The sequence below is a fragment of the Mytilus edulis genome, chromosome 1 (assembly GCF_963676685.1).
Source record: "Mytilus edulis chromosome 1, xbMytEdul2.2, whole genome shotgun sequence".
Taxonomy (NCBI): domain Eukaryota; kingdom Metazoa; phylum Mollusca; class Bivalvia; order Mytilida; family Mytilidae; genus Mytilus; species Mytilus edulis.
Window position 1 is genome coordinate 68658441 of NC_092344.1, and position 72089 is coordinate 68730529.

The 72089-nt window shown below is 31.9% G+C and overlaps 4 protein-coding genes across 9 annotated transcripts; all 4 read left to right on the top strand.

Annotated features, from left to right (window-relative positions):
• Nucleotides 1-755: 755 nt before the first annotated feature.
• Nucleotides 756-13839, top strand: LOC139487953 (uncharacterized). Its single transcript, XM_071273227.1, has 7 exons — nucleotides 756-864; nucleotides 5762-5854; nucleotides 8847-9056; nucleotides 9584-9799; nucleotides 11495-11698; nucleotides 13147-13293; nucleotides 13678-13839. The coding sequence occupies exons 1-6, from the start codon at nucleotides 846-848 to the stop codon at nucleotides 13188-13190; spliced, it is 786 nt and encodes a 261-aa protein (XP_071129328.1). The 5' UTR covers nucleotides 756-845; the 3' UTR covers nucleotides 13191-13293; nucleotides 13678-13839.
• A 2269-nt stretch (nucleotides 13840-16108) lies between these two features.
• On the top strand, nucleotides 16109-25302 carry LOC139487979 (uncharacterized). Of its 6 annotated transcripts, none has more exons than XM_071273280.1 (6): nucleotides 16109-16214; nucleotides 18168-18315; nucleotides 19024-19233; nucleotides 19663-19887; nucleotides 21059-21160; nucleotides 24951-25071. In XM_071273280.1, the coding sequence occupies exons 1-6, from the start codon at nucleotides 16194-16196 to the stop codon at nucleotides 24953-24955; spliced, it is 711 nt and encodes a 236-aa protein (XP_071129381.1). In that variant the 5' UTR covers nucleotides 16109-16193; the 3' UTR covers nucleotides 24956-25071. The 6 variants fall into 6 exon arrangements, with proteins under 6 accessions (XP_071129381.1, XP_071129374.1, XP_071129406.1 ...); XM_071273305.1 differs by lacking the exon at nucleotides 16109-16214 and adding an exon at nucleotides 16770-16895 and having other exon boundaries at nucleotides 24951-25302; XM_071273314.1 differs by lacking the exon at nucleotides 16109-16214 and adding an exon at nucleotides 16871-16913 and having other exon boundaries at nucleotides 24951-25302.
• A 5636-nt stretch (nucleotides 25303-30938) lies between these two features.
• Nucleotides 30939-42438, top strand: LOC139487970 (uncharacterized). The gene is made up of 6 exons (XM_071273261.1): nucleotides 30939-31017; nucleotides 33737-33895; nucleotides 35937-36155; nucleotides 38306-38521; nucleotides 39550-40746; nucleotides 41774-42438. Exons 2-5 carry the CDS (start codon nucleotides 33835-33837, stop codon nucleotides 39789-39791), a joined length of 738 nt encoding a protein of 245 aa, XP_071129362.1. The 5' UTR covers nucleotides 30939-31017; nucleotides 33737-33834; the 3' UTR covers nucleotides 39792-40746; nucleotides 41774-42438.
• Nucleotides 42439-62760: 20322 nt separating this feature from the next.
• Nucleotides 62761-71777, top strand: LOC139488026 (uncharacterized). The gene is made up of 5 exons (XM_071273345.1): nucleotides 62761-62861; nucleotides 64724-64816; nucleotides 68526-68735; nucleotides 70752-70970; nucleotides 71444-71777. Exons 2-5 carry the CDS (start codon nucleotides 64762-64764, stop codon nucleotides 71659-71661), a joined length of 702 nt encoding a protein of 233 aa, XP_071129446.1. The 5' UTR covers nucleotides 62761-62861; nucleotides 64724-64761; the 3' UTR covers nucleotides 71662-71777.
• The last annotated feature ends 312 nt before the right edge of the window (nucleotides 71778-72089 follow it).

Below are 72089 nucleotides of genomic sequence, written 5' to 3' on the forward strand. Positions count from 1 at the left end.
TTTTAATGGCAAGGATTGAATAATTGTTGTAAATAGATTCGTATTTTACAATAATCGAAATATACGGCGAATACATTAAATATTTTTTTTTTTTTAAATTGACATAAGAATTGTATAACCCGCGTACACCGTAGCTGGTCTTTATAAGTGTGCACCACATTTGTATGTTATGTAGAATAGACAGGGAAAATATTACAGTTATTGCCTATGATTTAATTATAAATTTCATTTTAATCCGGTGAAAAATATGGAGACGCTAATAAAGAGACTATACCATGACACAATTATATGTATGCTAGACAAAACACCGTCAGCCAGAGGACGCGCGTTTCATCCACAACTTAGTGATGTGTTTATAATCATTTACTGTATAATTAATTCAATCGTTGATGAGCATTAAGTGTACTGCAATATGCAGTTTTATTCAATGATAGATACATTCTTAAAAAGCGGTGAATTGAATAGTAAAGTATTGTATTTTTCTTAGTAAGATACAATTCGTTTCCATTTAATAATGCTACATTGCAGGTATCTGCGCTTAGCTTGAAAACAAATCTCAATGTATTCTTCTTATAGGATTAATTCAATTTGTGTGGGATTTTTTCTATATAAAAGTTAACAATTGTCATACTAGATATTTAAAAATATTTATAACTTTACTATCACTTTAAAAGAGACCTAAAACAATTTTTTTTAACACATTATAGATCAGTTTTGTTTCCTGGTAAATGTAGGTTTCTACGTAACAGGTAAATCATAAATAAGTGTATGACAAGAGTATGTCCCTATTTTAAAAAAAGTCAGGTAACTCAGAACTACTAACGTGTTTTGCTATTGTTTATACGATGATTAATCCGTCACAAGGTATGTCTGCATTTATTAAGTACTAAATTTCATGTAAAAGGTTAAGTGTAATGCAGAAGACGTATTTCAAAATGCAACACATAGTTTAAAAAAAAATATTTTGTTATTTTTTGTGATCGATAATGTCCCAGATAATGTATATTATTGTATGCGTCGTAAAGCGTGAAATAACCACGTTTTTTTCTTCAAATAATCGAACTTGAGAACATTCTCTAGCTTTATCAGGTTCATAGAAAGAGATTATTTTTAATTTTAAAAGATGAAGCATTACCATTATACAAATTTATATATTTAAGTTTTCATTGTTTTATTGATTATAAGGAAATCATTTTATTTGACTTGAAGATACACTACAAATTGCACAAAGTTTTGTTACAGTATTCTATATTACCTTAATTATAGGAAAGTGTATGCAGAATATATATGTAGAACTTGGAACCGCGATGGTCACGCGGAAGTGAGATAGTCTACGCTGAAGTGCGTTGGTTAACACGCTGAAGTGCGATATTGACATTATGACGCAAACTTATTGTTAGCAACGCTGAAGTGCATTAGTGGGTACGCTGAAGTGCGATGGTCTAATTTTGTCGTTGTTTAAATCCGACGGTCTGAAATTTGAATCCTATCTAAAGTGGAGGTCTAGTGGTTAGCGTGCTAGCCTCGTATTTGAGAGTTCGGGATTTTATTTCAATTCAGGTTCAACCAAAGACTTTTAATTTTGAAAAAAGACTGGATGGCTGATCACACTATTTATACTTAGTCTACTAATAATAAATCATTGCAAATTTGCATAAAGAAAGATAGAATTTTAAGCGAAACAAATTGGAGTCACCGATCTTGTTTTCGAGATATGTCTTTATATTGCGTGTTGAAGTGCAAAAAAAATAATGGATTCACTAAGTAGGATCCAATTTATTTAAGCACATATACTTGTACAATGTATCTTGTTTTTGTCAAGGACTCAGGACTAAGTTGGGACCAATTGGGTTTATTTTTTTCCTATCCCGTTGCAGAAGATTATTACTGTAAGCACAATAAAATTACTGAGATTGTGTGTATTTTTTACAAAGCAGGTTTCATATTAAGCCGCTGAGTAAAACAAAATTATCGCTACTTGATATAACGAAAACAAATGCTTATAATTAATATTATCTTATTAAGTTTTCAACACAAAATAATGTGAAAGATACTTTAAAAATTTCAAAATAAATAATATGATCAAGACATTTTACTTGTCGTTTTCCGGCATACATTTTGTAGTTCCGAAAACTGGTTAGCTCATCTAGAGACCAAAATCATCTCATCCTTTAGCCGCCTTGTTCCCATTGAATTGCATATGTTGGTAACCTACATACACGGAAAACGTCAAAATTTTAAACCTCATGTGCGAAACCATCGCACTTCAGCGAAAGGACCATCGCACTTCGGCGTAGACCATCGCACGTCAGCGTGACCATCGCACTTCAGCGTCCCAATCGCACTTCCGAGACCTACATATATAGGCGATATATTATAAGTAAGACATATAATGAAGCCTTATAAATGCAACAAAAGAAACACCCATGATTTACCATGTTATAGAGTGTTATACATGTTATATAAATCTGGTACAAAAAATATAAATTTCCATAACTTAGCATCAATATACCAACTACACCTGCATATTGAACATATATTTTTAAAACCAATTGGAATGCCTGATCATGCAGCTGTTACTTTAGAAAAGGTCACTAGTGTCTGAGCAGAAAGTGTATGAACCAAGGTTATGTTAAAGAACGAGGTTCGATATACTGAAAAAAAGTTCACTGAAATAAACCAAGACCATGTTGATAAATGTTAATATCAACTTAAAAAACAATACAAGTTTATCTTCAAGTCTAGATTCTAAAAACTGACGTTATTTATCGTCTTAATAACGTGTTATGTTTTTTTTTTTATTGATTTTATATTTTACCTTTACTGTTAGGTCCATGTTTTCCATAAAATGTTGGCGTGAGTTGGTACTTATACATTCCGCCATTTGTGTTATTATGATATGTTATTCTTTTTTTTATCATTTTCTTTTTTGCTGATGTACCTTATCTGCAGAGTGTCTTTTATATTATTTCATGTTGCTATTTTGAGAAAAGCTATTACTTTGAACAATGATTTAGCTTACAACCTAATGTTGACTGCGGTTTCACAAGTTTAACATAGATATAGGAAGATGTGGTGTGAGTGCCAATGAGACAACTCTCCATCCAAGTCATTATTTATAAAAAGTAAACCATTATAGGTCAATGTATGGCCTTCAACACGGATGCTTGGCTCACACCGAACAAAAAGATATAGATGTTTCCAAAATTACCAGTGTTAATCCATTCAAACGGGAAAACCAACGGTCTAATCAATATAAAAAAGAGAAACGAGAAACACGTATAAATTACATTAACCAATGACAACTACTGTACATCAGATTCCTGACTTAGGACAGTTGCAAACATTTGCAGCGGGATAAAACGTTTTAATGGTACCAAATCTTATCCCTTTTTTTTTGAAACAATAGAATAAAATCACAACATTACATGTTCACCTATTAAGTCTGTTTGTTGTGCTGACATAGTATTGTCAATATAATGGAATTTTGTGTAACTGTTATACAATTGAGAGGTTTATTCTGTTATCAAGCCAGGTTGAGCTCTCACAAACATATTTAACCCTGCAAAAAAATATTTTTTAATTTAGGCCTTTAGTTTTATCCATTGAATTGTTTAATATTTATTTTATGTTCAAACCTTTATATTGACAATACTGGTATGGGTTTATCTAATTGTTGAAGGCCTTACGGTTGCCTATAATTCCTAAAATTCACCTTATTTGAAATTTGGTGGAAAATTTCAACATTGGTAATTATACCTTTTCTCCTTATTTTTACATTAAACCACGATTTTTCTACAAAAAGAAATACATGTACCAAGTTGGAAATATGACAGTTCTTTTCCATTCGTATGATATGCGTTTGAGCTTCTTATTGAGCGATTTGATAAGGGACTGTCCTTTTTATCTTATCTTTTCTCTTCACTTGACGCCTGTAACCATTCGTCGCCCGTCGTCGTCGTCCGTCCGTTAATTTTTTTTAAAAATCTTCGCTGAAACAACTGGGCCAAATTTAAAAAACCAAACTTGTCCTAAATCATCTTGTTTCAAAAATGCATCCGATAATCACGGTTCATGGCCGCCATTGTTAAAAAAACAACATAGGGGTAAACTGCAGTTTTTGGCTTATGTCTCTGAAACTAAAGCATTTAGAACAAATCAGAGCGGAGTAAAATTGTTTATTAGGAGAAGACCTATCTGCTCTGAAATTTCCAGACGCATCAAACATTCTCTTTTTTTGGTTGCTGCGCCTGAACTGGTACATATAAGGTAATTGTGTTGTATTTTGTGTTCATCCTGAATATTATAACAGATACAGATCTGTTAAACATCAAAATTGTTCAGCAAAGTACGCTCTAAAAATACATTGACATGTTCAAATTGTCATTTGACCCCTTCTGGATTATTTATTGCCCTTTAAATTCAAATTTGCACATTTTTTCGTACATTTTGTAAAACCCTTAAACAGAATTGTGTCATGAATTCTATTCTTGTCTATAATGTGGGACTTTTTTTAATATGCACACTGACCAAGTTGAGCACATACAAATGTAGGCTCTTTAGAGCCTCTAGTTTAATATAAGTGAGAGCTCGGTATTTTTGATATTGTATTTATTATATAACTTTAAGCCTTCTTTATTATTTTGTAATCATGTTCAAGGTGTAATACCACTAAATCATAGTACGTCGCAACCGGTTCCATACGAAAAAAACTGGAAAAAATGTTCACTTGAATTTGACAGTTGTAGGAAATTAATCTTACGTATCTTTGCAGTACAACATTTCTTGGTCATAAACATATATTTTTTTAAGCACCATTTTTTTTATTTGGTGTTTCTATAGAATATTTTGGAATCGTGGGGTTACATTCGTTTAATGTTTTTGACCTTTTGATTTTGCCATTTGATTAGGGACTTCCCGTTCTGTGATTTTACGTTTTACATGGTAACTAAAGTGTATACACGGATCAAATAAAAGCAACAGTAGTACACCGCTTTTCGAAAGTCATGAATCGGTTGAGAGACAACACATCCATTTTACAAACTAAAAATGAGGTAAATACATCAACCATAAGAGGAAAACGAACGAAACATCACAAACACTGAAGTGTAACAAAAAACCAAAACGTTTAAAAAAGATGAACATTTGATTGGTTAACTTTCATTAAAGGTTATTTTTCTTATATGCAATGAAATGTTTTGTTACATTTTGTCTGTAGTACTGGACAGGATAAAACTTTACTCATGCCAAAAATTTCTTTATTTGGAAGAAAAAAGATGCATTCTGCACAGTTTTTTTTTTTTAAATACAAAATAATTTAAAAAAGACTAATATGGGAAAATCCATGGTGGTATTACACCTCAAGTATTCTTTTTAAATTAGCGCAAACTATTTTTACCCCTTTACACAAAACTTATTCTTCCTTCAACAAAGTAATGATGGTATCTTGATAAATCATCCCAAACTATTATATACTTGTTTATATATAACTTCTTCTTCCTTAAGTAAGGAAACCGAGAGAATAATATTGGATTGCCTAAGAAACACCTTTCCCCTCTTTATAGTTAGCATCTTTTATTATGTGCACACAACTATGATATGGCGTTGTTCATCGTTATTACAGCTCTTCAATTCAATGTTAATGTAGCGTCCACTATTCTGTAATCGTTTATACATAGAACTTTTACTTACAGGGACATTAAATCATTCACCTCTAATCCATAACATTATATATTTTCATATTAGAAGCATATTCTTTTAGATCGTACAATGTACCTGATCATACCAACTAAAGCTAACATGTTATTTGTGATACTGATCCACAAAACTTATCAATTGACTATCACAGCTCAACGTGAGTAAACAAAATAATTTAAACTTTTTTAATAGATATAGGAAGATGTGGTGTGAGTGCCAATGAGACAACTCTCCATCCAAATAACAATTTAAAAAACGTGAACCATTATAGGTCAATGTACGGCCTTCAACACGGAGCCTTAATGTATGTTATATTTATGTAATACCTTTACTTTCAGTTGTCAAGGTTTCAAGCTATTATTGGAAATCAAATGGAAGTTGTATCGACCTTGACTGGCTATACAGCCCTTGCACGGTCGGTATGATTGCGACGATACAGTTAAAGCAATAGTATCAATGTATCATACATCTACCGTATTTCCGCTAAAATAAAGCAAGTGTTAATCTTTAATGAATCTAATCAGGATGGAGTTCCATGACTTGATAAGTAAAGTTTATGTCAAAGAACATCTCCTCCTTTTTCTAAATAAAATTTCATCCGACTTTATCAAGACCTTGTTGATAAATATTCTGTTTCAACTTCACAAATAATAAATGATGTTTTTTAAATAAAGATTCAAGGTACTGACTTGTTTCATTGTTATTTTCCCTTACTGTATGGTTCATTTTTTATTGTGAACTTATAACCTGGCTCGGTAATTCATCATCCCTCCATTGTGTAGTTATGCTATTGTCAATTTTGAATTATTGTCTTTCATGTTTGGTTATGTACTTTGTGTGTATGTCAATTGGTGTTTCTTTGTTGAAACAGCTATTTGTAGTAGTTTCCAGTAATTAAGATTATATTACTTTGTTAAATTCTGTATCTTTATATTTGAAGTTTTTTCCTGTTGTGTCTGAATGTTTTGCTCACACATTTATGTCAATATCATGGAATATGCATTTAAGTGAGAGGTTCAGATAGCTATCATTTCTACATAAGAAAATGCCTTTACCAAGTCAAAAATATGACAAGAATTTTGAATTTGATAGATGTGTTAGAGCTTTTTAATTTTGCCATTTAATTAATGACTCCCCGTTTGGAAGTTTCCTTGCAGATTATTTGTTATTTTACTTTATCCATATACAGTGCATGCAACTAGTATGACGTATTACGATGTTTTTGTTGGAGTACGTTCTTAAGGCATGTGTGTGTGTGTCATTTCGTCTGCAAAATAAAACCACTATTTAATTTATTGTTGATACATTTTAGATTATATTGGTATGTTGCAGACTGATATTGATTTATTAGTGAAAGAAATCCAAAAATTTAAGACCCAAAAGTTGCAAAAAGAGATTAAAACATTCAAACTATATTAAATACTTCCAAATATTAATAAAGTAATATTCTAACCAAAAGTCTTTTACTTCATTTTTGGCTTATAAACCTTTTAGGCACATTTGAAAGCTAAATACGAGTTAATATAATGTCAATACCGAAGGAGCATTCTAAACGCACTAATAGTCAAACATATATTTTGCTTTATGTAGCCTATAGCTACAATGTAGTTAAACTAAATGAGCTACAGTTAGGAGCCTTAACTTTAGTCTTTGTGGTTTGGTTCAAACCTGTGCGGTGACCTATTTGATAACTTTTATGTAAAATGTTTTGTTGTGGAGAGGTGTCTCATTGGCAATCATATCAAATCTTCTTTTTTAAATAAAATCTTCACATGCCACGCGATACCCTCATAAGAAGCATAGACCGTTAAACATCCCTACTAATTGTCATTGCATGCCGTGCTCAATTGCATTGTGAATAAATATAATTTATAGACTTTTTTCTGTCTATCTACTGATATGATGCTTCCGCTCAGTCCAACCTTACATGCACTAAAGGATCATACATCATAAAACAATATTTCTGAAATGTAAATAGAAATTTTCACGAATATACTATGCACTGAAAGATGTTAAAATGAAAGGTCAGAACGTCTTATGTATTCTAACCGTGTGTTTAGTAACTTGTGTTTCTATGTTGTGATGTTATGCTATTGTTTCAGAAAAAAGGGAGAAGGTTTGGTACCATTAAAACGTTTAATCTCGCTGCAAATGTTTGCACCTGCCCTAAGTCAGGAATCTGACGTACAGTAGTTGTCGTTTGTTTGTGTAATTTATACGTGTTTCTCGTTTCTTGTTTTTTTTTATATAGATTAGACCGTTGGGGTTCCCGTTTGAATGGTTTTACACTAGTAATTTTTGGTCCCTTTATTGTTTGTTGTTCGTTGTGAGCCAAGGCTCCGTGTTGAAGGCCGTACATTGACCTATAATGGTTTACTTGTATAAATTGTTATTTGCATGGAGAGTTGTCTCATTTGCACTCACATCACATCTTCCTATATCTATATATAATATCAGCAAATCCATTATGCTGCAACAAAGACTGTTCTTTCAGATTTAAAGGAAAGAAGGTTTAACGGCCATGAGCACTTTTTCGACACTTTTTACAAAGATGTACAGCCACTGTTAAGGTTATGGATAGTAATATAATCGAACAAAAAATCGGATTGCTTATTGGATAATTATTCATCCCTTGCATCGTAAAATTAAAACGCTAACAACCCCTTATAATTTGTCTTCATTTTCAATTCGTAGTGATGCAAATCGATTTTGTTCCTATAAGATCAACCATAAACCAGATGTGTACTCTGTCGCTTTGAAACTGTTCAAGCATAATATTACGAAATTCTATTTAATCTCACACATTTAATTTTTATGTTGTTCAAAGTGAAAACAATCATAAAAGTGTTGTTAACAGATCCAATATTGAAATACGACGGGCGTTTTAAAATACGACGGCAAAGGGACATGACACTTTTTTAAAAAGACAGGGCGTCAGTAAATCTCGGCAGAACGTCATACCACGCCTAACATTCCTGTAGGAAACACTTAATCTAGAATTATGTGAATGAATGATGGATGCAATTGCAGTTCGTTATTATTTTCAAATTAGTCTACAGAGATATTCTTTCTACGTATCGGGTAACACATACTATATTATACAGATGTTTTGTGTTCTCATTTATATTTATATTTGTATATGTTAACAGATAACCTTACACCATATGGAACAGCTACGCAGAGTTCTACCCACGAAGGAAGTGTACCTCAATATGCTATACAGCCACCAATATCAAATACATATAGTAAGACGTTATGTTCCGTTACAGGCCTTGGAAGGACACAAGCTTGGTGGATGTTTCATTTTTCCTTCGGATCTGCTTACATCACAGATATTAAAATCTACTACAGAGTAGGCTGTAAGTTTACACAGTAACTAAATAGGATGGTCATTTTGTTTAAAATGTATTCATGCTATACAAATATCGCCGACCATAAAGGGAAGCTAATTTGTATTAATGATGTAAGTTTTGTCACAACATAACTTTTTATGAAATAAAGTTAAAAACGAAATAAACATCTTTTTTATGTTTTGCTACTAGTCATTTATGACTATTTACAAATGTAACTTATAAAAGATATTGAGAGCCTTTTTGTACTGCAAACATGCACAATATTGGTATTGGTCATTCAACTTCTTGATTACCAAAGTGTGTTGACAGCAATACAGTTAACGTTCATTTTCGAGCTGTCGTATATATCGCATATAATTTTATTCATATCCTTAAGAGGATGACCTTTAACGCTGTGACAATGACTTTTTAATTATAATCCCTACCTTTTGTGGTCCCAATCATTTTGTTTTGTTTTCTGTTTTCAACATAATCAAATGATATTTATATTGAATTTTATAATAAGGCATGCATGTATATTTTTTTCATTGCAGATGCTCATCGTATGGATGGATTCAAATTATATGTGACCAACACATCAACTATACCACCGGACGGTTATCTCTGTTATGAAGATCCTGATCCTGGTCTTCCAGACCTCACTCAGACTATTCCCTGTAATCAACTTGGAAAATACGTCATTTATTACGATACTAAAAAAGACAACCACGAAGGACCTGTTATTGAATTGTGTTACGTTGCCATCAATGGTATTTTTATTATTAAAAAAATAAGTCATTTACAAAGGATATAAAAAACGATTCATAATTTGGATTTTCTGTTAATTTATGCTTTGTTGCAATCACTGGTTGGTTCACCACTTCTGATAATTCTTGCAGTAGTATAAATTTTCGTTAAAATATTTGACCCTGGCTTTTCGTGATTTTATTTATTCTTCTAAGTTTTTGTTTTTAAATCTTTATCATGGCTGTAGAAATAGTTTGACCTATACATTTAATTAAAAACAAATGTAGTACTGCTGGACTAAATCAAACGCATGATATACTTTATGAGTCTCTATAAAAACAGGTTCAATGAATCTTCTAGTTGATGATTTTCCAACGTTGTACTGACTATCCCAGTAGTCAATTATTCTGTGTTAACATGATTGACCATTGATACGTACATTTTATGTGAATTTATTGTTTATAACATGCTGATTTATTCGAAATGCTATGTAAAAAGGGGAAGTTCGTCCATAATTTGTAAATTTCCATAGACACTGTAGGGGATGATAAAAGCGGACATGTAGGTGAATTGTGTTACGTTGCCATTATGGTAAGTTTTGTATGCATGTGCAACATATTTTCTTCTAATGTACGGTCACTCCCTTAAAAGCCGTTTTACTATAATTCTAAGTAGTATTTTATATCAATATAAGCAATAAATGTGAAAACAGCTGTCAGGACCAGCGTGTTCTTTGTTGTTAGTGGTTTTTTTACCGTGTCACGTCACGTTAAGCAATGGATGATTCCGCTGTTGGAGTTTGACCTTCCTCTCATTTTTTTAATGCATAAGTTGTTCTACATATTTTTTGTTTTGATCACCTTGTATCTAATAAATAATGTTTTTCTTTAGTAATCAGAACACTGTTCTAATATTTGTACAATATTTTAGGTAAGGGTCATTGGTTTTTTTTTTAAATGAAAAAAAATCTTTTATTAAATAATAAAACTTTCGTGACTAGCAAAAACAATGACAGTTGGTTTTTCTTTTCAAAAAGCAATAGCTAAAATGTGTTAACAGTTGAATTTTTTGATCGAATAGTATTAACATTTTGTTAAAAATGAGAACACTAATCAATTTTATATTGGATCGTTTTAAACAGATTATATTTCATTTTTGTGTAAGTTTAAATTTTTATTCTCTAAGCGTGCAAAAATCTTATTCTCAAATCATTGCTAAGTCATTTATATATGTCTTCTTTTGTTTATTTTGATTCTTTCACAGACAGCTACAGAACTAACATACATTTTAGCTTAACTACTGATAACCAAGTGTTACAAAAATTGCATGAAAAATAATGTACGTAGAAAAAAATACTTGCACACGTATAGTTATTATTCAAATTATTAATTTTTTGCCATCGTCAACTAGTCCTATCAAAAGATTTCTTTTTCGGATATCGAGTAACAGTACTAACATTAGGTAGGATTAGCATGTATTTTATGAATTCAAATGACAGATGTGTTATAGATGTGTGTCTTTACAGCGATGTCGACTTTTGTATTAGTAATAGGTTCCTTTTGTTATTCTTATTTGGTGCTTCAAATTATACAAATATTTTATTTTCAGGGTGATCTACAATGTGTGTCTCGATTGAAGTTATTAACACCAAAGTATTTTGTACTATATAAAGATAATTATAAGTTCACTCCTCTAAACAAATATATTGATGATTACAGGATGTCGGAAGGGTATGTGGGGAACAGACTGTTCCACAACGTGTCCATCAATATGTATAGGCCAACATTGTCATCCTGAAAATGGCTCCTGTGTTTGGGGATGTGACGAACAGAAATGTTTAAATAACAGATGGGATATACAAACAGGTGTTTGTACTGACGGATGTGTTAGAGAACACTCGCAATTTTGTAATTGTAACAAATGTACGTACATATGATGAGAAATGTTTGTTCAACAATCACAAATATATTTCAAACGTTAAATATGTCAAATTGAAGAAACATATGAGTACCATGCATAAAACAGTGTTTGTTTATATTTGATGAACCACTTTTACGAAACCAATTAAAAACTCAACATATTAACTAGCATTAATTAGAGTGATGACTTGATACTGTCGAGGAAAACAGTTAGTTTAAATTACACTTTATAAATAATAAGTTTAAATTACACTTTATAAATAATCATAGATACTAGTCTTGATACTTTGTACGTCAGACACGTCTACATGACACTCATTGGTTACGCTTGAATTAAAATAAAATTAAAATAAGGCAAAAATTAGTCCGCAGTTGATAGGCTGTAAGAACCTGAATTTTTTTGCCACATCCGGGTTTGGTAATCTATTCTTTGGGTAAAAACTGTAAGCACTTTAACCGCAACTGTATATTGTATTTGCATGTGGTTTGTTTTTGATTAATCTATGACACATACACGTCGGCTTCAAATGTCACTGATATCATGTTTTACATTGAACTGTGTATGGAATTAAGCGTCATCAACTTAATTATTAGCACAACGTCATAATGTGGCAACATTTAATTCAACTATGTATTTGTGTGTTAAACTTAATGTGTGGTAATATTTGAAAACGTTTTTATTTATTTGCATATATACTTGTGTTAGACTAAAATATTGATAGAAAAGAACCTACCTGTACACACATAATGTACTATTTTTAGTATTTGTTCCAGTTGTATATTGTCTTCTTGACGTGTAACTAACATATTTTGTAACTTATATCTTATCCTGGTACTTTTGATAACCATATTATGAATGCTTCAATATTTCCTATTTTTTTCCAAAACTGATAGCTTAAAGCTTGTGCGCTCAAAATTTAAAATGTTTGCTACTTGATATATCAGCTTTGTATAAGTACTAAAACATGTAGAATATTTACATATAATACATTGTTAATGTTGTTACAATTGAATTAACATTTCTTAAAGATAATGATATTGTTTTTGTTTTTATTTACTCTTACTGAAGATTTGTAACCATTGTGACTGTCAATTTTAACAATTATAGGTCTCATAACAGCCTTGATCAATGAGCAAAGACCAGGCCGTATAGTTGGCTATAACATACCAAAAATAAGATGATGATGATGATGATGATGATGATGATGATGATGATGATGATGATGATGATGATGATGATGATGATGATGATGATGATGATGATGATGATGATGATGATGATGATGATGATGATGATGATGATGATGATGCCTTAACTCTATTCGAGATAAATTGAGTTGCTAGTACTTATGGCAGATACTGTGTTTTGAACACGGCCATTTTTTTCTATTGTGTTGATGATTCTTAATAATATGTGTGCTTGATTTCTTTCTAAAATGCCATATAAATAGGTCAGAGAGCAATAAAAGGAAAAAACTGTGCTCAATTCTTATGACAACAGGCATGTAATCTTATCTGATCAGATGAAAGCGTGTCATAGGATATCAATTCCATTATCACTGGATCTGTCAGTACTACACTTCATCTCACCTCTGATGGTAAGATTTACTTATAAAGATCGATATTACTACATGTACTACGTTATCTATCTCAATCCTTATTCAATACTACATTTAAAGAATCTATTCACCGCACATTTAATTCAGAATCGTACGACTCTAATAGATCGAAAACCACCAAAAAGCAAAAAACAAACAAAAGATCCCAAAAACAAGAAAAATACGAAAATGAAAACATGATAAAAGACATGGCTTCAAATATAGATACATCAGTTATGCATGTTAATCTTACCTTGTAAATGTATCTCTTTCTCTATACATAGTCTCGATTATAGTCCGAGATAAAATCGGATTCATTGATAAATTTTGAATAGATACATGTAGATCAATCTTTTTCATTCAAGTTTTCTTTATTGTTTTTAGAATCTTAATGAAAAAGAGAAAAGAAGAAGATTTTTGAATGTTTTTCGACAAATATATAACCATGCTTGCAGTAAATACTTACAAACTTGTATTGAAATTGAAAATGTGATGGAGTTGTTATAATTTATATGTTATCTGTAAAATAAATATAGGATTGTATAACCTTTGATTGAATTAGTATTCAGTAACTGTGAGTACTTTTAGATGGGCGGGTATATTCCTTACGACGTAATTACAATCCCGTTCCCTTTACAGAAATATAAATTGCATACTTAGACTTGTTACCGAGTGTGTACTAACATGAGCAACACGACGGATGCCACATGTGCAGCAGGATCTGCTTATTTTCCAGAGCACTTATCGATCGGGTGTTAAAAGCAATTGTCTAGTAAGTGTTCGATGATTAACACATGATCATGTAATTCAAACACTGCCCAAAACGAAGAGAGGAAATAAGTATTAGTCGAAAATCGAAATTCAACGACCTACTCATACATACATGTAACCCCGCCAAATATTTGATATGACTGCACAAGGCATAAATCATGTTTCTCAATTGTTTTAATAACATGATGATTTATCCTAAACCAATGATGTCCTCTTTCACAATGCACGAACTACATGTAACCATTTATTTATTTTAGGAAACTTCTATCAATACGGAAACATATTTTAATAAAAATATTATTGTAAAATCAAAATACATTTAAAAAAATTATAAATGTTTTTCATTTGAAAATATCATTTTTTTTTAATTTAAAAGCACGATCATAGAACCGCATTTTTATGTTATTTGTTCTATGGAGAAATTAGTGAAGATATCTATCACCTTTTAAACAAGTTTTTACAGAAGTCTGTAAGGGTTTATTAGTCAGGGGCATTACTTAAACAAGTAACAATTAAAATTACCTATTCAAGTAATGTTGAAAACGAGGCTATTTTAAAAATTACTTATATAAGTAACTTTTCTGATTATTATTTTTATAGGTGTCCAATAATACAGATTTTACTAGGTTTAACAATTTTTTACAGTCATCTGGTAATTTTCCCCCTGACATATTAAATCTAATCCTTCTGAAACACTAATTAACTTTCTGACGCACTTATCTTTCATACCGACGCTTCTTGGTCAAAGATTGGTATCTTGGGACATTTAAATTCTCATTTTCCACCAAAATCTTGAAGGTAGACTGATATAAATAGATAGATACTTGTGAATTGATTAAGACTTGAAGTTATTTATAATTTACATTTAGTCTATGTTTTATTGAAATTTAGAATAACTCTATTAAGTAATTTGTTCTATTTTCAAAAACAAAAATTACTTATTTAAGTAACTTAAAAAAATTACTTGTTTAAGTAATGGCCCTGACTGTTTATTGCTACACTCCTATTGATCGTAGAAAAAATTGAAATCCAACGGTGTATTCATGTATATACAAACTTTCATTTTATATTCCTAAAACTAACATAAGAAAGGTTAAATGAACAATATATCAAGATCCATCATAAGTCAATTTTACCTGAGGGAGATGGATTTATACTTTATTAAGAGTTAACATAGTGTTACAATCTTCAAGCTAGGTTTATAATAAGGATAGTTCCTTAATGTAATATTATAACAGGTCAGCAATTAGAACGTGTTAAAATACTTCGGGTGTTGCATGCAAACATACTATCTCGGGTGAGACATTTTCTTGATGTGTTGGCGATTCATTGGTGGTCTTGGGCTGCGGTTTACTCTTTTGTAGGGTTTTACCTTTTTGACACACTCCCCGTTTGCATTCTCAATTTTACAAAATAAAGAAGTTCAATTGTGATCATTGATAGATTATAAGGACAACTGTTAGATTTTAAGTCTTATTGGATCGATTTAAATTTCTGAATCCGGAATGTTAACAGTATTTTCCGTTCTCTCAGCAACTACCAAATGATATAATTAACATCTTCATAAGTTAATTTGTAAAGGAAACAATCTCCAACAAACCAAATATTCATACGTATGTAGCACAAACTTAAATTAACTTTACTCTAATCCTTCTGAAAGACTTTTGTAAACAAAAAGCGCGTCTTCATAACAAAATAGACCATGGTATCTATGGTGAGTTCAATTGCAGTATAGCAACATACTGTAAAGTTATGGTTGTGCTAGAAATAATGAAACTACACTGGTATAAGATAACAGATTTCACAATTTTTATTTTCTTTAATATATCTGAATGTTTTGCATGTGAAAAGGTTGACCACCTAATCAAAAATTATATCCCACACTGTACATGTTCAATTTTAAATTCAAAGAAAACAAATTTGTTAAGACGGAACAAACACAACACGTGGGTGTTCCCAAAAGAATGTAACCTACATTGTAATCTTTCTTTCGTTAATACTATAATCATATATTCACCTTGAAATATGAGAATACAAGCGTTCGCTTGAATGGCATTGTAAAAACTAGGTCCTTACTTTAAATAATTCAGATGGTTACATAAAGTGTCGAATAGTTGATTTTTAACAATATGATGATTCATCCGATAAAGGTATGTATCTTTCACTATTTTCTAACTAATCAATTACCTGTTTTACAAAATAAAATATTCTTGCATTAATAAATCAGCATATTCAAATAGAAATAATAAGAGTGCAAATGAGACAACTATCCATCCAAGTCACAATAAGCAATACAAGTTACTACACATATTGAAGAATTGTAAGTACATGAAAGAACGACGTATTAAGGTTTTTGTTTTTTTTTGGGGGGGGGGGGGGGGGGCGCTAAGGGGATGAAATATTCCATCTAATAAAACGTACATTACTTGAAGGGCTTATATTACAGGGTTAAGTAAACAAAACTCAAAACACAATATTATACTTTTGTAGATTTCCCAGACATCATCGCATTCTTATGTCTGATTGTTTATGCCTGAAAGAAAAGGGTTTAAAATATTGATCACTCTATCACATCCAACCCTGCACTTCTCAAAATATGCATGATACACTTAAAGTTTTGACGGAACAAAACCAAGATTGGTGTGTCTATAAACACGTACATCACAGTATGATCATTCTTTCGTTAGGACAATTATTATACCTTTATGATAGTACAAGTGTACGCTTGATTGGTATAGTTGAAAATAGGTTCATAGTTTAAACGAGTCGGATTACTATGTGAAGTGTCGAATATTTTGTTTTTAACAATACGATGATGTATCCCATGGAAGGTATGTCTCGTTTAAAATGTACGAAAACACTTATTATTTTGTTACAATGTAAATGATAAACACATAAGCACCCTGAGGCTCATAGAAAACAAAATCATTATCGTTCTAATGAAATTGTTATGAGTAAGGATTTAATGTTGATGTGTTGGAACATGCAAGTTTAAATTTTATTTGCAAAAATAAATACGCATCGAAAGGAGTATTCATGTTTGTTGATTTGTGTAAAAAATATATGATCGATCAACTCTGTCAAAGCTGTGCATTCAAAAGTAAGATATTGTGTTTTCTCGGTCAAATTAATTTGTTTCCGTTTACATTGTTTAAGAATTACACGTTGGAGCTATCTTTTCACAATTAAATTCTATATTAGTGAATTTTTTCCATATAACAGTAAGCATTTATATTAACAAAAGAAACATAGGACTTAACTATAACTTTTATCCCAAAACCTGATATAATTTGTTTTGTTGAAAACATTTTAGAATATTTTTGTTTCCTGGTTAAAAAAAATGGAATGAAGGTAAGTTTCTATGTAACAAGTAGATCATAAATTAGTGACTAACAAGAGTATTTCCCTATTTTAAATGGGTCAGGTTACTTTGAAATATTCACGTGTGTGATGATTCTTATTAATTGGATTACAGGTATGTCTTCGTTTATTATGTATGTATGTTCCTGTCTCAAGTCAGGAGCCTTTAATTCTGTGGTTGTCGTTTGTTTTTCGTTCATTTTTTATACATAAATAAGGCCGTTAGTTTTGTCGTTTGAATTGTTTTAAATTGTCATTTAGGGGGCCTTTGATAGCTGACTCTGCGGCATGGGCGTTGCTCATTGTTGAAGGCCGTACGGTGATCTATAGTTGTTAATGTCTGTGTCATTTTGGTCTCTTGTAGAGAATTGTCACATTTGCATTAATACCACATCTTCTTTTTTTTAAATAGAAAGTTATAGGTCTAGCGCATTGCAGAATATTGATTTCAAAACCCAACATATATTTTGTCATAATTAAACAAAATAATGCAGGTATCATAAAAAATCATCTCATTACATTTTCTTGTTTACACATAACTTCTCCTTCCTTATTGAAACAAACCGAGAGATCATTATTGGATTGGCTACGAACCACTTTCCCTCCGTTAATAGTTAACATCGTTTATTATATTTACAAAACTATTATATGCCTTCGTGCATTATGCTTACAGCTCTTCAATTCAATGTTCAGGTAGCATCCGCATTCTGTCATTGCTTGTATTATGAATTTTTAATTTTCAGGAAAGTCTACTTCTAATCCATAATATTATAGTGTGTTCCATATCAGCAACACATTGGTTCCGATCGTACCTGATGATGACAACAAAATATAAGATGTTATTTGTGATTCTGCTCTTCACAACTTATCAATTGACTGTCACAGCTCAACGTGAGTAAATGATTGGCATTCAAACTTTGAACTGAGTTTTACTGTGCGTATTGTTTTATGTTTGTTTTTGTACATTGGCTAGAGGTATAGCGGAGAGTTGAGATCTCCAAAAACTTGTTTACTCCCCCCTTCCTCCCGCATTTTTGCGCCTGTTCAAATTCAGGAGCCTCTGGCTTTTGTTAGTCTTGTATGATTTTTAATTTTAGTTTCTTGTGTATACTTCGGAGTATTAGTATGACGTCCCCTATCACTGAAGCTGAAGCTAGCCTATGGATGCGGGAGTTTTTCGCTGCATTGAAGACCCATTGGTGGACTTCGGCTGTTTTCTGCTCTTTTGTTGGGTTGTTGTCTCTTCGACACATTCCCCTTTTCCATGTTCCATTTTATTTGTTTTACTATTTGTAATATTTTCTACCCTAAACAATGGTTTCAACGATATATGTACAGTTAATAAAATAGTATTGATGTATCACACCTCTACTTTGGCTCCGCTAAAGTAAAGTGATGGATAAGATTTGTTCAATTTATTTGGGATTGATGTTCAATTACATGAATAAAGGCAACAGTAGTATACCGCTGTTCAAAACTCATAAATCCATGGACAAAAAACAAAATCGGGATAACATGAACTATACAATGTATTGGGTAAGATAGAATATTTGTTAGAGATTTCATTTTTTCTCATTTATATTTGTTTTTTTTTAACAGATAATCTTACACCATACGGAACAGCTACGCAGAGTTCTAATTTTGAAGAAAGCTTACCCCAAAATGCTATAGAGCCACCTATATCAAATACATTTAGTAAGACTTTATGTTCTCACACAGACCGTGGTAGTAAACCAGCTTGGTGGATGTTTCATTTTTCTTTCGGACCTGCATACATCACAGATATAAACATATACTATAGAGAAAACTGTAAGTATACGTAAAGGCCGTACCTTGACCTATAATGGTTTAATTTTATAATTTGTTATTTGGATGGAGAGTTGTCTCATTGGCATTCATACCACATCTTCCTATACCTATACTATTATGATAAGACATTTATTAGCAAACTCTTCACAAAAGTATTCTTATAATACAGACATGGCCAGTTTTATGACAGTCACATAAAATTCCATGTTTTTGACAGCAATGTGTGAGCAAAACAAGTTTCTTTTTTTCCCAAACATACTACATTTTGTATATAAGTGTTTCTTGTAAAACTAATTTGAAAGTCAATTCAATATTGTAGTGTAATGCAAGGAGACACAACAGATGCCAAAATGGTTGATAATGAATTGATCATGTAAATATTAATATAGTCTCGCATGAAAATTATTATTGTTTTTTTATCTTTTGCAGTTGCTGTACGGATGGATGGATTTAAAGTATATGTGACCAATACATCAACTATTCCACCTAATGGTCATCTCTGTCATAAAGATGGTCCTGGACTTCCTATCACCACGCAGACAATTCCATGTAATCAACTTGGACAGTATGTCATTTATTATGACACAAAAGGGTCTGTTCAGGACGGAGTATCTTTCGGACCTATAATCGAATTGTGTTACGTTGCCATCAATGGTACGTTTATTGTCATTGTGTAAAAATGTAATATCAAAGTTCCATCATTTCATTCCTTCTACTAAAAACACATGCTTGTATTTTATTTATTACAGTTCTTTATCGGATGAACGGATTATAATCACACGTGACCAATTCATCAACTATTTCGCCCAATGAAAGCCTGCTATGACGTGCTGGTCCTTGTGTACCAAAAACCAAATAGACTATAAAGAATTTGAAAAATAAGTCATTCGATTAAATTATCAAAGTGATTCACAAATCGTCATTTTGGTTGAATGGTGCTATGTTCAGATTACTGTTTGGTTTACAATTACTGCTCATAGTAGTATTATGTCTTTGAAAGTATTTGACTTTTCGTCAATGTATGTGTTGTTAAAATTTGTTATTTCTTCTTTTCATTTTGTCCCCATAACACTTTCACCGGTAATATTATAGGAAGCAAATGTAGTAGAAACATAAGTATACTTTTTTTAGATAGGATTTTTTTAAAATAAAAAGTTGATACTCATAACATAGCTGGATGCATACTTTAAATGATAAACTATTTCTAAGAATGTTTTATACATTTTATATGACCAAAAACACGTGATGCTGGATACATCTATTTATCTTCATCTGTTTCTAAATTTATGTTTAAAGATATTGGAATATTCGAAGCACTAAAGTTTTTTTACCAGAATGGATATATTGCTTTAGCGGTATCTTTCTGGAATAACTGGTTGGTTGTTTTGTTCGCAAAAATGTTGTACTTGTGAAATCAGCGTCACGAATGAGCCATATGTAGACAAAATGCTTGTCTGTGAACTAAATTTGAAGCCTTGTATTGTTGGTGCGTCGGTACATCCATGGGGTCAATGACCATTCTAGTGAACGATTAATCATGACATTTTCATTATACTAGTAGTCTGCTCTTTTGTGTTAAAATCATATATTATCAATATGTTAATTATCTATACTTTCAATGTTTATAAACAGCTGAATTATAATAAAGACTCAGTTGGCTCTTTAAAGAATTTATTTCATCATCTGTCACAACAGACAAATGTAATATGTCGGTATTTTATAAGAAATATTGATATACATGACTGTATGGTATATGCTCAAGCGGTTGACAAGATGATCTATATAGCATATGTGAATTGATCGTTAACAAATTGCAAATTTGCAGGGTGCCCAAAAGGTACTTGGGGAAGAAAATGTACTACGAAATGTCCTTCTAAATGTATAAACCAACACTGTCATCTTAAAAATGGTTCGTGTGTTTGGGGAAGTGAGTATTGTTAAAGCAAATACGTTCAACAAATCACACAATAGTAGTGTGTTAAATCAACCAAACACTTGGCTTGTTTTATATTTGTTAAGCACAGTAGATGATTTATACAAATTTAAAAATAAGAAAATATTGTATGATTGCCAACTAAAAATGTTTGATTTGGAAAATTCTACCCTTAACATGGTACAGTGTGTTGAAACAGTACAACAAATGAACAAACTAAACAAATAAGTTTAACAGGGTTAACTCGTTAGATCGATACGAAGCGCATAAAACCCTGACAAAACCACAATAGACGCAAAGTAAAGATCTCGGACTTTTCGAAGTTCTTAAAAAAAAATGTTCATAGCTGATAATATTTAAAACATATTATGGATTTTAGAGCTGGTTCTTTAACCAATGAACAGTTTATTCAAATTTGATACAAGGTTGGACAAATAAACATATTTTACAATATATACAATTTAATAGTGTATTATATTTTACTTTTATTTTAACTATGTATCATATTTCACAAATATGTTTGATGTTTTATGTTATTGGTAGTTGTTTGACGTGTTTCGAAACAATAGTGTATGTGCAGTGTATACATCGTGCAATTAATTTTCTTACCGATGCCTTTAATCCTATACGCTAAAATGTGTTTGTAGTTTGATGTATTGGCTTTGTAACATAACTACACAAACACGCTCACGCTTTACCAAATATGCATATAACCAGTATAACGTATATGTCACTAATCATATCTTTTTTTAAGTTAGCATATATTTTATATACATTTTGTATGAGTTATTATGCATACTATGATAACTTCGTATGTCTTTTACTTTAACCATATTTGACTTTAATCTCGTTGTAAAGGTTTTGTATTTTGTAAAGGTGAGTGTAGTGTGTATCTAAAAAAAGAAATATCTACCATCTTTGTAAAGCTAAAATGTTATATGATTGCCATGCAGTGAGAAACCTGTCCACCAAAGACAATCATGATGTAAGTAAACGTTAACAACTTTGGATCATTATTGGACCTTCAACAAATACCAAAACATATCAGGCCTAAAACTAATAGATATTACACAATGTAAACGTTGTGATGCAAATGCCAATCAAGAAACGATAAACAAATAGGATAAACAGCCATAAACTGCAATCTTTACAGGCTCCTGACAAGCACATACACAATGTTACGGGATTAAACATGTTTGCTGTATCAAAAAATGTCTTTTCACCTGGAACAGTGGTTGATAAAAATAAACTATAAACATGAGTTGAAAAGTGTTTAACTCATTAGATCGATTCAAAGCACTAACTGATCTGAAACAAACATAAAGGACACACATTACATATTTGAGAGTAGTTGAGACTGATGATTCTGGCCAATAACGACCAATAAGAAGTCGTGAAACTAAGACCCAACATCTAACATTCAACAAATGTAATGTAAATACGTAATTTTAAGTTAAAAAAAACATGGCCTTATGCAAGGCTAAAATATATGTATCGACAGATCGTAGAACCATGATTGTACGTAAGTCTATAACAATACAATAATATTAAGTAAGGTTTTTATTTATAGATAAATAATATGTCAATACGAATAAAAAAAATATGTCAATACGAATAAAAAAATAGTCTCAGAAAGAGAGACGAAAGATACAAGAGGGACAATTAAACTCATAAATCGAAAATAAACTGACAACGCCATGGCTAAAAATGAAAAAGACACACAGGCAAACAATAGTACACATGACACAACATAGAAAACTAAAGAATAGGCAACATGAACCCCACCGAAAACTAGGGCTGATATCGGTGCTCCGGAAGGGTAAGCAGATCCTGTTCCACCTGTGGCACCCATCGGTTTGCTTATGTGATAACAAATCCGGTAAATAATCTAATTTGGTAGGTCACATTTATGAAAAGGAAGGGGATTGTAGTTACGACGTAAGGAACATATCCGATATCATTTGTGAAACGGTTATTCCTTAATGGTCAACCAACTCGTGATGACGTCCGTAAAAATTATGAAGGGATGATTTCAACATCACCATTTACAGCTCTTGGTTTAATAGCTTCCTTCTGAGCAGCAACAATCTATCAAGAAAATCATGATAGGAAATGCAAGCACAGGAATATCGTATCTATTGGGAGATAAATACCCCGTATGCTGGACTTATTATAGAGTGGGAAATAAGTTTATTTAAAGGATCGGTAAATTTGATTAAAGAAACGTATCTTAACGTACAGTCTCGGTAAACGACATAAGCACTTTCATTCATATATGTCTGTATCTTCAGAAATCAATATCTTTATTGTGTATCATAAGAGACTTAGTCATATTATTATTTGTTAGTTGTAACGTTAATTGAACATAAACTCTTTCTTATTTAAAATCACAAAAACACTGTGCAATCATAACCAAAGCTTTAAGGTTTATGACCCCTTCTGTAGCCATTTTTGTACAAAATTTTCAAACTTCAAATGTATCAAAACTACAGATATAATGAATAATAGAGATAGGCTATTTTGTACATTTACCGAGGGGAAACTTGATGCAAAGAATTATTATTTACTGTTTCATTGCATTTAATAGAAAAAGAATACTTTGTTGCAAATAAACCAAGACTTTTATAGAAAATCCACAGCCTTTATTACAGAGATTTGTGTTAAAAAAGTTGGAACATAGGTTACTCACTTGCTTTTCTATGATGTGCTAATGTGTTTTTTACAAACAGTTATAACCAACCTTTAAATGCCAAAATACCTCGTGCTGAGTCACTAAAGTCGAGCGCACCCTAAAAAGTGTACTTGATTTGGTCCATATTTTCATTTGTTTTAATCAATAACTACAATAATAAACTTGTTTTAAGGAAATGAAAGCTAGCACTGCATGCAATAACTTATATCCATCAGTCATCAAATCGCCAAATATGAGAGTACAAGGATTAAGTCTGTGGATTTTCTATAAAATTTCCATATGTTAAGCATTGAATCAACACAAGGGAACACAATCCTGAAATGACTTCAGAGAATACAAGTCGGACGTTGATTAAAGCAAACTGATATTGTCAATAGTTTCCTTTCCTTGTTTTTATTTTCTCTGTTATTTGATTATTTGTGTTTTACCTATATCAGTAATTTTATATATGCATATTGGTTTCAAAATAATTTGGTTTGAAATGGTAGTATTGTGCATAACCCGATGGAAAATGTTCAAGTACACTGATAAACTGATGACAATGATACATAGGACATCGACAGTTAATCAAACCTTTAACGGTAAGAACTACTAATGAATAAAATGTATTATTGTACATGTTCAAGTAAATGGAAGCTATGACATAAAATATGTGAAAACACACAATTTTAAACTTGACACCCCTCCCCCTTTCATACTCGCCATATATTAAATGGTACGTCTCTTACGGATCATGCTGGAACATTACATGTGTGTCTCTTTTGTGAGGGACGGGGTCGTCAACCTAAAAGAAACATTGAAGAGATGTCAAAACCTAATTGGATCAAAAAGAAACCTTAACCAAAACAGGGAATTTATAAGCCTAGGAATTATAGCTATATATGTCCATGTGGGACAGGCTTCTCGTTTTTTGAAATCATTTAGAAATGTTATGACATCAAGTTAAAGTTAAAAAAAAAAGATATCGGTATAAAAATCTTCATTAAAGTCTGACCATTCAAACAAAAATTCAAATATCAACACATACAGATAATGAAAAAACATTATAACCAGTAATAGACAAATTACAAATACCATTCGTTATCTTTTCAGGTTAGGTTTTTGCAGGTAATTTTACGAGTGTATTATTCAAAACCTTCCTTAAGGATGCTTCTTAAATAATAAGGTGGAATAAATGATTTACAGTCCATGGCAACACCCCCAAAGAATTATGATGTGTGTGAAGCGACAACATTTTGGATAGACAGTTGTTATATGTATGGCATATATCAAACTATTGAACAAAAACGGCCAAAATTAGAATGACTCAAATTCGTTAAAAGCAACATTGCACCGCAAGTAAATACGAGCGTCTAAAATGGTGACTATGAAAACAAATGACTGCCACAAATGTTAAAAAAAGAATGGAATTTTCAGAATTATTATAATAAAGTTTTTGAGCGTGTCTTTTTTTATTGTCCTGGTTTTCAATTGCATAAAACCGACAAATTCGACAACATTTATTTCTATCCTGATTTAATGTTTTCGTTAATTATCAAATATTTTCTTAAAATAATGCAGAAATTTACCCACATGATCTGACTTTTAACATATCAAATATCACCGGTATTTACTTTCCTTTCCTAGATTTAGATAGTTCAGTTTTACAAGGTTAACCCAGAACTATAACATTTACAACAACAGAGACGATGTGTCGTTCCTTTTAGTTTATTTTACTCGAACTATGATCTTCCATTGACACTATCTTGTGGTGTTTTTATATTACAACTCTTTCGCCATTTAATTGTATGTTATGACCGTCACTAAATTGTTCTATATATAAATCGATATCGTTTCGATGTTTGGTTGTGCCTGTAGAGAACTTATTTAAACGGTGTAGCACATCCCAATTTTAACGGATATGTTGGTTCCCAAGACCTGAAATTTAGAAAGGACCCGTGTAAACTTTTGTATCCTTTATTCTTTAAATAAACTTATTCTAAAATTTAACCAACTCAATTCAAGATCTTTGATTATTGTTTTTAGATCTATGATTATTGTTTTAATTGATATTAACGTTGTTTTCAGTAAAATACAACCAAACGTAATATTATTTTGATAAACCACTGTGCAAGCAATACTTTACATTTTTGTCACCTGTATCTTGGCATTGCACAAGTATGCAAATAGAAGATGTGGCTTGATTGCCAATGATACAACTCATCGCAAGAAACCAAATGACACAGACATTAACACCTATAGGTCACTGCTATGCCTTCAGCAATGATCGAAACTCCATACAGCATATTTAGCTACAAAGGACCCCAACATTACGAAATTAATGTAAAACAATTAAAAGAAAAAACCCAACGCCCTACTATAATGAACGTAAAAAAAATATGAAACACAACAACGACGGTCATGTTTTTCTGACTGTTAATAACGACTTCACAATAAATTTATTTGATGTTGGATGTGTTTTGATTGATATTTAAGTCTTAGATGCATTTTTGTTTTATAAGTTAGTGTTGGCTTTGATTTAACTGACATTTACTGCGAGTACTCTGAGGTCTTTACTTTTTTTATGTTTTTAAAGTAACATACTTTTGTTAAATGTATTCTGTTTTGTTTCCATCTGATCAGTAAAGCACTTTTCAACTGTATTACATTTTGTTTTATAGTTTTTCTAATGTTTTACTATTACACTCTTGTCCCTGTTGGTTAGAGGGCGGATTGGCGCCTTCAGAGAAATGAATCACTGTATGTGCCTTTCCCATGTTATGACCTGTAATTCAGTGGTTTTCGTTTGTTGCTGTATTTTCGTTCATTAATTTGTACATTATTCAGGTTGTTTGATTTTTTTACATTTGTTATTTGAGGTTTCTTTATTACCTGACTTTGAGATAGGGTTTAACTCCTTTTTGAAGAAGGCTTTATTGGGACCTATATATGTTGTTTCCTGATTTATTTTGTTCATTGACATTCATCCCACATCTTTTGAATTTTATATCAAAAAAAGATACCTTGTTCCTATCGATTCACGAGATTTGAAGATAAAGAAGATATTGTTGCCGGTTTGTTTTTCAAATGAATATAAACCAGAATATTATAACAAGATAAAACTTACATTTTACATTTTGCTCGATGTGTGAATGAGAGTGTTTAGTTTTTTTCATTTGTTATATTTTCTATGTACCTAGATCCTAGGGAATTGGAAATAATATCATTGTAGTCAAACATGCAAGACTATACCTTATCAAATAAAAGTACTTCACTTCCAGATCGACACGCAGCTAAAAACACCAAGGTTAGTTTTTTTAGGAATGCATGTTGCTCTTTTTTAGCAGAGCTTATTTGAAGTAACTTATGAAACGGACGAGTATACGCATGAACTTTATTGGTATATTTATATAAAAGTACCAGAAATTTTGTGTCCTTCATTGCCATTCTTGTGTCTGACCCCTTTGTACGAGGTGAACAAAATAGTAGACACGTATTCTCCTGAAGGTGCAAAGCAATCAGTTCAAGGTCCATGTGTGACAATACTGTTGATTAAATATGTTAACTATACCTGAATTTTTATTAAAACAAAACTCCTTTCAAAAGTTGATCAAGCCGCGAAATCAGTCGTCAAAATAGGAAGGTTAGTTATGTGGTCAGATCGCAACATGTGGTCATTTGATTTCAAGTTGTTTGGAATCTGCTTACCGTGATTATAACGTTTTGACAAGTCCGTGAATATTTATGAATGGTTATTAGTTGATATAGTTCTGTACTTTGAAACCAGACATGTACACTCCTTGTCTGGCATCATATCATGAAAGCTAACCGTGAAAAGAAAAACCACAAAAATACTGAACTCCGAAGAAAATTTTAAACGAAAAGTTTATAATCAATTGGCAAAATCAAAAACGCAAACACATCAAACGAATGAAGATTGTTCTTCCGCCGAACAATACTTGATCAGATAATTATATCCGTACTAAGTTTACTGTTACAGAATAGCATTTGACATTTTCATAGAGTTGACGGTCTCTTTCCAATTACATGTTATTTCATAAAAAATGTCAAGTAGACGTCGACTTTTGTGGATTTGTCTTTTTTGTCGTGTATTTCCAGTGTACAGTTGTAAATTTTCATCACAAATTTATATATTTAATGACATCAATATTTCCACGTTCGTAAAGTAAATCTGTTAGAGAACTACACAATTATACCAAAGTGGGGAAATGTGGCCGATTTAATACATTCAAATAAACTTTAATTAAACCTGCTTTTAGCATTCAGCAACTAAGAGTACTCCCACATATAAAAGAAATTGTTACTAAGTTATCATGGTAATTGTATTTTACTTAAATTAAGTATTGTTTTTGATTCTCATAACTAACAATTACTTACGAATTACTCACTTTTATTAGCAATTACTTATATTTTACTAGTTATGAAAATAGATACTTGAAACAAGTAAGTGTTTTACTGAAAATGTGTTTCTATCAAAAACATTACTTAAATTAAAACAAATACTAATACGAATTTTACTCACTTGAGTAAATGAATTACTTAGTCCTTATTTAAGTGAAAACTTACTGTGTTTAGTAGAAAGAAATAATTTAGATTAAGTCATATATTCAAGAACTTCATTTTTTTTATTCATAGTATACTGAAATGCAGTATGAAACTTACTAGAATTACTTCTGATAATATGGATAAAAAACTTGTTATTACTAAGTAGGTTTAGGCACTACATAATGTTGTTTGCTTGCATAAGGCTTATTATATATAATGATAAATGCTTCCTTTGTAATTTGATTCCATGATTTAACAATTTCAACATATATATGTAGGTTTCAGGTTGAAAATTGCATAAGTTTGAATAACAATTTTTTTTTAAACAGGCTAATATCAACTTGGAAATATTTTTAATTATGGAATTTGCATAATTTCCTGTGCTTAAAATGTTTTATAAATTCCATGTTTATTCTGTATTTTAATGTTCAGTGTGGCGCACAACACTTTATATTACAAAGAAAATAACACATTTTCATTAGAATGTACTACATGTATGCCGCGCACAGCACTATCTATACAAAATACATTGTAAGGAAAGTGGTATGCAATGCTTAAATTTTGTAAATGCAGAATGAACATGGTTTCAACAAGTTCAAACACAAAAAATCATGCAAATAACATAATTAAAAATAATTCCAAATTGAAAAAATAGCTTTTTTTTCGATAACATTTTGAAATGCTTAAAAAAGTTTGATTGGAATTACTTAGTATCAGAATTACTAGTCATTACTTAAATTATTTTCATATTAAAATGTCTTCAAATTATCATCATTCATTTTTAATACAATTTTCAAAATGTAAACTAACATGACTTAGTTTTACTAAAATTGATAATTAACGATTTATTATAGATGTACAAAATTGTTTTTGATTTGAGGCTGAAAAAATATTCGGCCAATCAGAGTTAAGGTTTCATTTGACTTTGGAAAGCTGTTTTTGAAAATTTGCTGGTACTCATTCAGATTTGAACTTGAACAAAAGTATACAGAGTTTGTTGAAATACTTGCACGATTACATGCATGAACGGAAAGGAGAACCTAACAAAAACAGGTATTTATGTTTCTGGCTACTCTTTGTGTACTGTTTCAATTAAATGAAAATCTCGCACAAAGAGTAGCTTGGGGGGTAGTCCGTATTAACCTGCAACAAACAAGAATAGAAATGGATTATAACAAGGGATACAGTATATGATCATTCTTTAAAAAGATATTTTACTTTTTCAAATTATATGCATTTATGATAGAAAAATATATTAATCGGTAAATATATTATAAATATATACAATTTATATGTAAAAGAATTACTCAAAACCTACAAATAAATTTACTGTTTCAAGTAATGTATTTCCCGAAATTACTTGCATTTCGTAAAAGGATGGCTTACAAGTGATACACTAATTACTAAGAGTATTTAAGGAAATACAAAAAAATATTAAAAGAATTACTTACTTTTAGAAATACAAATACTCAATATGTATTAAAAGAATTACTTACTTTCATTAAAAGAAATACTTTAAAATGTTTATAAAAAGAATTACCTTCTTTAGTAAAATGAAATATTTACTTTTATCAAAAGAGTTACTTACTTTTATTAAAAGAATTACTTACTATAATTAAAAGAAATTCTTAATGTGTAATAAATGAAAAACTTACTATAATAAAAAGAATTACTTAGTATACAGGAAAGATTAAAAGAATTACTTAAGATACATTGAAAACATACTTAAATTCAATTACTAGCAATTACTCATTTTTTGACAAACATTTTTATTTGTTTTTTTTACTTAATTTGAGTAAAATAAATACTTGTTTTAAGTAAATTCAAGTAATTTTTTTTTCTGGAGTGCGTATCATTATAATGTGTCTTGTGTTTTGGGGCTTAATACAGGTCGTATGACCAAGACACTGTAACATGAGTTTTCAGATTGGTTGGTCATATGCTTTTAAAAAAACGTACATTCAAGTGAAATAATTTTGTAGACATGTTATAATAATGTATTCGTGATCCGATATTGGATTACAAATGGGCGCATGAATGGTTTTTAGGTGAAAATATTTCCTTATGTCAAAAGATTCAGATTACTTCGACATATCAAATGTCGATAGTATGATTTATCCGATGGCAGGTATGTCTTCTCTAACAGTATACTTAATAACAATTATTGACGGTTTATAGTAAAATTGTATCAATAAATAATCGTGTTCAAAGTAAAGATATAATTATTGTGAAATCAAACAAATTAGAAGAACGCAATAGAAGGTGATATGCTTGAAAAGGCGTTTTGGTGTAGTCGTGAATTTTGTTTTACCGAGAAATGGGATTTGCGAGTAATTACCTTAGTGAGACAAATTCTCATCCCGTATCTCTTTAAACTGCGATAAAAGATTCTTGTGTGTAAACTTTACGATACGTGCATTGTACTGTATTATTCTAACGAACACGTTATACTTAAATTGCATATGACAACGAAATATCGGATAACAAGTTTATGCTTCACTGATACAAGTAAAAGTATGTCTTCATTTTGAAGGAGTCAGATTACTAAACACACATCAACTGCGTCAGTGTGTTACTTTTATTTGTTCTTATATGATGATTTATCTGATGAAAGGTATGTCCTGATTTTTTAAGTACTGCATTATCGGTTAAAATGTATACAGAATGCAAACATTCAAAATGTGTACACAATACTGCATGAGTTTATTACGTTGATTTCTCATTATACTTGAATTGAATATAAGAAGTGTGTTTCAATAATGGCAATACAATATAACAAAAATAACCACTATTACATGTACTTGATAGATGTAAAAAAAAAAAAACCTCTCATGTCACTGTGTAATAAATCTAGGTAAGCCATTGTATGAACAGTGAATTCATGCAGTGAATGTCTTATGCTTGTCAAGTGATTACGCATATTTCCTTTTTCTCCCTTTCTTTATCTTTGTGATGTAATCAATTGGTAAAAGGTTGGAAAAATGTTGCAAATGTTAGAGACATAAAATAAGACCAAAAACATTATACAGGGGACATATGATACACGTATGACCACTAAGGGTTTATTTTCTTTTGTAATATTCATAATAAAAAGGTTATCAAAAACGAATATTCATTTCATATATGCATTACCAAATTTTCCTTAATATACTCCAGTCAATTATTGGGAACACATACACTTTGATGATTGGACAAGTACTACAACATGGGTTGCTTCATATTACATTCTTAGAGAAATGATTAATCGACAAAAAAAGGAGACAATTTTGAAGGGTCAGTTTACAAAGAAAAAACCTGAATATGTATGTCCCGTCTGATTATTTCATATGGTTTGTCATTCAACATTTATTTGAAATCAAAAAGAAGTAATGGAGTGAAACACTAATAACGTAAATGTTAATATTTTGTTGTTGAACTGTATAGAACGTATATAATGGCCTGATTAAAATGTTATATTACATGTCATTACAATGTCAACATGTAATCTTAGGGGTTAATTTATATCATAATGTCCCTTTCTTTTGGTGAATGAAAAGATAAGGTTATCAAAAGTATTATTCAAGTAGAAGTGTATTTTATCTTAAAAAGCACAGTTACCTTCTTGATTTCTTAACAAAAAAAATAATGTATACATTTCAATGGGACATCAACATTAGTTAATTAGCAAAGACCCAACAAGTTTAACATGTGATACGTGTAACATCATTCCCATAGCAACTTTAAGCCTACTAATTTCCTATTTCAAACACTTTCCATGTGTACAGGAATTAAAGTATTGTTTCAGGGGAGGTAATATATTATATATTAGTAATGTAATTATATACAGTACCCAATCTTAAGTTATCAGATACTTTAATTCGTGATAAGCTCTCTCTTGAAAACATCTAATCGATGTCGTGATATTTGAAATTTTTCATTGAAATAAAAGTTCAAGTTTTAAGTATTTGCAAGGATTTTTTTTGTGGGGTTGTTTTAAGTCTGTTTATCGTTTCGATTCTAGTCTGCTCTTAAAGTTGTTAACAAAAAATGTTTGATTCTTTTCTCGGGAATTCAAAATTGAATGATTTGTCTACAGGTATATAGTTGAGAAATCAAGACATTCTTAATTTCTACCTTGTTGCATAAGACTACCGTAAAACCATCAGTAATTTGAAATTCATGATTCCAATAAAAAATAATGTAATTTCATATCCGAAAAACATCCGTAACCTAATACATGACTGTTCTTTCTGTAAAACATATCAAATGGACTTCTGGTTTCGGTGGAGAGTTAACTTCTGATATGCATGCGCTTTGTAAAAGAACTCCTCAATTTACAAAAAAAAAATCCTAAGAATTACCTAAATTAAATATAACTAAAAAAAAATAAATAATACAATATACTTTCACGGAATGGTTTTGGAAGAAATGCAGAGGAACATTTTTTAGTATTATTTGTGTGATTGTAATAACTATCGTTTATAGTGAATACATATCATACCTCAACTTTAGTTTCGCTTTTGTACAATGTTTTAAATCGGTTTGCCCCTAAGGATGACAGGTAACTATAGTCTCCGTCCGACCACCAGTGAACCCTTGGTGAAATAGGGTGTCTGTTTAGGTATGTGTGTTGATACGAGACTTTTTGAATTTTCCTCGGAGTTCAGTATTTTTGTGATTTTACTTTGTACAAATATGAAGCCACGTCCGTCAAAATGGGAATATTATATCAGATGTCTCATCTACAATGCGCCATTTTATCTGCACGTTTAGAACCCTTGCTCACACACTTTGACGGGTCAGCGTAGTCTCAATTTCGCGCCTGTCCCAAGTCAGGAGCCTCTGGCCTTTGATAGTCTTGTATGATTTTTAATTTTAGTTTCTTGTGTATAATTCGGAGTTTAGTATGACGTCCATTATCACTGTACTAGTATACATATTTTTTAAGGGGCCAGCTGAAGACCGCCTCAGGGTGCGGGAGTTTCTCGCTACATTGAAGACCCATTGGTGGCCTTCGGCTGTTGTCTGCTCTATGGTCGGGTTGTTGTTGCTTTGACACATTCCCCATTTCCTTTCTCAATTTTATCTGTTGCAAAATGTCTTGAAATATCCAGGTTACTCTCTGTTGTATGTTGCATTAAAAACAGTTTGGACCTTCACCCCAGGTGGCCTCTATTACATGACTTTCTTATTGTATGTATTGTTAATCTGTTCTCGACCTCAACATGCATGACATATCTGCTATTGGATGTTATACAACCAACCATCGTTTTGGCCATCGATTGTGTTTGCTTATAGTTGAGATAGTGTCCGTGGTTCTATTATTGTTAATATTGTTAACGTTTTCTTTACAGGGAATGTAAGAATTCTTCTTCTTAGTCATAACAGTTTTTACTTCATATTAGTAAAACATTAGTTCCGTTTGTACCGGCTGGGTTTAACAAAAGCTAAAATGGTTTTTGTGTTGCTGATCATGATCCACACAACTTTAAAATTGATTGTTATAGCTCAACGTAAGTAAACGGTTTGTTTGTCAGCTTTACTTAATATTTTGTAACTTTCATTGCACTTCCTCTTTATTATTTCTTTAGTGTCGGTCTAGATGGACATGCACTACATTTGATTAAAATGGTACTATTAATGATATAGGTGTGTTCTTATTACATCTCTTCTAATACCGCTAATATGCAAGATATTTTCATTTTTGTTTTATTCTTCAGCTTTGACATAGTACAAAAACGTATTATCAACTTATACAGGTTAAACTCCTTTATTTTCTAAAAGTTATTCTTTAAAGGTCAGTAGTCAACAAAATACACATAGAATACTTTATAACATTACGTTCTGGTATCCACATGATTTACTTTTTAATAACAGAGGCTCAATTTTCATTATGTTTTGTAACAATAAATTTACCGAACAGTCTCCCTTTACTTAGAGTGACAATTGTTTCAACTGGAAATTATTTTTTTTTAGAGACGGATTAAATGGAACGTTTGCGTATTGGTATAAAACCAAAGAACGGCTTTACAAACATATGTGCATATATTACACATTAACAGCAATGCCAGTGACATTGTTTATCAACATTGCAGTATGTTCCTCAAATCATTTCAAAGCAAGTTCCCTTCATCTAACAATCTTATCTTACAAAACCTTTCAGTGGACGAATGAAAGATTACTAGATTCGAGATCTGGAAACTGTGACACTAGATTCACATGACACAAATTATTATAAAGGCATCTAGGCCTACTTGATGCTCGGTGAATACGACGAGTATGTTCATTTTGATCCTCGGTTCAGAATCAGCAAAGGTCATCACCTTCTCAATATTCAAAGCAAAACGGTGTATTTAGGATTTTGCTATATACACGGGTCATAATCACAGGGTTGACACTACTAAATTCAATCATTGTCACATTGTTCCCTATTGTAGTATTTTAATTAAAGTATGACTTTCTAAGATGACTAAAATCCGGACTTAAAATAATGCATATAGATACAGTTTTCAATTTGTTTGCCGGCATGACGTAAAACATCGAATCAAAGAATTCAACTTTATTTATAACTAATACAGGACAATGCTGTTGATTAAAACATATTCCATTCCAGGCCCTTTTGTTTTACAACTAGTTAATATTACCCATAATTGATAAGATCCAGGTCGACGGGTCCAAACAGAAAGATTTTGAAAGAAGAGAAACTGTACATTTTATAATCGGCATTACTTTATCAGATGACAAAACTATAAAATACGACTTACCCATATTTATGTACTTTAATTCAGTCACAGACCCGCGATATCACGGGTGTGTTCTAGTAATTAATTAAAATAACATGTTGTCACATCTTAACATTGACGATTGCACGTTTTACATTCATATTTATTTTTCGGTTATAATTGATAACAACGGATGATCTGTTCGAGACCAATTGCACCTTGTGAACACATGTTCCTTCGAAAACGATGCAGACGATACCAAGGACCATCAAAACTCATAAATTAAGATGAACTTTAATTTTCAAATATTTTCAAAAACTTATTCCTCCTTTGTGTAGCGGTGTTTGACACAGTAGGTGAATCTTACAGATCGCGAAAGGGCTTCTGTCGCATTTATTCGAAAGTTTTGTTTTTCGATTAATGACATTAATCATTTGTATTTCTTCCTATCTACTTAAATTTGTGTAGTGTAACTTCACACCACAATCATGTAGTATATAATTAATTTCAAAGATGCACGCTATTCTAATAAACTGAATTATTTTTATAATACTGAGTCGGTAAGAATTTTTTTACAATCTACTCAAGACATTTGGTGTTATCACTGTATGTAATTGGAAAATGCATTATCTGCAATTAAGTAAGTGTTGTCATAAATATATACATGTAAGTCTCTTATTTAATAGTATGTATACGACAGAAAGTTCTTCGGCGTCAAAAATACAAATAACAAGTGTCAACCAACCCCACCTATACATTCTATCATTATTAATTATTGATTGTATTATATATAGATTGTCTTTTATCTATAATATAATAATTTGTTTATCAGATAATCTTACACCATATGGAACAGCTACGCAAAGTTCTTGGCTTGATGGTGGTCATGGTCATGCTCGATTTGCCATACAACCACCTATATCAAATGCCTTCAGTATGACAATATGTACCCATACAGCTACCCTAAGTGATCAACCAGCATGGTGGATGTTTCAATTTTCCTTCGGATCTGCATTTATCACAGAAATTCAACTATACTACAGACACGGAGGTAAGTTTTAAATATTGTATATCATCACAAACTCATCGTGAATACTGAGGTTTAAAGTTTTATGCAAAGCACGTGTTTCGTCTAAACAATACTAATCAGTGACGCTCGAATATATAAATGTTTGTGTTGTAGCGGAACACATTGCTGACAAACATTTTAGTTTAAACATGTACACACATAGTTTTACTTTTACAAAAGACAGTCAAAATCATTGATTGCTGATGGCATTAGTTGATAATGTCCTGGCTGCATGACATAATTTATAATTCTTCTCAAATTAAAAAAAAACCAACATCTTAGACCATATTGGACGAAACAATTTTACTCTTATCTGTATATTAAAAAATAATATAGGACGCATACCAAAATACAGCGGCTACTTCGTATATGCACCATGTATTTCACCGTCAATGAAATATTGAAGAATCAAGTATTTTGTTTTACAGGGTTTGTTCAATCAAGGTTAACTTGTCATGTATACAGATATGTTCCACTTGTCGTAACAACATTGTCATCCTTCTTTATTACGTTTACGACTTCATCACCCTTGAATATAAACTTATGTATACTAACCATCAGAAACATTTGTATATTGTTGACAGCGAAAACTTAGTTCGACGATATCTAATGGCGTTGTTTTACCGACGTCTAAATATTAGCCTATAAAAAATGTTATAAGTTGAATATTTAATTTCGTGGTTCCCTTGTGTCCACGAAATCCATGATCCTTGGTATCCAACGAATGATAATGAATCCACTATAATTATGCATAGACAAACGGGAAATATAAAGAAAAGTTTAAATATTGATGGAATTTACACAGTGGGGAATATGCTACCTTCTTTGGATCTCGTTGGCATTTGCCATGCTTGGCTTGTTGTTTTATCGATGTGCTTCACATACATATTTTCGAAAATAACAATGGTTGCATGGTAACTAAAACAACAGTAGTATACCGTTGTTCGAAAGTAATTAATCGATTGACAGAAAAAAAATCCGGGTTACAAACTAAAACCAAGGGAAACAGATCAACTATAAGAGGAAAACAACGAAACAACAGAAACCCTGATTAGTGAAACAAATAACAAACGACAATGCAACTCATACAGAAACAAACTATAAGATAACAACTTATATTTTTTCTGACTTGGTACAGGACACATTTTAAAAGAATGATGGGTTGAACCTGGTGATAATTTCTAAACATTACATTAACAGTATTCTACAATGCTTTCAATATGTTATCATAACACTCTTAAACCGGTTCTAGGCATTCAATGTTCAAAAACATGCAAATAGGGCTACAGCTGGCAATAATTAAAGTCTTGTTTTCTAATTCTCCATAAAAATGAAACCGGAGAGTTGGTATAAATTGTACAGTAAAAGAAAACTTAGAGTATAAGTAGTGATATCCTTAAGGTTTTAATTCTGATCAGTGAGTATTTATGTGAGAAAACTGTTTTAGAGAGTTTTTTATTTGAATAACTGTTTGTATAGGTTGGACTTTGTAAATACATTTGTTTCTCAAACCACACATTTTGGGGAGAAATAGAATACTCATAGACAATTAACTTTGTTTACATACTGGATCCCAGTTCTGATCTGTAGGTACCATTTCATAGAGACATAACGTGGGAATGTTACCAGTAAATATACATGTAAATATTGGTTATATTGAAATCTGTAGTAACCCTACAGTCGAGATAGGGGTAGTTCAGAAATTTAGTGTTTGTTTAAACTCTTAGAAGTTCGGGGAATATAAATGTTGCAAATAAGCCGCACAGCCCTTTATTTGTACCTTTGAAAAAATAGTAGTGCATATGAACTTTCCTTCTAGGATTGTTTTTTTTTCAAAACTTCATGGTCAAAATGGTACAATTTTAGCCGTAAAAGGACCTTTAATGTTTTTTTCTTGTAACGTAATTTTTTATCTTTTTTAGTTCTAGATTTCAGCATTGGTTACCATGCATCTTTGGCTGTAAATCCCTTTGACGTTCAGTATTATAAAAATCTGCCCTTAGTATTAAGATTTTGGCAAAAGGAAACCTTGTGATGCAAAGAAAGACTACAGAGGCTCTGTTTGAGGATTAGCCTTTGTCAGATATCTTTATACTTGTAAAATACTGTAATTGTTTTGTCAATAATTTCAGCTGCCTATCGTATGGATGGATTTAAATTATATGTGACCAATACATCAACTATTCCACCTGATGGTTACCTCTGTTATGAAGATCCTGATCCTGGTCTTCCAAACATCACACAAACTATTCCATGTTTCCAATTTGGAAAATATGTAATATATTATGACACTAAAGGAGATGTAAAATACGGACCTTTGGTGGAATTATGCTATGTCGCGATTTATGGTTGGTATTGTATTATTAGTCATCATGGTCATAGAAACTCAGTTTTTTGTTGAAAATATTTGACTCAAGCTTAGATTATTTTTTCAGTGTAGTTCAAACGACGTATCAAAATAAATCATTGCATGTTCAGATAAAATAATAACTTGGATTAAAATAAAAGTATAGCAGAAATACCCTACCTAAAGCTTACTTCAAAAAACGAAAACTACATAACAATCAACCATCGGAACTAGTCTGAAACATCTGGCATACAGTCACGTGATTTTATACAGGCAAATTATTGATACATAACTTAGTTAGTACGGAGAACAAATTATGTTTTGTGATTATTAAAACTATATGTATGGTTTGATAATATCGTCTATCGCAAAAAGGCTTTTTGGGTTTTAAAAATCAGAATTTCAAAAAGTAACCCTGATGTATTGTCGTTTCAAAGAGGCAAATTAAATTATCAGTATACATTGTCAAAGGACGCCTCCGGGTGCGGGAGTTTCTCTCTACATTGAAGATCCATTGGCGGCCTTCGGCTGTTGTCTACTCTATGGTCGGGTTGTTGTCGCCTTGACACATTCCCCATTTCTTTTCTCAATTTTATCTTTCAATAAATTTTCCGCTTTTTTACGTTATAACGTTCTGTTGGCTAGGGATTATGACCTGAACTCGAGTTGTCTTGTTTTCAGCCTTTAATATTTACCTAAATGGTGCACTGCTGTATAAACTGATTTTGTGTTTATAATTTATAATACAATAAATAAAAAATACAATTAATGAAATGTGTGCACAAGAATATAGTGTTTCCCTATTGCTTACTGTGCATGTACTAAATCATCATAACAAGACCTGATTTTTATCGTTATTTGTTCTTTTAAGTTTGTTTGTATGTCTGGTGCGATTGGATCGGTTGCGAGTTTGTGTATACTATTGCGCTGTCCAAAATGTTTCGTACATCCTGTTATTAGATAAAGAAAGATGTGGTATCCCTGTTTCTATGACATAGTCTATGTATAGCGAATCATATTACATTTCAGGATGCCCAAGAGGTATGTGGGGACCAAGCTGTACAGAAGCATGTTCATCTTTATGTGTAAGTCAACACTGTCATCCTGAAAATGGATCCTGCGTTTACGGATGTGACCCCCAGCAATGTTTGAATACTAAATGCGAAATATACACAGGCGTTTGTACAAAGGGATGTGCAACAGGATGGGAAGGGCAGTACTGTCTATGTATAAGATGTAGGTATATCTTTTTTGAAAGTAATCGATTTTAACGTAATCTAGTAGTCTTTCCATATAAAAGTGGAATATATTAGAATTAGACATAGATGAAAATGTTTGTTATATATTTGAAAAAGCACTGTGAAAATATTTTGTTTTCTTAAGCCATCATATAACCAATATATTGTGTAATTAGATATGAAAATATAATAGCTAAGTATACATTCTATTTATTTCACGTATTGAGGCGTTGTTCTTCGTTTCAGCTGCTTAAAACTAATTTTATTTTAAAATGTGAAAATAGTTTTAGGATTTAACAATGCATTGTATATTAAATGTTAGTCATTATTATTAATTGTTTAAACTGCCGATAACTTTAATTAACATGTTAATATATCTATGTCTGTATATACATGTACATAAAAAAGCTACGCTTATTTGCCTTAAACTCACATATATCGGATAGTAAGTTTGTTTTCATGTTCACTTAACGTACATCGGTCTACATTAACTATAATGGGATGTTGTTTTGTCTTATCATATAATCTTGATAAAGGTAGCTACTGTTCGTGTGTTACTTGTTGACTTATTTTACAGAAGTGCATGATGTTAATAATTGAAATACACGCAGATATTACTATATTTCTCAATATTTGAAAGGTTAAATTTCATTTACACCATAGAATGCTCAAATTGATTAAGAATAAAATAGTATGCATACCATAAAATGATGTTAATTGATAATTTGAATATTTTACTTTCCCACTCTCTACCAGTAAAGTAGAAAGTTTCATTTCTGTTTTCCTTTCTTATCATGTTGACCTAATGAATCATTTTGTATATTTTGTTCCGCATTATCATGCCTGCAAATTGGTCCAAGGTAAAGCAGCTTCTTATGAGACCATCACTAACAAGCCAATGTACAGTATACCGTAAAGTGTGTACACACGTGAATAAGAGACGTAACATAAATGACTCATGATATCTGGACGTACTGCAGATTTGCCGGTAAGATATTACCAAATTGAATCATAATATTGCACTTTCTTTAAATCGGAAACGATATCAAGAATGTCAAACGATATCAAGCGCTCAATAAAAAAACAGACAAGCGACAATAACAAATGTTTTATTCATTTATTTATGAAACTGTGATAGTCAACAAACCATACAGAAAGCCAAAGTTCACCTAGATTTTCGTGTACACTATTTACAATCTAGAAAAGTTTGAATAAAGTGAAAATGTATAATTACAAGTAATTACGAATTCAAAGGACGTTCTCCACTCTTGTGTTTGAATTTTGTTAGATATTTGGAATCCTCTGGTTTTAATCTAGTGCAAAAATCATAAACAAGTAATTTTCTCGCTAACTCCTGCTTTTCTTTTAGTATTTTTTTACATATAGTTTGAAAAGCCATATGTGAAAATCTTATTAAATTCTTGTTATTTAGCATGGTTTTGTAAAGAAAAAAGATGTCAATGTAATGTAGTTTCAATACTTTCAATTTAACAGTCTTTTAAAAAGCTTGTTATTTTAAAACAGAGTAGCAAACATCCTTAACCAATTATCATCAGTTAAAGTTATAAAACTGTTGATAATGGGTAAAGATACATATACGTCATCATATTGATCGCTTGAATGCGTAGTTCTACATGCAAATCTGTTAAAATGCAATTTATAGTTTGCACTTTTTTTTTTACATTTTTTTTTTCACCGAACAATACCCCTGATGAATGCAGCTGAAATAACAGCTATTTCTGTGTGTTAATATGACCTGACGTAGTTTAATCATATTAAATTTGCTTAATTAAAGAAAGATGGACGAGACCCTAGTATATAGTTATCAAAGGTATAATTTAATACGACAGACGCGCGTTTCGTCTACATAAGCCTCATCAGTGACGCTATTTATAGTTAATCATACTTATGACGTCTTCTCCATGATACAATATTACTGTAAATGTATTATAATATATGAGCCTCAATGCAAAGTCAATAACTTATTATATATTATATGAGCAACTATATTCCAGAATGTAGAAAAAAAAAAGAATAAAGATTGAAAAATAATATCATTCTGTGATAATGACTTAGATGTTGATGATAGAGACAATGATGCTGATTTGTGTCAGTATAAATAACACTTTATGAAAATACAAGAAATGTTCTTGGCCTGTTGAAGAAAGAGTGAAGTTGTTTGAACATTTAGTTATTTCTTCACTCGAAAGTTCACAGTTCCCTCAATGTAAAAGTTTTGTATTTAAAGTAAAGTTTTCGAAAATCCTATTATAATTATCGAGTTAATTGATCTACAGGCAGTTTTATGAAAAACAACCTCAATATCTGACCCACAGTGCCAGGAAGGATCAAGTACAGTTATAACTGAACAAATGAATAAAGCAAAAGATCATAATTGATAATTGAGTTAAAAAAACAACATTCGATTTCCTTGAATATAAACAACATAAAACATTTCAACATCACATTACTCGATGTAGTTGTAATCGTTGAGAATGCAGTATATTTCATTTTTTTTATCATTCTATTTATGATTATGCATGAGAAATGTTATAAATCTGCCTGTATTCAATAAAAAAAATCTCCTTTGCACGCTAACTGACAGTTGTATTATTGTATATATGTGTAATTGTTAATCTATACCTATAGTTTATATAGGCGTTGGTAATAAAGATAAAACATGTTCTTTTTCTTCAGTTATAATGTAAAAAGTAAAATCACAAAAATACTGAACTCCGAGGAAAATTCAATCGGAAAGTCTCTAACCACATGGCAAAATCAAATGACAAAACACATCAAACGAATGGACAACAACTGTCATATATCTGACTTGGTACAGGCATTTTAAATGTAGAAGAAAATGATGGATTGAACCTAGTTTTATAGCGCTAAACCTCTCACTTTTACAGCCTCATCAAATTCCGTTATATTTACAATGACGTAGTTTGATTAGTACAGTAATCATGTAACATTATTACTATGATTGTGCAATTATATTACATTTGCATTGCAAAACAAGTCATGAACTAACATGATTAAAATACCCATTCATTTGCATGCATCATACAGGTTTAAAGTATTCAATGTCTTAATTGAACAGTTTTTTTTCAAAACGAATGATTACACATAATTTACGTTATATAATTTTGATAATTTTATGCTATATTTTTCACCATTCTCTCTTATTTTCTAAAAATATGTAAAATGTAAATGAACAAGATTAAACCGATGCAATGCAAACACAGAGTGCACCGGGGCATTCTTAAACATATTCATGAATTCTTTGTAAGTAAAAACAGAAGCAACAATATTTTCAAATACTAACGCACTTAATAATATCAAAATCAAACAATTGTCGACAACAAATCAACTTAGAAAAGCACATCACACATACCATAACATTTAGATGAAAACAAAATTGTTAGGAGGCTAGCACATGCATTTGACATTCGGAACAAAATGCTTGCACTCAACGAAAAGTGTTCATTTAATTATTAGTAATATTATTTCAACATTTCTTGACACTACATTATCATATTAAAAAATAAGTAACAAAAATATCGAACTCCGAGGAAAATTCTAAATGGAAAGTCCTTACGCGTAGTGCAACATTAAAAGCTCAAACACATCAAACGTTCAGGCATTTTCTTATGAAGACAATGGTGTATTACACCATGTTTTATAGCTAGCTAAACCTCTCACTAATATAACAGTCATATAAAATTCCATTTTACTGACAACGATGCGTGAATAAAACAAACAGACATAATGGGTAAAAATGTCAAAAAGAGAAGTACAGCAGTCAACATTGTGTTATAATCTTAATCATTTTATGTCAACAACAAAAAATCATATTGACAGAGAACATTAGCAAAATCAAAAGACAAGAATACAAATAATTACCATATCACAATAACACAATTTCTGGATGTTAAGTCATTGGTTTTCAAAAATAAAATTGATTAATTTCACATATAAGGATTTCCACAGTAGTTTTTTGCTGTAGTATCATTGCGTACCAAATGAAATTGTTCTATTGTGTCATATCCTCTTGGTAAAGGTATTTAAACTTTTGTTTGTTCTATTATCCCATTGATATACAATAGATAACAAATGGAAGTGTTTAGCGACCTTGACTTACCATTCAGCCCTCGCACGGTCGGCTCGGTGCCCGAAGGCGTTTGGTGAGCGTTTCAATAACTTTTGCCATCGGTCAGGAACGAGTGGTGGTCGCCATTTCGGAGGTCGCCATCTTGTGAGTTGTTATGATTTGTTTTGTTGACTATTTTGGTGTTATTTCTTCACAACGGCTGTTTTCAGGGCCAGTTTGGTCAGCTTGGCAGCCCCCTTACTTCGATGAGGGAGTACTGGTAGATGAGTCGTGATCGTAGTGCTAGAGATGACAGGAAGCGTAATCAGGACCAAAGCCGTGAGGCAGTGAAATAAAGGTCACCTAGGATACAGCACTCGGACGATAATCGGCATAACACTCACCCATGATACAATGGGTTTTGGAGTGCATGTTAACGCGGGTACGCCTACTACTACGTCTACTGTACGGCGTTGGATTGGTTTCTGTCATATAAAGTAGTAAGTCGTTGATCATCTTACTGTAAACCCTTATCGAAGATAGCGTGTAAAGGAGAGCTGGTCCAGCACATCCGTTCAGCTGTAATGACTGAGACGTGACTGAATTTATGATTGATATACAATAGCTTTTGTTCTCTGTGTCGTTTATACACTGGGACCTTAAATTTCTTCTAAGAGAAACCCATCACTCATTGATTAATTTATCTGAGTAAAACAATGATCTTCTACCTTGTATAAGTTCATATATTATTTACTCACAAACTGCATATGATGGCGTGTATATTTTCAATACGTTCAATGTAAAAACTGAGTAAAAAAAAATAAAAGTTGTTTTTCGACAAAACTAAAGTAAAATGCAAATTTCAATAGAACCAATGCCAAAGTTTTTGTCAGATATCAAATTATTATGATTTAATAGTGTTAAATTAAACAGATTGAAAATATATTATTGTTATTGAATAAATACAACATCATATGCAGTTTGTGAGTTAATATATGTATTTTTCTCAACTTAAAAGATGATTCTTTTTACTCGGGTAATTAAGTAATCAATGAGTAATAGATTTCATTCCGAAAAAATCTAATGGTCCAGCCACACCAGTTTCATTTATTGTTCTGCCAATTTTTGGACTCAAACAATTGGGGCGAGCGAGCGATTTAAAAGTTTTAATATAAAAATATTTAATTTGCAAATATTTTAGGCGAAGCCTGAAATGCAGAGGCGGGCGACTTTTTTTTTTGGTAAACATAAAATAATAGGTTTTGACAATATTAAAACTTGATTTATCACTTGTTCAAATATGGTACTTTGACATTTCTGTAATTCATGAAATGTGTTTTCCCTGTCTCTGATTTTGATGTGGAACGTAAGTAAGGGGGAAGAAAATCAACGTTCTGTTCTGTACAGGTATTTTCCTCTGTTAGTTGTTGTCCATTCGTTTTTTATGTGTTAATATTGGGTCAGTCCTAGTTCTAACTTATTCATTCAAATGATGTCATTTTTCATTTTTTGATGATCTGTTTTACAAATTCAAATGACGTCATCATTTTTGTGTTATTTTTTACAATTTCAAATATGACGTCACTTGGCGTTGTGGTTTAAACATATTCGGATGTGTCTACATATTGTGTTGCAAATGTCTGGTTATGTAATGTATTTCAGTTGTTTCCTGTAATTAGTTAATATTTCAGTTATATCATGTACAGCTTTTGTTTATTAATTCTATAAATTTACTGTTTGCAAAAGTATAAATTATTCTAAATGATAAGGATGGTCTGGTAACTAACAGAAAACCCTGGCCGTTTTTGGCACAACTTTTTTAATCCTTTAGTCCTCGATGCTGTTCGACTTTGTGCTTGTTTCGGCTTTCAAACTTTTATATCTGGGCATCACTAGTAAATCTTGTGTGTATAAAATGCACTTCTGGCGTATTAAAATTTTCAACTTGTTGCCTTTTGTTGGCTGTTGTTTGTGTGTTTCTTTGTCAATTGTATTCTCCAATTTATTCATATTGTAGTCCTGTAGTGTTGAGTTGTCATCTTAATGTTATATTTCACATGGCTATAAAAGAGGAGGTTTGGCATGCCACAAAACCAGGTTCAACCCGCCATTTTTTTCTTTAAAAATGTGCTGTACCAAGTCAGGAATATGGCCATTGTTATATTATAGTTCGTTTCTGTATGTGTTACATTTTAACGTTGCGTCGTTTGTTTTCTCTTATTTTTGAGTGTATATTCACATTGCGATAAGACGTGTCACGGTACATGTCTATCCCAAATTCATGTATTTGGTTTTGATGTTATATTTGTTATTCCCATGGGATTTTGTCTGTTGCTTGGTCCGTTTCTGTGTGTGTTACATTGTAGTGTTGTGTCGTTGTTCTCTTATATTTAATGCGTTTCCCTCAGTTTTAGTTTGTTACCCCGATTTTGTTTTTTTTGTCCATGGATTTATGAGTTTGAACATCCGTATACTACTGTTGCCTGTATTTTTTGTCATTTGATTTTGTCATGTAATTAGAGACTTCCCGCTTTTATTTTCCTCGGAGTTCAGTATTTTTGTGATTTTACTTTTTACATATATATCGGAGCACTCTCACTTGGGATACATGGGTTTACTGCTCAATCAAATATTCATACAGTGTGTTTGGGTGCTCATAGGTTTAAAAACATTATATACAGGGAAGACTGTGAATTCTAAAAACAAGTTTTAATGTCTTTTCATAATATTTAGAACTAAAAGCCGTGCAGGAAATGGACATGATTACATTTCCGGATGCGGGAAGCGGGAAAACTGAAAACAAAAATCCGTTGAACAAGAAATTAAATTGGTGTGGCCTCCAAGTAAATAAACTACACAGAGGACAATAGCTATTGTTTTTATTTTTCATTTAATGGAATGATAGAACAAACAAAATTTTAAATGCCTTGACCAAGAGCAAATGACTCTGGAAAACTTTCATTTGGTTCACAATAATAAACACCCTCAATCGTGAATTCATGGAATGGGTAGATAACAAACCAATTTACATTGAGTAAATAAACTCATCATTGATACTTCAAATGTTGTATTTTTGTCTATAAAAGATTCATCAGTGACGCTCAAATCAAAAGCCAAAAGTAGTAAGTTGAATTAGTTATTTTTTCCAATGTATGTTTTTGTTTTTAACGTGACAATATCTTTACTGCATATTTGCTGTAACAATTAAGTTTACAGCTTTTGACTTAGTATCCCTCATGTTAGTTTACAAAATATTTAATGGAAGCACTATCTGGTAAGATATAACTTCTTCCTAATATTAGTATTGATAATATAATTCATTCCACAAGTGTATTTGATAAATAATTGAAATTACACATACACATCTTTGTTTTTTTGTTTTTTTTTATTTTATAAAACTTAGTTTTCTGGAATCAACTCCGTTATCGATGTGCTTTGTGTTCCATGTGATTTGGACACAGTGCTGCTCCTGCAAACATTGCGCTATCGAATAGAGTTAAGCTATGTGTAATCTAAATATTATTATTATTATCAACAGGATTTAACTTATTTAATAACATTTGGTGAGTACATGTGTACCAGTTTTGTTTTGTTTTTTTGGTGTTTTTTTTTTTTTTTTGGGGGGGGTGTCGTGATCTTTTCTAAATCGTAGTGTTAATGTTATGCACAGGTTATAGCACTCGTCTGAGATAAGACATTATTTTCGACAATAATTAATAATCGTGCGAATATATGAATATCAATTCTTTTATACAGTATGGCCAAGTTCGGATGGATATCTAGAGTAGATTGAATTGACATGGTCATATATAACACCTATTATGATTGGATAAAGCTTTTCCGCCATTAACACTCGAGGAACCCTGGTTGTGGCAGGGATCCTAGAGATCGACTCGATATCCCGGATGTTATGACGTCAATCCAATCAAATTTGAATGTAAACATATTCAGAGTAGGGGCCTTGTACTTCTGGTAATCTAGAGACCTTACTCTTCAAAATTATTTACCGTTCATATGGAACTCTAGTCAGAACTCTAGTTCCATCCGAACTTGGCCTATATTACATGTCGTGACTATTGCATGGCTGAACAAACATATTTTGGACATGCATGGTTGAACCCGATAATTAATTTATATATAAATGATATTTATATCCTCAATTTATAATATTTGTAACTCTTGAGTTCATTTAAAATGAAAAACTCCCTTAGTATTTCCAAAATAAATAAACCTAGTCTCGCACACTCGTGGCTACTAAGTATCACTTTCCTTCTGCATCCACGTTTATAATACTATCAAGTCGTTAACAGTAAAGCAATTGAAGTATAAGTATAATTATAATTGTACAATCTAGTAGCTATAGAGAACAATTTATTATTCTTTTTTAAGCTGAAGATCTAGAGAATGCACCATTTGTTTTAAAGATACGAAACAAGATACATTTGAAAGTGTGAAGTCAATGTGATTTTTATTTTAAATATACAGCAACAGTTTATTTGCAAAGAAAACGGATTCATTTTTAAAGAAGGGTTCTTAGGTAATAATATTGTTTTATGTTCTGCAGCTTACCTGGCAATAGTTCTACTGATCTTCAATCTTTAAATAACATTAACAACACTAGCCTTAATTTTTAAAAATGTGAGGAAAGCATATAAGGACAGGGGCTTTCATATGCACTTTTAAAACTGTTATTAATAGTGTTATTTTTAATGTGTATTATACATGTATAATGGAAATTCTAATTAGATGAGGTTGTAAAAATATGGAAACCGATTCAAACTGTTAAAGTTCATCTACACATATATAATTTTATCATGATACCATGATTTTTTTCGTTTATTTGACAATACAAATACAAATATTAAGGTCAAATATTTAATAAACGTTTCACATGAAAACTGGTAGCGTCATTAATGAATACATGGTTGCCTTAAATAATGATCATGCATAATACAAATATCAGTTAAGTATACATGTTTCATAATATTCAATTGTCGTAGTCAATACACGGCACCGACTGTTGACTTACCTCAAAATAGAAATGTATGGTGACTAAGGTTAAAAATATGATCTCCTTAGTCTTCTTCTATTCGCATTTAAATCCTTGCGAAAGGGCGCCTGTTTGGCGCTGCGTGATAGATACGGTCAAAATAGGATCCTTACAACTGATGCTTTATGTTGAGAATACCACGCATGTTTGTGGGTTTCGTACTTGGACTGTTGAAATGCTAGACTATACTATAATTAACCATACCATTGAAATTCAAGTGGCAGCCAATATTTGCGCCCATCATGGCAATCGTTTCTTCTTACATTTATTACGTGAACATGCTACAGAAACGTTCCTGTTTGCAACATTTGTTTTTTTACATAATACACAAAATACCATGTTGATAAACACTGTATGTAAAATCAATTCATTTAGTTGTACTATTGTTAAACTTTTAAATTTGAACACTTCAAATATAAACTCTATCATGAAATATCAAATGATTTAGATACTTATAGTACCTCAATAATGGATATATTTTTTAAGGCAATGATCAACAGGCAGAGTTTGTTTTAAAGTCGTATTTGCATTTTTTTCCATGGCCAAATGAGTCAATTGTCCACAATATGCAAAGCATACACATAACACAAATTATTTGCGAGTTGTTGTTGTTTTCTGTAAAGCTATTAAAAAAAAAGACTTTCAAATACTTCATTGCAGGTAAAATAAAAGTATGCTCTAAATATGATCTAAATGTTAGTATACGAACTCTTTCAGTTATTTCGTTGAATATAATGATATGTACATATCAGGATGTTTAGATAATGAAATCTTGTTAAAATACGATCTGACAGATAAGTACAAGGATGTGTCTGATTAGATTTGCTTAGCATTTATCCTATGCAATATTTATGTTTTTCCATTTCTTAAAATACAAGAAATTAAAGGTAAAATTTAACATAAATGACTATTTTTAGGTGACATCATGAAACGTTCTTTATATAAGCTCATTTGTTTGTATTGTAGGTTTTTTCCCACCAAATCTTATCTTCATTTAGATATAAAACATCTATATATGAAACCATAGGATTAGTCGCATGACGCCTAGTTAATGTCTGTTAATTTTCCATTTTAAATACATTTGCAAAATGTGCAATCATTCTCTTCGTCCTATAATATTTAGGGTACAATAAAACAATTGGACACTTGTTTGAAACCTATAAATACAAAACGTTCTCATGTGGAATTAATATCAAGTGGCTATAACAATTCCTTTGATGCCATTAATGTACGCATATATCATCTATACGAAGTACATGCATTTTTTTCTTGACGTTTGGATGACTGTCAGATTTTGTGGTACGGTAGACACGGTATAAAATCGAAAGACCTCTTAAATTTTCCCTAAATGTTTTATATAGATTTGAGGAGGATTAAAACATCGCGTTTACCTATTACATTTCAAGGCTAATTGTAAGACATATAAAGAAACGAATTGAGTTTATTTTTTTTTCTATGTAATACATCTCTGTTTAGGTTTTTCTTTGCATATGTACATGATGCAGGTTTAGAACTGATCATCTAAGTATAATGTAAAAAAATGAAAAAGCTAAATGTGAAAAAAGACGATGTGGTATGATTGACAATGAGACCACTCTCCACAGAGACTAAATGACTAAAACATTGAAAACTTAAGATAACCGTATATACGTACGGCCTTCAACAATGAGCAAAATACTTACTGCAAATTCAGGCCCTAAATTACAAATGTAAATCAATTATAAATTTATTTTTGATATGCATTCAAATAGTATTGAAAAGTAGATTTAATGGTGGAAAGTTATCTATAGTAGGGAGTAAATGATAATCAAAATCTCCCTAAAATAGATATATGGAGTGCTACTGACCATAATTATTACCATCACATTCATAGTGCTTTGGTTTCTTTAAAATTGCAGTAGTCATAGATAAAGTGATCTTGCTCATTATGTTTTGACAAAAATATTTTTTTCAAACGGTTTGTTACCTCCGTCATGTGGCTTTTTTCTTTGAGGTAATTGAGCTCGTCATTGGTTATTTAACATGACATGTGATGCCTTATATGTCTACTGTGTGTCATATTGTACGAGAAATGTAACAAATTTCGAGGACAACTAAACTAATTGAAATGTCTTAAATATGATTTTAGTATTTAAGTTATAAATTGAGCTGTTAGTTGAATTTGACTTTCCCTGTACTTTTCTTCCTTGTCTCGAACAAACTGTAAGCATGTTATTTAATGTAAATGAGGAAAAAGTGCGTTTATCAATCATTAATACTTGACTGTTAAGTGCGTATCGGTCCGATATACATTTAAAAAGGTATTTTTCTCGTTGTGACTGTACATGCTTCATAAAATAAAAATGTAATACTACGTGTTGATTAAACACTTTAACAAGTTAAAGCAAGTAAATCACAACTCTCTCTCTCTCTCTCTCTCTCTCTCTCTCTCTCTCTCTCTCTCTCTCTCTCTCTCTCTCTCTCTCTCTCTCTCTCTCTCTCTCTCTCTCTCTCTCTCTCTCTCTCGCGATAAGCCTCAACATTGTTTTCTAATCGCCCATCTTGTTTAACATCAGGATACCTATATTAACCAAAGATGTACAGATATCGATACAAGTTGTTGTCTTTTAATGTACACGTGTTTATTGCATTTATGAATAAATGTTTGATTGAATATATAAATGAATACTGGTAGAATTCCATGCATGGGCAGTTAATCGGTAGTTAAAGTTATTCGAGTCATTGCACCATAGTGTCCTTACGGCTTTTTGTTTTATTTCTTACGTTTGTTATATTCGTAATGAATCTGATGTAGCAACACACAGCCAAAGAGGTTGCTGAATCCACTTTAGGTGGTTTTTTGTGACCATTTAAAAATCAGAATAGAACTATATAACGTGATCAGTTGGAAGAAGAAGCGGCTAAAAAATCTAACATTTTTTTTCCGGGAACGAAGTTCGGTTTGAATTCAATTCTGACATTGACCATGAGATGTCTAGAATAAAACACGCTACAGAGTTTAGGGATTATCATGGAATGGATCTCGCATCGAGTACCGAAGACAAAAAAGATAATAAGGTCAACAGAATTTCATGCTCTCAAATCGGAGAGGGACACAGACCAAGAAGGGATCAAACGTGCACCAGCTTTGTATTCAAAAGATCTGCGGTTTCCCTGTTAGTTCAAGCTACCATTTTTACTAGTGCTCTTGACAGGAATGTCCGTGCCTACAGTATATGACAAAAGCAATACTTGACCTAATTCAACAGAAATATGATTTAGTTGCAAGACTGTTGGTCACTTGGGAAGCCACTGCCCAAATTTAACAAGCCATCAAGTTCCAGATAGAAATGTTAATAATAAGTTGTTTATGATTTTGTTGACAATAAAAATGTAATTCAAAACTACTGCAACAATACTTCACAACTGGATTCGTATAAATATGTACAATCAACAAATGTATATGTATTAGGCATTATTACAAACGGCTTAACTATTACTTTTATTACAACACCGAATTCGGTATTAAAGTAGATATGGCGTCTAAATTGAAATCCTATTTTATTTTTAATAATTTGTTAAATTGTTGTTTATATCATGTTTTTTTTAAATATAATAAAAAGTATAGGTCGCAGGAATTTTTTTTATGCTACGGGTTGTTCAAAATTGTCAGAATTGGTATCGATTATGCATGGAAAACCAAATTTTGTGTGATAAAAGGAAAACTATGCCACATATTTCAAAGTTAAATATGAGAAGATAGCTCTAAAATATGCTTTCAGATAAGAAAAAGAAAATAAATGGGTCATCGGACTTTTTTTCTTACAACACACATGACACAATAAAATAGGTACATGTCAACTCACACCACATTCTATGATACAAATCACTATATATGAGTTATCCTTTAATATAAGTTACTTCCACTTAATATGTGGAAAAGTTAACAAAAAGTTAATCAAACAAAACATTCTGGTTTTTTTTTGTTATTTGTTAAATACAGCCGTAAATATTATAATACACATACTCTTCTATTTTAACACGATAAGATTTACAGATAAATTACACACCATTTTGCACATTTCATTAAATATCTAGACCGTTTGCTATCTGCTTTTTCAAAGTTCAAGAGGGAGGAAGCCACCTTAAGGTCAATGATCAGTAAATGACCAGTCCATAGATTTTTTTAAAATTTACAACTCAAATAGATATTGAAAATATACATCAGAAAATGTAGATAAAACTATATGACACCGAGTTCGTTTTCGCAAACAAGCCATTTTTTAAATGGTCCGATAGTAACTGCGACTACTCTCAGGTTTGTACTTAGTGTATTTTTGTTGTGCAGATGTATTAGAAGTACCCTGCTACTTCCACTCTGTTTTTTGTGAGATGTATGTCTATTTGTTGAGTTTAGCCTTTTTCATCTGGTTTTATTTGTTTTTTTCTTATTGTTACACCATGGTCCAAGGTTAAAGTAAGTGTTGGCGTCTTCAAACTAGTTTAACTCCACCACATTATATATGTGCCTGTCCCAAGTCAGGACCCTGTAATTGATTGGTTGTCGTTTTTTGCGGTTTCTCCATATTTGTTTTTCGATTATTATTTTACAGAGTTTGTCCTTATGCTGTACTGTTACAACGCTGTGATTAGAGGGTGAATTTTACGCCAACAAACTAGTTTACCCCCATCATATTCTTATGTGTCTGTCCCTAGCCAGCTGGAGCTTGTAATTCAGTGGTTGTCGTTGCTGTGTAATATATCTGGTTTTCGTTCATTATTTTGTACATAAATTAGGCTGTTAGTTTTTTCGTTTGAATTGTTTTACATTTGTCATTTCGGAGCCTTTTATAGATGACTATGCAGTATGGACCAGTCTTATTGATGAAGACCTAACGATAACCTATAATTTTCGTGTCATTTGGTCCCTTGTGGAGATTTGTACCATTGGCAATCGTTTCACAATTTCTTTTTTTCATATGTACCAAGACAGGAATATAACAGCTATTTTCCATTCGTTTGATGTGTTTAGCTTTTAATTTTGTCATTTGATAAGGGCCTTTCCGTATTGAATTTGCCTTGCAGTTCTGCATTTTTGTTATTTTACTTTTGTATGGAAAGGTAGCTTTTATATTCGTACAGTTTTTTTTCATTCGACTCGTCTTCTAGTCCATATGTGTTTACAAAATGTTTATGGGCCATTGTGAGGTTTTGGAGGGCATCCGTTTTGTTGTATATTTAGATGATGATTGGGGTACTTATCCTAATTTTGATTCTGCCTATTTAGATTATATTTTCTATAAAAGGATCAAATCTTTGTGTTTTGGAAGTCTGTCTCTCACTATGAGTCGTAGTCGCTTAGAATTTAGTTGATAATGTTCATCCTAAACCGATAATAAATTTTGCAGTTATATCATTCAATATATATATCCTTACAAACAACGGTATATTGTTGGGTCTTCCATGTGCTCCACGAAACCTCTTTTTAAATTATAAACATCTGTTTTATCAGCAATCAAAGACGGGCTTCAAAGTTATTGTGAAAATGCCTATTCTATTGGTGGCGTTTATCAAATGTGGATACCTTAAAAATTCCAAAGATCGTTTAGAGTACATACAATCTAACTCTATCTTGCAATAGTATTTAAACATTTCACTTTTCTACACTTTACACAAGTATTCAACATTCCAAACTTAAAAACAAATAAAACGAGCTGGTTTCATAAAAAAGAATGGTCAACGTAGATACAAGTATCTTGTCTTAGGGAGAGATAAATCCTACTTTGTAAAGGATCACTCTTATTGAAACAAAAAATTCTCTGAAACTGACATTATCAAGATGCTTGATTTCTTGATTGACTACATATTTGTAACGTTTTTTTCAACAGGCTGTCGACATTCTAATGGGAACCAATTGCGCCCCTCTTCTTGCCGACTTGTTCCGTTATTATCATAATGCTAACTATATACATGAACTTCTTAGGATGAAAGATAAGAAGTTAGCATTATCCTTTTGCTCTACTTTCCGCTATATAGATGACGTTCTTTCATTGAATAATTCAAAATGTGGTGACTATGTCATTTTATGTTGAAAGCATCTATCCCATCAACACAGAGATAAATGATACAACAGATACAGTTAAATCGGCCGCATAACTAAAAATTGACGATGAGGTTCGGTTGAAAACAAAACTGTACGACAAAAGAGATGATTTCAGCTTTCCAATTATGAACTTCCCATTTCTAAGTAGCAACATTCCAACAGCACCTGCATACGGGGTATATATCTCCCAATTGATACGATATTCCCGTGCTTGTATTTCCTATCATAATGTTCTTGATAGTGAGTTGCTGTTCACAAGAAAGCTATTAAAAGAGTTCTAATTGGTGAAGATAAAATCATCCCTTCGTAAATTCCATCGCGAGTCAGTTGACCGTTATGGAATAACTGTTTAACAGATGATATTGAAAATGTTCCTTACGTCGTAACTATACTCTCCTTCCTTTTCATGAATGTGACCTATCGAATATGTTATAAAGTTCACCGCACTTTATTACCGTATCATCTGTTTCAGTAATTATAATTGACAGATCAGAAACCTTCACATGTCTGCACATTCTTAAGTAAACATGTAATTAAATAGATCAATTGAAGTTCTTATACACATGTTGTCATTCTGTAGTCTGACCATCAAACGATGTACTTGTTAATAAATTAGAAACTGGATTATAGTATTACAAATAGAAAATATATTACACATTTTGGCGACGAGGATTGGATTTAAATGTGATCTTGGAAGCAAATAAGGTGGTTCCTTTGCCGTATGCGTTGAAGGATAAAGTGGAAATGGAACTTGAACGTCTTGAGAAGAAAGGTTAGATTCAGCAAGTAGAATTTTCCTACTGGGCCGCTCCAATAGTACCTGTAGTTAAGGAGAACGGATCTATTAGAATTTGTGGTGACTACAAGGTAACCGTTAATGCCGATTCCTAAAACTGAGGATTTATACGCAAGGCTTGGAGGAGGACAAGAATATACAAAATTGGATTTAAATCAAGCATACCAACAAATTGAACGAGATTAGGACAATAAAAGGTATGTGACTATAAACACGCATAAGGGTTTATTCAGATACAATAGACTTCCGTATGGTGTAGCGTCCAGCCCAGGCATTTTTCAGAGAACACTGAAACTCTTGTTCAATGTATATCCAATGTTTTGGTTCGAGTAGATGATATATTGATAACAGGTAAAGCAAGGGAGGAACATCTAAGAAGTCTTTCTGAGGTTTTGTCTAGATTTAAGAGAATTGGAATTCGGTTAAAGAAACAGAAGTGTGTGTTCGTGGCCGAAGAAGTTGCTTATTTGAGATTTGACAAAAACAAACACGGAATCTATCCAGTGGAGAGTAAAGTTGAGGCGATCAATAAAGCACCAAGTCCGACAAAAGTGACAGAACTGAAAGCTTATCTCGGAATTTTAAACAATTTCAATAGATTCTCAGCAAATTTGTTTCACTTGTTAAAGCCATTGCATCTACAGAAAGACACAAAATGGAGTAGGGAAAAAGAACAGGAAAAGCGTGCTTAGAATAAGGCCGTTAGTTTTCTCGTTTGAATTGTTTAACATTGTCTTATCGGGGCCTTTTAAAGCTGACTATGCGGTATGGGCTTTGCTCATTGTTGAAGGCCGTACGGTGACCTATAGTTGTTAATGTCTGTGTCATTTTGGTCTTTTGTGGTAGTTGTATTATTGGCAATCATACCACATCTTCTTTTTTATATTAAAGTCAAAACAGCTGTTAAAAGCCGCATCAGTAATTACCGAAAAAGAAATTAATCTTAGCATGTGATGCATCTCCGTATGGATTAGGCGCCGTACTTTCGCATAAAATGGACGACGGCAGTGACGAACCAATAGCTTATACATCTCGAACACTTACATCAGCAGAGAAGAATTATTCCGTTCCTGAGAAGGGGAGTCTGGCCATACTATTTTGTATCAAGAAATTTCATGAATATTTGTATGGACACCCCGTTACAATCATAACCGATCACAAGCCACTAATAGGTTTATTTCGAGCAGATAAACCTATACCTACAACATTTACAATGGCCGCACCTCGAATTCAAAGGTGGGCACTGAGGTTAGCTGCATATGAATACACGATTGTATACAAAGACGGGAGTCTGAATGGTGATGCGGATGGCCTGAGTAGACTACCACTGAAAACAAACATTGAAAAGACACCAACGCCAGATGATATTATATCATTAATGGAACATTTAGCCACTACACCAGTTTATGCTAAACAAATTCAAAAGTGGACACGTAAGGACACAATACTGTCTATGGTGCTGATATACATTTTGAATTGATGGCCGTTAAAAATGTCCCAGTAAAGACATAAGGCCGTATTATAGTAGAAAATGAGCTGTCTAGTCAGGACGGATGCATATTGTGGGGATGGTGAGTAATTATACCACAACCAGTACGGGAAGCCATTTTAAATGAATTACACTAAGAACATCCAGGGATTACTAGAATGAAAAATAGCAAGAAGATATATATGGTGGTCGGGAAAGGACAATGACTTGGAATTAAGTGTTATTAATTGTTACAGTTGTCAGGAAAACCGAAAATTACCAGCAGAAGCACTGTTATATCCATGGGAATATCCGAGCCATCCGTGGTCAAGAATACACATAGACTTTGCAGGACCATTCATGAACAAATCATTTCTAATTCTGGTTGATGCGTATTCAAAATGGATAGACATACACGTAATGAATTATTCAATATCCGAAGCTACGATAGCAAAACTTCAACAAACGTTTGCAACTCATGGATTATGTGATCTCATTATTAGTGATAATGGAGCCACATTTACTAGTAAGGAATTCGTCGATTATGTGAAATCAAATGGAATTGTACATCGCAGTTCCGCGCCATGGCATCCAGCTAGTAATGGTTGTGCTGAACGAGCAGTTCAGAGTTTCAAAGAAGGTATGAAGAAAATCAAAAAAGGAACTGTCCAGGAAAAATTAAACCGTTTTCTTTTCAACTACCGTATCACACTACAAACAACGAAAGGATTAGCACCATCAGAATTGCTAATGAAAAGGAAACTCAAGTCACGTCTCGATTTAGTTTCTCCAAATATCGAGGAGCGAGTTCAGGAGATACAACAAAACAAAACAAAAAAACAATATCACAATAAAAAATCTGTGGACAGACAAATTAATGTAGGACAGGGAGTATTCGCAATTGGTTCAAAGATTAAATGGATTCCAGGAGAAATTATAAAACTTTCGTTTCATATTAAATTGCAAGATAGACGTGTCATTCGAAGACATATTGACCACATCAGAGTACGAAACTTTGATTGCACAAACAACGAAAATGAAGAAAAGTGTGACAATGACAATGATTTGTTTGAACCAGAAATAACTATACCGATAAATACTCCTTAAACCGAACAACCGCAAATCGAGAAACCGTCAAATATGACTGAACATATTGAACCACGCTATCCGAAGAGAATAACAAAAAAAACACGTCGCATTTAAAGGATTTTGTGTTGAAATAAATGGTTGATTTATAAAGAGGCATACTAATCCTCATAACCGTTTGAAGTGCATTAAGTACTTCGCATTGCATGTGTGTACATATCAAGTGAAAGAAAAAACAACAAGACTAGTGCGAACATTTTGATTTTTATTTTCATAGCAGGACATTAAAGTTTCAGTGCAGACAAACTTTAACGAATGAATCTTTGTGATCTGACATTTTTATTTGTTTTCAAACTGAGATGACCTTATCAATCAGTAGCCGTGAAAAGACATTAATTTTCTGTAATTGAGTTGATTTGTTTTCCTTTTGTTTGTATCTAAGGCCAGAGAAATTTTATAAAGTTCACTGCACTTTATTACCGTATCATCGGTTACAGTAATTATAATTTCCAGATCAGAAACTCTCACATGTCTGCACATTCTTAAATAAACATGTAATTAAATAGATTAATTGAAGTTCTTATACACATGTTGTCATTCTGTTGTCTAACCATCAAACGATGTACTTGTTAATAAATTAGTTGTAGAAACTAGATAGTAATATTACATATAGCAAATATATTACAGAATAAGACTATTTATCGGATTTTTTATAACATTAGCAACACGATGTGGAGCAGGATCTGCTTATTCTTTCGTTTTCTATGTGTGCACTATTGTTTGTCAGTTTGTCTTTTTCATTTTTAGCCATGGCGTTGTCAGTTTATTTTCGATTTATGAGTTTGACTGTCCCTTTTGTATCTTTCGTCCTTCTTTAATGTAGTTGTTACGTTCTAATAGCCTGTTTAAACTTGTGTAAAAATGATACTGTTTAAACACAATTACAAAATTCAAAGAATGATCTGTAATAATTATCCCATGAGGACGCGGTGTGTCAGTGTAAGATCACTCCGATGGTCGGAGGCCAGTGGGTAATCTTCCACTGACACACCAAGTCCGAATGGAATAACTATTTTGCATCCCAGCTTGTCTTCGATTATATGAAAAACATTTACAATTCATACAATCAGGTTAAGACCGCCACACAACCATTATAATATGCTTTATATATTACTATTATATAATATATACCCTTTATGACCCTTGAACACGATGTTTTAATACGAAACCAAGTCGACTCGCCCCACTGGCCAATCGCAACACTCTTGGCCTACTTCGATTCGTCCAACTCGGGTTAGTAGAGTCTGTCGAGTTCACTCGACTGACAACCGAACACCCCGAGTTTGACCTTTTGAACCTACCCGAGTTAACTCTACATCAACCCTGGGTCGGGGCAGGTTTAGTCGAGTTTCAAGATGGCGTCAAATAAATGCAACAACAACAAATGATACAAAATAACTGCTTTTTTACTAAATACAGCCAGAGAAAAGGGTTGACAAGGGACCTTATGTTTGCCTGTATTATGGAATCAATAAATACAGTCCAAAAAGAGGGACGAAAGATACCAGAGGGACAGTCAAACTCATAAATCGAAAATAAACTGACAACACCATGGCTAATCTGAAATGAAAAGGACAAACAGACAAACAATAGTACACATGACATAACATAGAAAACAAAAGAATAAACAAGACGAACCCCACCAAAAACTAGAGGTGATCTCAGGTGCTCAAGTGTGTATCGACTGTCAGTTATGTTTATAAATAAAACAAAATCATTATTTGTTTTCTCGGAACGATTTTTGTTCTCATTTTTTCACTAACAATTTGTTTTTATCAGAAGCACACAGATTTAGGACTTCTCTTTATACTGACACATAAATGTTTTTTTTATTTTAATGCTCATCATATATAATTTTTTTTTTAACTTCCCTTTTGATGGCTAACTCGATGGAAGAGTTTTGACTTCGATTCAGAAAGATTGCGCACATGCGCATTAACACTGATGTTTTAACTCGAGGCAACCCGAGTTGGACGAATCGAAGTAGGCCCTTGTGTACCAACTCGCCTAACGTATGAACAGGGTAAAAATGCCTTTGAATAAAGGTTTGCTGACTCGCCCCACTTATGACAAAACAGAAAATCCAAGATGAATTTAGTCGCGACAACTTACCCCATCTATCAGAGGGAGTCTTCACTTGAAACTAAAGTGGGTCGCTTTTTTTTAAATTGGGCGAGTTGGTGAAAAAGTGGGGCGACTTGGTGTTGGGCAAGTTATCTTTGATTTGTGGGGTTATATGCTTAAGGTCTTGAGTTCTAATCCCGGTACAATCTCCGGCGCAGAGATCATATCCGTTCCATTCAATACTTTGTAACACTACACTCAATATGACCTTGTCATATTAAGTGCAGTATTGCGGAGCATGTATGGAACGGATATGAACTCTGCGCCGGAGATTGTAACAAAACGTCCTTTCATGCGGGACGCCATGTTGAAATCTGCTAATTACTTCGCATAATGGAACGTGATAGTTTTTGTATAGGGGCCGAAAAGACAACGTCATAGACCTTTTATCTCACAATACCCGTTCCGCTAGCTTATGCGCATAAACAATAGGCTGTTAGGTCTTTCATGTAACATTATAACAGGTAAGCAATTAGAACGTGTTAAAATACTTAGGGTTTTACATGCTAACATACAACTCCGGGTATGGCATTTTTTCGATGTGTTGAAGATTCATTGGTGGTCTTGGTTTGCGGTTTGCTCTTTTGTCGTTTTTTGTTCTTTTTGCACACTCCCCGTTTCCATTCTCAATTTTACAAAACGAACTGTGATCATTGATAGATTATAAGTACAACTGTTAGTTTTACATCTTTTTGAATGTATTTAAATTTCTGGATCTGGAATTTTAACAGCAATTTCGTTCTCTCAGCAACTACCGATGATATACTTAACATATTCATAATAAATTTTCAAAGAAAACATACTTCAAAAAACCTAATACTCATACGCATGTTTTAAAACTTAAATTAACTTTAATCTAATCCTACTGAAAGTCTTTGTAGGCAAAAGGCTCGTCTGGATCTGGAATTTTAACAGTATTTTCGTTCTCTCAGCAACTACGGATGATATAATTAACATATTCGTAAGTAAATCTTTAAAGCAAACATACTTCAAAAACCTAATACTCATACGTCTGTTTAAAAACTTAAATTAACTTTATTCTAATCCTACTGAAAGTCTTTGTAGGCAAAAGGTCTTTATACGAAATTAGACTGTGGTATTTATGGTAGGTTTAATTACAGTATATCAACATTTTGTTAAGTAGTGGTTGCTACAATAGTATAAGATTTCAGATTTCAAAATTTTTATGTTTTAATTATATCTGAATATTTTGCATGGAGACAAAGGTTGACCACATGATCAAAAATTATTTCCCACACTGTACTTATTCAATTTTATATTCAAAGAAAACAATGTTTGTTTCACAATGTGTTAAGACCAAACAAATACAACACAAGTGTATTTATAAAAGAATTTAACATACATTTCAAACTTTCTTTTGTTAATACTATAATTATACATTCACCTTGCAATATTAGAGTACAAGTGTACGCTTGAATGGTAAAGTAGAAAATAGGTCCTTACTTTAAATCATTCAGATACTTACGTAAAATGTGAAATAGTTGATTTTTAACAATATGAAGATTTATCCGATACAGTCTGTATCGTTCACTATGTTCTAACTAATCAATTACCTGTTTTACCAACAAAAAAACAAGTCTTGCATCAATAAATCAACATATGTAAATAAAAATAATATGAGTGCAAATGAGACAACTCCCCACCCAAGTCACATGGTATAAAAAGTAAACAATTATCGGTTAAACCAAATATTGCAATACTGTAATTATGTGAACGAACAACGTTTTTATACATTTTTTTATGGGGAAGGGAAGGGGGAAGGGGCTGGAATCTTTCATCTAATAAAACGTACATCACTGGGGGGCTTGGGGGGGTGGTGGTTATTACAGTTACTGTCTATACTTATTAGGTCTGTCAAAGACAAATTTCGAAATTCAAGGGTTTATAAAAACATTATATCAACATTCGGGTTAAGTACACAAAAATCAAATCACAATACACAATACACAAGACACGTTTTGTAGGTTATCGAATACTTGATTGTTTTTTCGTAAAAGGAAGAGGATTAAAATCTTTATCACACTATCACAAACTATTTTCTACCCTATACTTCACAAAATCTATCTGACAAAAATTTAAAGTTTTGACGGAACAAAAATAACATTTGTGTGACCTTGCAATAGTATATTGCATTATAAGTCTTCTGTCGTAAATAATAGGATCAAATATTATCATTGCAATTTGAGAATACAAGTGTATGCCTGAGTAGTATAGTTGAAAATAGGTACAAAGTTTAAATTAGTCAAATAATTATATAAAGTGTCGAATATATTGTTTCTAACACTATAATGGTGTATCCCATGGATTGTATATCTCTGATAATAATGTAAGAAATTATCATTTATTTTTTAGTTCCAATGTTAAGTATCAATAAATAATTACACTCATAGACAAACTCATGATTGCACGATTAGATTTAATATGACAAATGATTCAATGTCGATCAGTTTGAGAATGCAAGTTTAAATATTCTAAAATCATTGAACAATAATCAAAAGACATATCCAGGTATGTTGACTTGTGGCAGAAATGTTAATAAAATATTATCTTAACCAGTATTTCGTTAACTTTCCAAGGAAGATTTGTTTATGTACCTAAAATTGTGAAAAATCTAAAATTCAAGATTTATACAATAAGTCAGAAGAGCATTAGTTAGAGAGCAAAATATGTTAAAACAAATAAAGGGTATGGATATCCTTTTTGAGAGTTTTAATTTCTAAACAATGGCGGGAAAAGGTTGACTCGACTTTTATGTTATATTTGCTTTGGTAAACCTTGGATTTCAAATCGACAGAAACCTAGTAGAAACTGCAAACATTTTGGTCAAAGACCTTTTATGAGCTATTAAAGTCTCATATGACAAAAAATGGGTGTTATGTGATAAAATATTTAACTATATATTAAGTGCAAAAATAGAACACAATCTGAACATCTTGTCCGGGGAAAATTTTCAGGTACTAAATTTTCGGCTCTCCCTTTACACTATTTGCACGTAAAAGACACCCTTATAGATTTCGAAAAGATTTATGATAATGCCGTATCATGTATATGATCACATTACAATTCATTGATCGTCCAAAAAAGAGGGGTACCATCAATAGGAACAGCCCCCACCCATGGATCTGCCACTGAAAAGACCTGATTAAAAAAAACCTTTTGTTGAATCTGTATAACACAGTATAGTTTCCTGGTTAAAGCTAATGGGATAAAGGTAAGTTTCTAGGTAATAGGTACAAAATCATAAATAAGTGTATGACAAGAGTGTGTCCTTATTTTAAATATGTCAGGTGACTGAGAGCTATAAACGTGAGTGTTGATTTTTATTATACAATGGTTAATCCGACACAAGGTATGTCTCAATTCATTATGTGCTAGATATCAAGTTATAGGTTTAGCAGAATGCAGAAGACTTATTTCAAAATGCAACATATAATTAAAAAAAAAAAAGAAATTCGCACTTCGTTGTTCAATTTAAGATATGTGTTTTTGTGTAAGACAATATGCTCCATATATATTTTCCACTTCTTTGGAATTAAAGAGGTTTCAGCTGCTACGTCACCAAATGCATCATTGTCTTGAAAAATAGATTCGAAGAACTGGCATTTTTTATCGTCTTAATTACGTGTAAGAGTATTGTTTTTTAAGTCTTTATATGTATAACTTTAACTGTGTTTAGTCCGTATTTTCAATTAACTTTTGGTGTGGCTAGGTATTTATACATCCCACCATTGTGTAACTGTGCTATGGTCATTTTGGTGTTTTTATCTTATTTTTGCTGATGTTCTTTATCTATATAGTGTCTTATATGTAAATGTTTTTGCTATGTTGACATAGTTATTTGTTTGTTTATTGATTATTTATATTCTTCCTTAATCTAATAATACGGGTATCTTGAAAAGTTATCTCAAACTATTGTAACATTTACATACAGTTTATCAATATCTTTTCTCAAAGAAGGAATGCGAGAGATTCTCATTGGATTGATTTTGAAATACTTGTCTCCCGTTAATGTTAAACCATTTTGATCATATGTACACACTTATATATGATATACATTCGTAATTTATTTAAACAGCTCTTCAATCTATGTTTAGTTAGCGTCCGCTTTTTTGTCATCGTATGCATTTGGGATTTTCGTAAACTTTTGAAACATCTACTTCTAATCCAGAACATTATTTGTTTTATTAGCAACGTAGTATGTCCTGGTGAAGGCAACAAAAGACAACATGTTATTAGTGATACTGATCCACACTACTTATCAGTTGACTGTTACAGCTCAACGTGAGTAAACATTTTGCATTCAAGCTTTGCTAACTATATTTTATATTTATTACACAATTTTGTTATTCTTTAAGTTGCCGACTATGATTGAACGACACAGTCAATACAATAGTATAATTTTATAATACCTCTACAATAGCTGTAACAGGGGCGGATTTAAGCGGGTGCGTGGCGGGCGTGGGCCCCCTAAAATTTGCAAAGCATGGGTTGTCCCCAGCTCAATAACGTATCTGAACAGACGACGAAAAATAACACATTGCAATCTGTTTTATCATTCAAAGAAGTATATAAAACAGTAAGTTTAACAGAACCAATGTGATTTCTAATATACTGACCTACGGTGTATCTATAAGTTCTATCATAATTATGGTATACCTCAAAGAAAGGTGTCAAACGCGGTACTGCGTTTGATAACACATATCATAGGCTTTAATTAGCAGTTCAAGTAAAACGATTTATAAATTATAAACAATTTCTTTGATAATCGAAACTCCAAAACATCACTAACTCACTTTCCAACGAAGTAGGTGAAAGTGCCCTACCCGCGGTTGGGTTGGGTATTTCATCATTGCACAGCGAAGAAAAAAGTCAAGGTAACTAGTTAAATTCTTTCTTAATGAAAGATAGAAATACTGGTTCAAGCGAAAGGTTAGTTTTTATTAATTTGTATCAATATTTAATATACCTGTATCAATATATGTTTCTCACTTAATTGCAACCTGTAAAATTTGCCGAAGCATGCATAAACGATCAAGGCTCCAACTCGTATTTCCGTATTACATATAGGATCCCATGAAAATAAAGATCTCATTTTGAATTTAGTGGTTTGCTGTAAAAAAAAAATGTACATAAAAAGTTTGGTACGACCTCTGAAAACAACAAAAAATAATAATAATAAAAAATTGTGAAAAGACAATGAAAAATCGCTAGCAAAAGTAGACCGTTTTTTTTTTTTTAAATGTAATATTGGTCAGTTGAGCTATTGTTGAGTCAATGAATTGAAACTCGCACATTTCTTGTTAATTATGGTGATTGTAGATTGACAGGGGTGGATTTATGCGGTTTTAGCTTGAAACTTTAATTTCTCGCTTATTTTAACACAAAATATTCGCCACGTTTTGCTTGCCATGCAAGATATCTACATTGCACCCTCTTTAGAAGAATATTCCAATAATTTCGATAATTATACCTCAAACAAATTTTTGCCTCGCTCCGCTCGGCGATATTTTAACATTACGCCCCCCTAATCTCAAATCCTGCATCCGCACCTGTGTAATAAAATGATGTAATCGATTAGCTTTATTGTCCCTATTCGGAGTGGCTGTTTAATAACATCAACAATAAAAAAAAAAAAATAGCGAGATGACTGCAATGATAGGCTGGTGTATATTAATAGATGTTTAGAGAATTCCGATGATCAGACTTAAAAGAGTATACAAGGTGGGTCTCAATATAAATAAATGTAGTACAAAGTATTTGAAATAACTTCGTAATTACACATATCTTAGTTTTGTTATCATCGAATATGAAACAACAAAAGAGACAATTTTCGTAGGTTCTTACTCAAAACTATATATGTTCCAGACCGTAGGCGTACGGTCTGGACCGTATGCGTACTTTTTCAAAATACTCATACGGTCGGACCGTACGCGTACGATCTGACTAATATTAAGAAGTTAGTCAAGTTTATATAACAAGCGCATATAACAGATCAACACAACTTAACTCTAAAATTGATATAAAAAGTTCATTTGTAATTGAAATACAAACTTTAGATTTTAATTACCTAAAGAAAGCATGCTAATTAAATCTGTTAATCTCTTATAATGAGCTGTCGATGTAATACATTACATTTTTTTTCTCTATTAAATTATGCTCACTGAAATTGAAGATATCGGAAGTAAGGATAATGTGGGAAGACAATTGTTTTAGAATATAACAAAAAAAAAGCAAAGCTTAGGAACATGCATGAACTGCAAACATGTAAATGTTAAAAAAATATTACGTTACATGTGGTAGCAAGTGTCACCTAGTGCGAGAGTACAAACATAGGATTCAGATGTACAGTTTAACAAATATTTAATTTCAATTGTTCGCTTGTTCACTTTATCCATCTAATTGTAATAATAACAATTTGTAAAAATGAAAATAAAGATTTCGATAAATGTTTCTTTAAATTTAACCCATTTGATTCAATAACATGTATTGCCAGCTGAACCGTATGGGTATACTCATACGGTCCGACTGTACGCGTATGGTCGGACCGTACGGGTAAAGGTATACGGTGCGGACCGTACGCGTACGGTCCAAATACTCATATGGTGTGGAACATATATATTATTCATTACAGTGACCGAAAGTATTGAAAATCCAGCTGAGAATGTTGGTACCTTGTTTTTTTCTAATACTACAGGAAATACTATTGCCTTACAGTTAAATAAGAAGGCTAATGTTTATGTTGTGCTTAATGAACAACACTTATTAGTTGTTTTGATTCAATATTTTTTTCGGATGTTAACAAATGTGTGCCTAAAACGGTCATCATGTTGAATTTTTCTTAAAAGCTACTGATCAATTCTGAATAGACTGCAGTTAAATTGTATAAAAAGTACTGAAATTACTACTACAGTGGATAACTCTGTAAACTACGACTTTATAATGTAGTGTTGATACATTTTAGACGATATCGACATGTTCCAGACTGAAATTCATTTGTATGACTACATTTGCAAACAAACAGTGAATTATTTCATCTATAATAATTTCTTAGAAAAATGTTAAGTGAAAGCTGGCCTACTTCATTTTTGTCCTATTAAAATGTGTGACATATTTGAACGCTAAATACAAATACCGAACTAAACAGAGACACTGTAAATTCATCAATTCTGAAACATATGTATTTGCCTTATGTACATGTAGCCTAGTTAAGCTAAGTGACCTAAAGTTAGGAGCCTGTTGTTTGATATTTGTTTTCGTTCATTATTTTTTTCCTAAATTAGTCAGTTACTTGTGGTGTGTGAATGGTACATTTTTGTTTTAGCTATTTCTGCTGCTTATTTGTACGGGTTTTACGCATTGTTTACGCCTATACAGTGACCCAGATTTATTTGTTATTTTCCATGTCATATGTGTCTCATTGTCAATCATACCACATCTTATTATTTTGAATTATATTCTTTTCTGACCTTTGTGTGTCGTTAAATGTCCCCTATTAGTAGTCTGTTTAGAACGTGCTTTCCTTCTTACGCTATTTTTTTGTAGATAAAATGACATTTGAATACTGTATATGTCTGCCTACTGTTGTGATCCTCCCACTCAAGGCTACTCGTTATGTACATAGGTAATTAAAGGATTATACAAACAATATACTATTTCTAAAAATGACATATCCATGCCAAACGAAATTCTAGAAAGATATTATGCACTAACAGATAAACTATGTTGCTCATGTTTTTTGTGTAATGGTGTATGGTTTTCGATGGGACAGTTTACTGTGTAATGATTTAAGGTATATGGTACAATATCTTAGTATTTCGTGTATTCTGGATTCGTTTGAATGATTGGTATAGTGCATGTGATTGGATTCAGTTGCAGTTCGATATTTGTTAATTAAATAAACATAACTAATGTGTTTTATGACGTTTTGGGTTAGATAGAATGTATTTTATAGATTTTCTATTTTCTAATTTATATATTATTTTCTTAACAGATAACCTTACACCATATGGAACAGCTTCGCAGAGTTCTAATCATGAAACAAGCTTACCCCAAAATGCTATAAAGCCACCTATATCAAATACATTTAGTATTTCGTCATGTGCTCATACAGCTGTTATTCCTGGACCAGCTTGGTGGATGTTTCATTTTTCTTCTGGATATGCGTACATCACAAATATAAAACTATACTATAGAGAAAACTGTAAGTTTACACTATATCATGACAGTTTTTTATCTATAAAATCTAAATTATTAATAATATTGTAACAATAAATGTCGACTAAAGAATAATTTTTATGGATTCAATGTTTAGGTGACTTCCTAATATCATTATTTGCTACACATACACAATGTACTCAAGATAACAGAAGTCAAGTTGACCATTATATTATGCAAAGTAATTTTGAACAAACGAATAATGCAAAAAGTGTCATTGTTTCATACGAATCGCACTAGCAAACACATGCAAACATATTGGTTTCATACTTTAACTTTTATAAACATGTTTATTTACTTTTGACCTTAATTATTTATCCTTTATCATTTGTATTAACTACGTATTTGCATGCAGGTATTGCAAATTAAATTTATTTGTTCTTTGTGCGTTTTTTGATTGAGTTAGGCCTTCCAATTGATAATTTATGTTGTGTTTTTCTATTTTGTGATGTTATACTATTGTTTCAGAAAAGGGAGTTGTTTTGGAACAATTAAAACGTTGCAAATGTTTGCATCTGTCCTGAGTCAGGAGTCTGATGTATAGTAGTTGTCTGTTTATATAGTTTATACGTGTTTCTCGTTTCTCGTTTTATATAGATTAGACCGGCGAGGGAATAACAAAAAAATTACGAAAGCTAATTTACAGATCTAACATTGTTTGGTTGATGTTTAGACGAGTTGTATATACATAATTTACACATCAATGTATCACCATCACTGCTGGTGATTCGATTGATAAATCTGTTGTAGAGTTGTCACGGGCTCAAACGTACTTATAAAATTATATAATAATTTTCTGTGACTGTATCTTACATTAATTTGTAGGATCCTTACTATAGATAATTTAGCTGATCTGTAAAAATAACATTTCCATGCCTTATATATCATGTACTGTAGTACGACGCTAGATTAAAACTGACGTGGAAAGGTAACACCCGGCCACCGAAAGCTTCATTTTGAAGCCCAGGTGGTCGTGAGGTCTAGCGGAACGGCTACAGTGCAGACGATTTGGTGTCACGATATCTCAGTAGCATGGGTTCGAATCCCGGCGAGGGAAGAACAAAAAGGTTGCGAAAGCAAATTTACAGATCTAACATTGCTGGGATGATGTTTAGACGAGTTGTATATACATAATGTACACAGCCATGTATCACCATCACTGCTGGTGATCCGATGGATAAATATGTTGTAGAGTTGTCACGGGCTCTGACGTACTTATAAATATAATTATTTTCTGTGACTTTATCTTACATTAATTTGTAGGGTCCTTTACTATAGATAATTTAGCTGATCTGTAAAAATAACATCTCCATGCCTTATATATCATGTTCTGTAGTACGACGCTAAATTAAAATTGACGTGGAAAAGTAACACCCGGCCACCGAAAGCTACATTTTGAAGCCAGGTGGTCGTGTGGTCTAACGGGACGGCTACAATGCAGGTGATTTGGTGTCACAATATCTCAGTAGCATGGGTTCGAATCCCGGCGAGGGAAGAACAAAAATTTGCTAAAGCAAATTTACAGATCTAACATTGTTGGGTTGATTTTTAGACGAGTTGTTTATATATATATATATATATATATATTGAATGTATGCGTATAAATTACAAATAGCGAATGGCATACTCATGAAAAGATATCAGGATGTTGTATAAAACAATTCTTAATTTCCTTTTCCAAAAGAAAACCTTGGTGCGCTATTTTTAAAACGCTTTGTATTATGTCCGTTTCCGATGATATAGTTTTCAAAGTTGTTTTTTTGTGGTATTGTTTTCTAGTTGGTAATTCTAATTGTCACAATTTGAGATAAAAAAAAACACTACACCGTTCATCTGTATATATAATATATTTTTTTTCTCGGAACAGTAACCGTGTTAAACTCATTTTCAAACTCAGTTCATTATTGTTTTGTGATTCGCGATAACCCATTATATGCCCTAATCGAGGGTTATAATATTTACTTCGTCGAGACTGTAATTTTTTTATTTATTTTTTTTGTAGATGCTTATCGCATGGACGGATTTAAATTATATGTGACCAACTCATCAACTATTCCACCTGACGGTTATCTCTGTTATGAAGATGGCCCTGGTCTTCCTAATCCAAGCACTACCATGACAATACAATGTAGACAACTTGGAACATACATCATTTATTACGATAATACAGGCGATTACCAATTTGGACCAATAATTGAATTATGCTATGTTGCTATTACAGGTTAATTTAATATCACTGTGCATAGTAGTATCTTTCTTCTTGAGCATATTTCTCCCAACTCTATCAGTCAATGTACTGTGGATTCAAATTCGTTAAAATGACATTTAATTTCGTGGTTTTGCCAAAGCCTGCATAAAAGCCTATAGGAAATTTATCATTCGTTGAACGTTCACTTTTGTGTTTTACCTATTCATTCGGTTTATCGAGAGAAACGATCGTGAAAGAATATTTAACGGTGGTCAAGTATTGCAATACGATCGTGAAAGCTCTGATACCGGATCGTGAAAGAAATTCAATCAAGAAGTCATACGAAAGGTACTTTACGTACTTGGCTTTAATAATTAAAGACATGTTCGTTTTCTTATCTAATTCTATGGTTAGAATTAAACCTATCGTTGAACGCCTTTACAGATGTTTTATCTTAAAATGTATGTCTGAAAATAGAGTTTCATACTTTCAAACTTAAATTGCAGGATGTCGAAAGGGTATGTGGGGAACAGACTGTTACACAAAATGTCCATCAGTATGTATAGGTCAACATTGCTACCCTGAAAATGGTCTATGTGTTTGGGGGTGTGGTGAAGAGAAATGCTTGAATAACAGATGGGATAAACAAACAGGTGTTTGTACTGAAGGATGTGTTAGAGAATTCTCGCAATTATGTAATTGTTACAAATGTAAGTACATATGATAAGTACTGCAAGAAGATGTGGTATGATTGTCAATGAGATAACTCTGAATCAATGTCTCAATTTGTGAAAGTAAACCATTAAAAGTCAGAGTATGGCATTTGACACGGAACTTGGGTTCACATTGAACAGCTAACAACGAACATATACGCTAAGTATATCATATTCTAGAAAATTATGAGTCCATTAAAAGAGACTGATAAAATCAGCTACTGAAAGTTTCAATTACACGTGCAATTTAAAATAAATGCAGCATGGATAATAGGTTTTACATTCTATACGTCAGACGTATGATCGTGCAGTTGAGGAGCATTAAGAGCATAACTATTTTGTGAAATCCAGTTTTGATGATCTATTCCATGGCTACAAAATCTACACACTTAAACGCAAATGTATATTATATTGCACAGGTTTTTTTTGTTAAATAAAG

Bases quoted from the DNA above. Each gene is read 5' to 3' on its own strand.
- LOC139488026 (XM_071273345.1), top strand. From the start codon at position 64,762: ATGTTATTAGTGATACTGATCCACACTACTTATCAGTTGACTGTTACA. The intron at 68,736-70,751 runs GTAAGTTTACAC...TTTTTTTTGTAG, and splicing joins ACTATACTATAGAGAAAACT to ATGCTTATCGCATGGACGGA. The intron at 70,971-71,443 runs GTTAATTTAATA...CTTAAATTGCAG, and splicing joins ATGCTATGTTGCTATTACAG to GATGTCGAAAGGGTATGTGG.
- LOC139487970 (XM_071273261.1), top strand. From the start codon at position 33,835: ATGGTTTTTGTGTTGCTGATCATGATCCACACAACTTTAAAATTGATT. The intron at 33,896-35,936 runs GTAAGTAAACGG...TTTGTTTATCAG, and splicing joins ATTGATTGTTATAGCTCAAC to ATAATCTTACACCATATGGA. The intron at 38,522-39,549 runs GTTGGTATTGTA...ATTACATTTCAG, and splicing joins ATGCTATGTCGCGATTTATG to GATGCCCAAGAGGTATGTGG.
- LOC139487979 (XM_071273273.1), top strand. From the start codon at position 16,194: ATGATGATTCATCCGATAAAG. The intron at 18,316-19,023 runs GTGAGTAAATGA...TTTTTTTAACAG, and splicing joins ATTGACTGTCACAGCTCAAC to ATAATCTTACACCATACGGA. The intron at 19,234-19,662 runs GTAAGTATACGT...TATCTTTTGCAG, and splicing joins CATATACTATAGAGAAAACT to TTGCTGTACGGATGGATGGA.
- LOC139487953 (XM_071273227.1), top strand. The intron at 5,855-8,846 runs GTGAGTAAACAA...ATATGTTAACAG, and splicing joins ATTGACTATCACAGCTCAAC to ATAACCTTACACCATATGGA. The intron at 11,699-13,146 runs GTACGTACATAT...CCATATAAATAG, and splicing joins ATTTTGTAATTGTAACAAAT to GTCAGAGAGCAATAAAAGGA.